A 72,089-nucleotide genomic window follows, 5' to 3' on the forward strand; every position below is an offset into this window, starting at 1 on the left:
GGGCCACATGATCTGAGAGCTCTTCCATGTCTCTTTTCATTTAGCCCAGGGAGGTAGGTCTCATGTCATTCACTCCCACATGGACAATGACAGAGTCATATTTGTACTTGTTGTGGAGTGACTTGAGTGCATGCTTGATGTGGCAGATCCTGGCACCCGACAGGCAGATGACTGTAATTTTCTCCTTGTTCAGCCTGGTGAGTGGGACATCAGTGTGCCTGACTATAGAGTCACCTATGACTAAAGTGTTGGGTACGTTGTCTTGCCTTAGGGGCTGTTGTTGGGTGGCGGACTGGTGTTGTGAGCTATGTGACACTTTGGTTGTGATTGGTGTTTATTTGCGTTTCAGCTTCAGAGGTCCTTATTGTTTGGGCAGGTTAATGTTAAGGGCCTCTGCATAAGTGGGTTTAGTGTTACTTTGTGTGGATGTTGGTGGCTTGAGTTTTGAAGGGCTATGTGTTGCTTGAGGTGTAGTGCAGGTGTTAACCTTCTCCTCTTGACTGTCTAGCACAATCTTGGGTGGAGAGAGCTTTGCTTCCAGTTTGGCTATGTAAGTTCATCTCTCGCAGGTTGTAGTGTTGGGTGGTAGGAAGAGTGGGTTGTCTGTGTACATGAGGCAATTGCTGCATCACCCCAGTATGCCCAGATTCACCAGGTGGACAGGAGAAATCACCAGAAGTTGACCCTTGGACATGCCAAGTTCGGTGTTTCTTTTGTAAAGTACAAGAGCTGTTTTCCCTAACCTGGGCAAGGTACTTTGCAATTATTGGCTGTTTAGTGCCTACGATTAATTTCTCCTTATTAACAAGGAGAACTGAGTGCTTATATTAGTTAAAGGCTTCCTAGTGCTTTCCAGCAGGTTTTAGAGCAAGTGCTAGTCTCAGGGATTTAGATTTTAGTGCTACTACTGAGAAACCAGCTAGTTTTAAGGGAAAGTTTGAAGAGCAGACCTTCTGGCACCGGGAATAGTTTAAAGTGCTAGACTAATAAGCTAATAAAAGTGCAGGAGAGCACAGATCTAGCAGATCTAAGTGAAAAAATTGAAGAGCATTGCTCAGAAGCTTACAAAAAAGTCCTGGATACAGCAAATCTGTATTTGGGATACACTAGTGCCAGGAAAGGTAGGAGACAGTTTTTTCTTTTTTTCAGTAGAAAGTGAAGAGACAGAAGATAATGAGATAATTTAATATGCAGAAACTAAAGGGGTGGGCCTTTGCTAAGTTCTCTCTATTAACAGTAGAATGAGCTGATGTAATGTGACTGGGGGGAGTGTCCAGTATCGACTTTATACCAGAGCCAAGCAACTCAAAGCCACTAAGACAAAAAGACCACAACAAAAACTGGGAGGGTGGGTGGAAAAAAAAAACAGTTGTACAGATTACAGAGATATTAAACCAGTGAAGATTTTTAGTATATCTTATTAAGTTATAAGTATAATTATTCACTGTCACAGGCTGTGGTACATCTGACTATATAACCCCTGATATTACATCAGTTACCACTGCTATTAACAGTAGTTTTCCAAACAGAAATAGTGAGAAAATGCAGTGGTCCAATCTGCTTTTCTGTTCTCCGACCACAAAAAATGTAAGCATTAAGTTATGAACTTGCAGAATTCATAAAGCTGATATGATTAATCGAAAACATATTTGAGGTGTAAAAAGTTATCCTTAATTCATGTTAATATATGGTCATGTTTCCAACCATTGATTTACTTCCAGATGTACCATTAAAATAAAGAACTGAAGAAATGACTAAATATATAAACGAACAAATATGTAAACAAAAGCTGACAAATAATTAAAAGTGCTGTCCTTCACTTAGTTTAGTAGCATAAGATATTCTGTACCATCTCATCATGTAACAAAGCATGTTAAAACCAACACTCCTATAATATAGGCAGAAAAACAACAAAGAAACCATTTTATAATTTGATTTTACTGACTGTTTCAAAGTTTACATAAATACATCCTAGTGGAATGTGTGCATAAGTCTCACTTCAGTGATTATTTAAACAAAAAATAAATGCTGCACAACACCACAGATGCTACTTCAGTGCACTTTAACTCACAGACTGAATAAATATCCAAATACATGTATTGTGCACTCTTTGGCTATTTAACAGTGTAGTGTACATCCAGGAGTACTGCAAGATCAGCTAGACAACCACATATAATAGTATGTCAATGAAGATTACTCCACCAAAATTAACTAGCAAGTAAAAAAAGGAGAAAATCGTTAAATATTACTTTCATTAGTTTCAAAACAGATTTTTGGAAGAAAAAAATTCTGTATAAAACATTTACAAATACGAAAAAGTAACTTACTGAATACTGAATAGTGAGTTCTGAAAATACAACGTTGGCCACTGGTATTGAAAATGACATTACTATGAAAAGTTTGTTTAGACCCAGTAATGATGTGTATTGCAAGATGTCTGTAACAAGTTTGTATGGACTTATGTCTTGCCAGATCTTTGTCTAGAAACTTTCTATTGTATAACTGCTTTAGGCTATTTTTCCTTGCAAAAATCTATTTAATAAAGTGACTAGCAATATGATTCTGTATCATCACCTCATACACCATGCATTTTGTTTCTCAAAGTTAGGTTACATTCTGCTATTTTACTAGGTCAGGTAGATAATTACTTGAGGAGACTTTTTCATGGTCACTTGGCTTTATTTCCTTTTTTAAGTTCTAACTAAAATTTTATAGAAACAGTCTTGTTGGTGAAGGGCATATTGATCTTCTTTAATGTTTAATCTTCAATACACTGGATGAAATCTGTAAATGCTTGAAACTGTTCTTGCCAAAGGACTGTTTGGTAATTGCTAAGAAGTGAATAAGACATACAGAATGAAGAGGCAGAACCCAGTATGTACTCCATGTGCAAGTTTTGCCACCTGACCTCTGAAAAATCACATGACATGCAACCTTTAGTGGTAACTCATTCTAAAGTGATGCCTGCTCTATCACAGCATTCAGATTAATTTAAAATAAAATTAATAAATATATTTTAATTTTAAATGTATTGATTATAAATATGCTACCACTATACTAGCATGTTATTTGAAACACAGTAAATCAGGACCACTATATGGAACATTAAACATTGAATTCTATACTGCAGAGAATGAAACTCTGATATTCATAGTAAATTTATATTATGTGCAACTATAAAGTTTGGCCTTCTCAAGTGCATGTATTAAAGACAAAATATTGACTTGAAACAACACTAGAGATGCTGTCATTCTGACTACCTTCCTGAACTTCATTATCTTTATTTTGAATCTCTACAACAGCTGTAAAATCAATCTCTTTCGCTCTGAGTATATAGGATCATAGGAAGTTACTAGGCTAATGGCCAGAGGGCCCTTACAAGTCTAGCCAAATTTACCCTTGTTACCATGATTAGCACCTATTGGCCCTGTCTATGAGGGACATAGGTGGAACCCCCTGGGTGAATTTGGAGTTATCCCTCCAATCGTCCAGAAAGCATTTGGAGAGGGCCAATGAGGTGCTCTGTTTAATGTGAAGTGGGAGTGTATTCCAAAGATGAGGTAACCTCTGGGAGACAAATTTGTCATTTCAGTAGGCTCTATTGATGTCAAAGACCAGGTTTAGGTTCTTAGAGAGAGCAAATCATGTGCTATTTGACCTGCGGATATGTAGTATTTCCAATAAAACAGGGTCAGAGATCAGCTTATGTAGTATGCAAAACAGAGATCACCTTTGAGTAGTCCGTATGAAACAGAATAAAGTGACAGTGATTTCAGTTGATCCATATTGGAGAGCTGCTGAAGACCTTGAATTTTCCTTATGAGGAACCTTTGCGGTGTCTCCAATTGCTGCAGGTGCTTTGAAAGGTACTTACCAAAAATGACATTGTACTCAATTATTGGCCTAATGAGTGGAGTACAGGGTGGTGATAACTTCTCCTTTTCTCGAGGCAATGCCCTTACTTATGAGATGATCCATATAGAATGCCCTTCTTACCACTGTGGAAACATGGTCATCAAAGGCAAGGTTGCTGTCAACTAGAGTGCCCAGATCTCTCACCACTTAGTGCATGCTTAGGTTATTGCCATTGACATGGTAATTTGCAGGAACATCACTCTTACTGAAAGGGATGATAATGCATTTTTTTTGCATTGAGTCTGAGGCCATGACTTTAACACCAGTCATTTGTTTGCGCAAGACCTTCTTGAAGGATGTTAACATCATATTTGGAGATTCTGTGACTGCATCCAGTTTGCAGTCATCTGCAAACTTTCTCAGCCACAGTCCCTTTGTTTTAGCTTGTACTTTGGAGAGATAGAGTCCGAACATTAGAGGTCCCAGGACTGATTCCTGTGGAACACCACTGGGTACGGGTCTGCTGTTGGAGGTGTATTCCCCTGTTTTAACTGTATGGGTTCTATGACTGAGCCAGTTTGCAACTCACCTTCTGATATAAGGGTTGATATCTAGCTGGGAGTGTTTGTCAATGATGCCTGAGTGAGAGATAGTGTCAAAAACCTTAGGTAGGTTAAATAGGCTGTATGCACAGATTTTCTGTCATCCAGAGCCCTGATGACTGTCTCAAAGAAGGTTTAACAGGCATGATCTCTCCTTGACAAATCCAAACTGGGAAGGATCTAATGTTTGGCGATTACCTATATCTTTGTTGATAAGGTCCATGGTGATTCTCTCCATGGCCTAGCAGATAAGGCTAGTCAGGCTAATAGGTCTGATCTGTAGAAACAACACCTTTGTGCAAGGCGATAACAGTGTCTGTTTTTCATTCAACTGGGACAAAGCCGGAGCTTAGACTGTGATTAAAAGGAGTACCAGATGGTGATGCTAATTCTTGTTTGAGCCCATGTAGGATGCAGCCTGGGATGTTAGCTGGTCCCATTGATGATATGTTTTTGGCCTTTGAGATTATATTTATGATCTGCTTTTTAGATATACAAGGTAGGGGACAGGTGATAGGGATGTCATGAGGTATGTGCGGTGGAGACAGGAAAGTGAAGCTTTCACCAAACCTGTCAGCTAATAGGTTGGCTATGTCCACCGGCTCAGTATATGTGTTAACTTTAACATTAAAAGGTACATATCTGGGCCTTACCTTTTAGGTTACGGAGGTAACCAAAGAATACCTTATGGTTGTCCTTTATTGAGGAAGCTAACTTGGATTTGAAGTTTGCCTTGGAGGACTTCACAAGATATATTATTTGCTTATTTAGTGAATTCATTTCTCACTTCTCACCATAGCGCTCAACCTCTTAGCATGAAAATACAGAACAAAGCCAATAATGAGGGAATGCAGCCCCAAAATAGGGACACATTTTAAATACTGATTTTATAACCTTAGACAACTGCTAGAATAAAAGGTTTTGGTTTACCACTCCTGAAAACCAGAGGAACAGAACAAAATGTGAGGCATAAATTCACAAGTGATGGTGGCTTGGGACTTTAGGCTCTTTTACCTGTACCCAAGGTACAGGGTGTGAGCCTGAGTACCTCTAGCCATAAGATTTATCATGGTGGGGGCATTTTCACACACCCACATGAGTAATAACACTCTCCCAGTTGATTTAGCATTTGGTGTTTTCAAATATTTGACTAAAGATTTCACAGCTATTAGACCTGATAGCGAGTTAGTGTTATTACTGTAGTATGGCAATGCATGAATATTGTCCTTTATAAACTTCCATTAACATAGTGCTTTTTCACTTATTAAACAAATAGCTGAAGTAACAAAATCTCATTCATTATGAAACAAAAATCATATTACTGCTAATTTAAGGTGATAAAGTTACATGGTTCCAGACTTAAGGAGTACTTTTTACACTACAGTGTCAATGTGCAAAAGAAAATCTGACTCAGCACCAAACAATAATTAGGGCTCACATTAGGATGCAGGGAATCTTATTCCATTCAGAATTTCAAAACAAAGTCTAAATCTGAGAATTTTTGCCTGAACAGAATTAACCATACAGAAGACCTGCTAATAATGATCATGGGGAAAATTTTAATGTATTTTCCCTAGAATTTAGAAAGTTATTTCAAGCTGCCTTTCCCACCTGAACACACACACACAAACACAGAGTCTGTGTTCACCCAGCAGCTTACTCACTCTGAAAATAACAGCCCAGACTCCAGCCTCCGTCAGCTTCCAAACCATCCATTCCCGCTCGCAGCAGCTTTCACCCAGGCAGCAGGCATTTCAAACCAAAACTGTCCTTCCGAAAATAGATCCTTTAAGAAATGTCTGTTCCTGCTTGCAAAAACCAGTTGGAAACCCAGAAATATGCAATATGCACCGCAAGCTCAACTCCGACTGGCTGGGACCAGTTGATGTTATCGCGCATGCAATGATGTCAGCTAAAGTGCAGAAAGCAAAAATAATTCAGAAATAAAGATGTAATATGGGAAAGTTGGGGGTTATGGATGATCTGCAAAAGTGGGGTGGCTCCCCTCCCCCCTCACTCTGTGGTAACGGCACCCATGTCTTTGGGAGGAAATCAGAACACACAAACAGCAGCTTTATAGGCACAGAAATTTTCCAGTACTTTACAAACAGTGAAAATAGTAAAAAGCTTTTCAAACAGTGAAAACAGTAACAAAAAATGATTTAACAAGCCCAGTAAGGCAGATAATTGCAGTACAACAGTACATATTTGTTTATAGTAATAAAATACAATTAAACAGCAGTCAGCAGACAATAAAAAGTGCAATAAATAGTAAGAATAAGCAATAAGCATTAAAATAATCAAGAAAACAGGCATCTTATGGTTTTTAGGAAGCTGAGAGCTCTCTAGTTGTCTGGTATCTCAGCACAGAGTTGTGGCTGGTAGCCCTCTGCAGTTCATATGATGGTGTTAAGTTAGACTCTTCAACAACTTTTCCTTAAGGAAGAGTTAAAAAGTAATAAATCTCTGGTTAATAAATATCCTTTGATACATGCCGTTAGTTGAATAAATGTTTCACTTTTCTTTTTCAGAAATCTGAAAGTCAGAATCTTGCTTATACTACAGTCTTAGTTCTTCTGGTTAAAATAACAGTTTAGCTAGCAAATGACATTTTGTACATTATTTCTAAAATCCACACACACATTTATATATTCCAGTTTTTGAAGTTTTGGCAGATTCTTTATTAAACTGACATAAAAAATTCTTACTTGTATTACCTGTCTTATAATAGATTTATGACATTACTCAAGCTTACAGAATTAGAAGTTTATAAGATGTCAGCAATTTAGCTTTGAAACATTCCACCTTTAGCAATTGTGCTGGAGAAAGTCACAAACAGAAAACCGGAAATCACTATACTGATATAAAAAAGAGCATTCTAAATCCTTACAACTTTCATACTTTGTTGATTTTTTAAAAATGTTTTTGACAATCCATTTCTGTATACATATATAGGACTACAGGTGGTATGTTTAAACTCCTATAAGATAGCAAAATTATGAAAATCTGTACTGACAAATTTCGGACCATCATGTAATAGTTAATATGAAATTTCGTGTATAGAAAGAATAGATTTCTGCACTGTAAAGACATAATGACTGATACTTTCACAAATATGCACAACTTCTGCTTAAGTATTAAATAACACTGGATATAGAGATGACACTGGGCATCCTAATACTGAAAAAAATGTATTTTATTCAGAGAAGATCTGATATGTCAAGCAACAATTCCTCAGTCTGATTTTGACTTTGTCCCTGAATCTGTGAAGTACTGTATGCTCCAAATATTTGAAGTAATTTTCCAGTCTGTCCAAGCATCTTGTGCCAGTAAAAATACAATTAGCCATTTACATATGTAATAATTCCTAGGTATGGTTCTCAAATGTCACTGTTAAATATTAAGCTTTACATACAAAAATCTCTTATGACACAGGAAATGGAATTCTAATGAATGGTCTATCTTAATATTATCTGGTCAACGATACATGATTGGTGTTTCTGAAAAATGCATCTCTCTGCCCTCTTTTGTACAGGTTTTGAGCTCCTCATGCTTCTTCTAGATACAAGCAAATATGAAGAAGTTACACATACTTCCATTCTCCTGCAGGTCTTTTTGATGATACTGCAACTAAGGTTGGCTAAGTTTATAAACAAATTGTATCTGTTAAATTTCAGTTACATTTTTTAGATTGTATTTATATAATCTCAACAACAATTTGCTTAGCCTTATTGGTGGGAGACATCTGATCAGTTGCCAGATGAAGATACGTTGGAGCCTTCCATAGGGTACCAGTGCAAACATCCAGTTGGAGTTGCACAGCAAGGGGAGTAACAGGAAACTGTGGCAACACTGACACAGCCAATGTTGTGAGGTGATAGGCCAATAGATTCCCATATGAAAGGGCAATGGGTGACACAGGATGAAACCAAAGAGAATGTGGCACAGGAAGATGCTGTGAAACTACCTATAGAATGTTCACAGAAATGGAAAGCAAAGAATATGCTCTCAGTTTAGAGGAAAATTACCTGAGAGAAGAGTTGATTGTTTTAATAGAGATAGGCAGACATTTTATGATCAATGAAAGAAACAGATTACAGAAAGTCAATAAAACCCAAAAAGTTAGAAGTTTGATAAAACAAATGAAACAGTAATTAGGACTTTCCACAGAAATTCATGCAATATAACATAAGTAAATAGGATATATTTCTGTGCAGCTAATTTAATAACAGATAAAGTCTTACCACAAAAATACAGCATATTAAGGGAAAAGAAGGGGAGAAATCGAATGCCATCATGGAAATATCAAAGAGAGAAAACAATAAAGCAATTAAGACAAGAAGTGTCACTGTTAGAAGAGTATAGAAGAGGGAACCGGTCAAGAAAAATACTCAGAAAGGTAGATGTGATTAAAGCAATGCACAGTATCAGAGTAGATCAGAATTTATTGTGCACTATTGCAAATAATAAACTAAAAATATCAGCACAGGCAAAAAAACTTAGAATATATGCAGATAAATATAAAGAAAATGTACAAAATCAGCAATTTTTTGATGACCCAAAAAAGATTTATACAGAATTGGGAAACAAGGCAAAAGGAATTGAAACACCAGCAAAAAAAGAAGAAATACATACATTTTGTAGAAATATTTATGAAGACCCTGTGGAACATAACAAAGATGCCAAATGGACAGAAGAAGTAAAAGAAAGAATAAGAAGTTCAAATGTACAAGGTTTGAAATGGGATGAAGTAATGGTCAAAGAGATTCAAATAATGTTAAGAAAAGCTCCTGATTGGAAAACCCCACGCCCAGATGCAGTACCTTAATTCTAGTTAAAAGTATTAGCATCTTTACATGAAAAGTTAGCTATGAGTAAGAACTATTTATATGCATACCATGAACAGACACTAGCCTGGCTAACAACAGGAAAAATAATACTCCTACTTAAGAGCGAACATACAAGCTATCCTAAAAACTGTAGACCAATAACTTGCCTCCCGACAACATATAAACTATGCACTGGAATGAATGTAGACAAAGTATCAAGGCAATATAACAAAAGGGTAACAAAAGAAAGTCGTATTGAACAAGAATCATTTGATGTTAAATAAAGTCATAATGGAGAACTGTAAAAAGGAGAAGAATCTAAGTATGGCATGGATAGACTATAAAAGCATTTGACAGTGTCACACATTCCTGGATAAAAGAGTGCTTAAAAATGTATATGATACACCCTACATTGATCGATTGCATTATGGTGACCATGAAACAGTGGAAAACCACTCTGCAGTTAAGTCATGATAAAGGACAAATTATTATTCCAGGGATAAAAATTCAAAGGGGGGGGGGGTAGTCCAGGGTGACTCTCTTTCACTGCTGCTCTTTTGTCTTGCCCTTAACTGACAGATTAGATCATGGCTATAATTTGGCTCCCAGGAAACAATAAAGTATAAAGACTTCTCATCTTCTTTTTTTGATGATTTAAAACGTCATAGTTCATCAGATGAGGAACTGAAAGCACAACTGCAAGTGGTCAAAACTTTTTCAGATGATATAAGAATGTCATTTGGTCTTGATAAATGTACAAATAAAACTTTAAAGCAAGAAAGCTGCAGCACAAGAAAACATCAGTTTGGGACAGGAATGTGATTTAAAAGAACTTGTGCAAGAGGGAGTATATCAATATATTGGAACTGATGATCAACAAAGAAACATGAACAAATGGGAAACAAACTCAATAAGGAATATTTTAGAAGGCTATAAAACAATTTGCTCTTCCTATCCTAACTTACAGTTTTGGAGTGACTGACTGGCCACAGAAGGTGTTGGATAGTTTGGACAGGAAAAGAAGAAAGATGGTTCATGCTCATCAAATGATTTATAAAAATCAGTGCATACCAAGGCTATATATTCCCTGTTCTGAAGGAGGTATGGGCCTCCATGAAACTGATTACATGTATAGATCTGCGATAGTGGGACTGCATACACATCTGCTGAACTCACAAGAATGAAACATAGTGAACATTTTGAAACATGAGAAGAACAAGTCTAAGATGACTTCCCTGCTTAGTTTAGCAGAAGCATATTGGTGTCAAGTGAGAATGGAATTAAACCAGAAGTAGATAAAAATCAGATAGCAACTGAATGTGCCAAAAAACAAAAGAAAGAATATAAAGTGAAGGATCAGATGAGAAGGCAAGAAATGTGGAGTTGCAAGTATAGGAAACTCTTGTAACAACCTCATGTTGATCAGGGTCGAATGCAGGAATGGTTAAGGAGAGGTGAATTTAAAAATACTGGAAGTCTTTAAACACAGTTTATTGACTCACTAACTGGAACAAGTATAAAGTAACATCCACATCAGAGGTGAATTTAAGCCAAAAGATGAAAGGTTAATATTGGCGGATCAAGATGGTGGACTATGTACACATTGGTTTACAAAATCCATTGAACTGGTGGGAGAAACAGACAAATATAGGTTTTGTGTAACAGAACTAGAAGCAGTTGTATATCTTGTTGCTGGTTATGATATAATAATGGCAGAAGGACTGTATACTGAAAGGTATAATAATGTAGCAAAACTGTGTGAGAAACAGACAAATATAGGTTTTGTATAATAGAATTGAAAGCAGTTGTACATCTTGTTGCTGGTTATGCTATAATAATGGCAGAAGAACTTTATACCGAAAGGCATAATAATGTAGCAAGACTGTTGCTTTGGGGATTGTGCAAACATTATAATATTGAAGTAACTGAAAAACACTGGAAACATGAGCCACATCTTAGAAAGTGATGAAGTTTATATATCACATGGGATCATCCATTACCAATAGCTCAAAACAAGAAAACCAGATATAGTTATTCGTGAAAAGAAGACAAAAGTAGCATTGATTATTGAAATCGCTACACCCAGTGACTACCTTGTATTATGTACAAAGAGGCACAAAGTCATAAAGTGCCAGGATTTACAGGCAGAAATGAGGGCAATGTGGATGAAAGATACCCAGACAGTTCCAGTAGTAGTATGAGCAACGAGTCTTATAAAAAAAATCTACAATTGTATTTAGTTATGCAACTCCATGCAATTTGCAGGAGTCATTACTAGGCACATTGCAATTGTTGTGAAGAGCCCTTCTGGCTGACATCAAAGATTGAAACAATACTAATTTCAAGAAATAAAAGGAATGATTGCCTTAAGACTGAAAGTTCACCAAAACAAACAAGGCAAATTTTGTCACAAATACCAAAACCATTTAATACGTTGAGATCGGGCACATTCAGAGTGGTATGGCTTAGTTTTCTCTAGGGATAAATACATTTAATTAATTTCAAATATACTTTCTATTTTTACATTTGTATAATACTGATAAAGTCTTCATGATGTTAAATTTTAAACAGACTTATTATTATGGATCATGGATGACAATTTTTTGATGTTTTATTCATTTAAGGGTTAATTAGGTTGTGATGAATTAATGACATGTAATAATCATTAAACAAAGGGTATTTAAACTGAATTGATTGGGGAAATCGGTTATCTGATGAAGTCGCCTTTTACAGGACGAAAGTGCTCATTTATTGTGTTTGAAACTTTTTATTAAATTTTCAACTGACCTTGGCTGCTGTGTGAGACTACTTTTTATTGTTTTATACTGCTCTATTTATTGCCTAATGCCCTTTTGAAAAATCACAAGGTTATTCAAAGTATTGATTTTATTTTCATTTTTTTTTGTTTTGTTATTAACTTTTTTCTCTCATTTTCACCCATAGCCTTTATTTAAAATAAAAAAGTACTTTCTCAGCAAACATTTAAAATGACTGCATGAAGATTTAATGTATTTAATATCTTGCTTCAATGGTCAGGTCTGATTATATTAACAGCATATATCCAGCTTTATAATTTTTAATGGAACACAGACTTACATATGTATGTCAGTGAAACAATCAAACCTTGAAATTCACACCATTTTTATGGCTTTATGCTGAGTGGCAAAACAGTCTATTGTTGAATCGCTTGAACTCCCATGAAAAAATAATACCTTATCTGTAGAAGAATTTTGTTGTCTTATTTTTACAGTTCTCCAGTCAGTATGTCTAACTTGCATTTTTCCCCTCCTTGATAATAAAATTATTAAACATCTTGATTGTTTTCTCACTTGCCCCAAAAAGAGACTTTGTGCTCTGGACTTTATCAGGTTTTTCTGTCATTGAGGTCATTGTAAGGAAACAGCTTGGGCTTTTACATTCAAATTATCCTGCCTTAAGGAATCTTAATTTAGAGCTTCTGCTATGTTGTTGATTGTGATGATGATATTTGAAGCCAAAATAAATGTCTACAGATTTGACGACTGGATACTCAGTAGTTTTTCTAATTTAAAATGAAATATAAATATGCTATATATGTCAGCAAGTAAAAAGTAACATTAAGTTTTTATTAGAGAATACTGTTACATGACTTGCTTGCGTTTTACTTAAAAAATATGTATACATTTTAATAACTGTGATTGGACTAGTCCTTTACAATAGCCCTTCAATAATAGATGCATTGCCTCACCTTATAAATTTTAACTATGTAGTTTTTCAATATTACGTGCCATTTCCATATATTTATTCTGTCTAATCTATAAGTAAAGTACCATAAAGTGGAAAAAAATCAATAACAATTTAAACAAAGAACTACAGTAGCTGTTTGAGTGATGGGGAACTATGCACTAGGTGTGTTTAAATCAGAAAACTAAGCGACATGGTACCTCAAGTTGAAATAAATGTCTAGCCATGTTATATGCCAATGACTGTATAATTAAGTGCTATATATGGTTATGAGGCAAAAAAAAACATGGTAGAGTGATTCAGAAACATTTAAACATTGTGCAGAGATGCTGTATCCTCCTTAACTTTGTATATGATCAGATGCTCATATTCCAGTATTGTAATGCAATGAACAGCATTAGGGGTTGCAGCAGCTATTTTAAATGTATACTAGATGTTCTTACAGCAGCTGCTACAAATTATGGGGCATAATGTTGCCCCTGGAGGTACCTAATTTTCTAACCATGCTTAACATTGTATGCCCTTCAGGACAAAATTTGGTGGACTGTTATCATATGGACAGGAACACCATGCAACAAATGGTAGACGTGTGAAAGTCTTGGAGTACCTGTCTCAGTGGATACAAACGTATGTGTTGCTTTATATATATTAGCCACAGTGACCTTTCAGTGACCCACTGACGACACAGTGGGAGTTTCTTAGACAACTGCCTGAAGTATTTTCCATCAGTTCTTCAGTGCCATGCTTCAGCATGTGGAGGAAAATGTGTGCTTCCCACATACATCAGAAGAGAGAAGCAACACCATACAGGACTCTATGCTATAAGCAACTTTCCTGAGGTACTGAGGGCCATACACTGTACCCATGTTGAAACAGTGGCCCTACATGGTGAACAGGCAAGTAGGTATGTCAACCTCAAAGTGCATTGTTTTATCAACTCTCAGGTAGTGGTGTCAACACAGGCAGTATTCTTAACTCCAAAATATGGCACTAAAGTAACATCCATTAACATTTTACAACGAATAACTTTCCACAGGGGCATCTTGTGGGTGATGTTGAATATGCCCTAGAACCGTGGCTAATGACAGTAATTATAAATCTTCATAAGCAGAGTGAACATGGTTACAACTGTCAAAGGAAAAATATACTTTAAAAATGATCAAAACACGGTAGGTTCAGGTTAAGGCACTTTAATCTTGCAGCAATGATACAAAAACGTGCTATTACAGAGTTTGTCTAACTAGAAACAGGAAATACTTTCATTTTTATACACTTTCTAATAAGACATTGCCTACCAAGCTGACGTAGCAAATTACAAGTCTTTTCATCATCACTTGTTGACCATTAGTCTCATGAATTTCTGCTGATTTATCAATTTTTGTGAGAAACTTCCTAAGGAAAACAACGTGGCCTTGGTTACCCCAGGTTAGATACATGTTATGTTACCATTCAAGGTACTATGGCTAATTCAAGCACAAAGCTAGCAGTTCATTTCTCTAATAATCCTTTGTCTACATTATCTCTAAGCTGCTGCAGCTGTACATGTTCTCATACTTCGAACAGAGCTGATTGTTTAGAATCATTACATTTACAGAATATAGCATTGTTCATTCATTCATTCCTGACCTAGCAGATAAGCACCTGCTTCTCAAGTACATTTCCAAAAGGCATAAACATGAATATTGCTGTGCTAGCAATTACTAGGTCAGAGGGCATCTTGCAAGTTTCAGAAAGCACACTGCCATTTCAAAAAGCATTTTTTCAGTCTCATATGAAACTCAATTTATATATAAAATAGAATGAAAAACGTGTTAACTCTTTTAACTTCTAATTAGCATTAAGCATACACACATTAATACATATTTTTTCTAACATTTCCCCCCGTTAATCCTTTTTACTTCTATTTTCAAAAAGAATAAACAGTTTGCTTCTTTTCCTAACCTCTTCCAATCAGGATTTGCAGTTAAGAAAGTCATTCAGTTTAAACTTTATGAAGGTGTTTCACATTTTAGCAGCTCTTCAGATTCAGTACTCTGATACATAGTCTCAGAAACTGATATGTCTATAAATTCTTTGATTAATTTTTTCATGCAGGGGATTCCACAACAAACACAAACTCCTATTAGGAGTAATCCCACCCCAATGGCAATCAAGATGTTCATTAGGATGGAACCCCACCCCCCAAACAAATTCTGGAAAAAGTCCGTCAGAGGGTTTGGGCCTGGTTTGGTCATGGCCAACACTTGCTGAATTACCTCAAGATGGTCATTAATCTCATGCTGATGATCTGGTATAAACGCACAGCATTCTTCTTTGATTAAAGTGCACATCCCACCCCTCACCGCTAGGGTGAAGTCAAGAGCCATTCGGTTCTGGAGCACTACAGTTCTCATTGCATTCAGTTCATCATTTATCAGTTCAAGAGCAGAAAAAGTTGCATTACTCATCACTTTGAGAAGTTTAGACAGTTCTCGCAGCTCCCAAATCAATTTAACTGCGCCGTATGCAGGTAATATGCCTGCCCACGATATGACAGTGTCACTCAAGTCCATGTGCGTAAGTTTGGTACCCACACTATGATGGTCCTTCCAGCCCGCCTCGATCTGTCCCACTGGATTCTCAGGTTTTTTAACAGTCTTTTTGGTTACATCTCGGGTATTTCGAATATTTCCCTGAGGCAAGACTGCAGTGTGTTGTATGGCCAGGACCAGGTATCCCAAAAAACAGCTGCCGAACCAATTCTCAGGTAACCATTTATATGCTTTTTTACCACACACAAAATAACAGTCCTCTACTTTAGTGGTTACTTTGTTATGAAATGACTGCCCTGCATGAAACATTTTCCTATCTATTACAGATAACTGTTTAAACAGTACAGGATTACGTTGTACCTGATCAAGAGTCTTATGCATAGATTTAAGAAATGAGTTATAATCTGTACTACAAGATCCACCTAGATCGTTTGCTTTTGTATACCATTTATATTGTACGGTCACATTACACTTGCTCCAACCCACTTGTATGGTATCATTCTTATAAAAACATACAATTCCTTTTTGTGTCACAGGCAAATACAGTGCTACCTTATCATATGCTTTAATAGCTACTGTGTCAAAAACCAGATTTTCCCAGGTCTCATTGACCCCTAGGGGGATAGCAGTCATTAATAACCCCCCGCATGCTGTTGGTATGGCTGTGCAGATCCAGCAGTTCGAAACATTAAAAGTCTCAGCATACACACGTGTAATTGCCTGATTAGTGTTAAAGTTCGGATGCCAGTCTATGTTTGGCCCATCACGTTTAATCAGTTCAACTTTTGTGGCAGGAAAAAGGAAAGGCCACAATAAAAAGAACAATGTAATTAGCATAGCTAACAAAATAATCATGCAAGTTTTCTGAGGTTGTTCAATGTCTCCATTCACTCTATACCTGGCCATTTTGTTCTCGTTGTACAACAGTAACAAGGTTTTTGTCCAGTTCAAAGTTCTTAACCAGTTTACAGTGTGTCAAAGGAATCCAGGATGCTCGCTCCATGATCTTGACTGCAGTGGGTGTTGACAGTAATACCTGGTATGGCCCTTCCCACTTCGGAGAACTCCAGTTCTTTTTCTTCACAATCTTCACCCAGACCCAGGTGCCTGGGGCTACTGCTGATTCCAATTTCAGTTGCTCTTTATCTGAAATAGAATTTAACTGCAAAAGTTTGTTATCCAAAAATCGCCTCATATACCCTGCAAGTGAACTGTCATCCTCCTTCTCTGTAGACATGAGAGGTTTCCACTGAGGTGTATAATATGCCCTCCCAAACAAAACTTCAAAAGGAGTTAATCCCTTTGCATTTGGAACAGTTCTCATGCTCAACAGTGCCAGAGGTAAACAGTGCACCCAGTTCTTTTGTGTCTTACTAATCAATTTCCTCAGCTTATTCTTCAACACCCCATTGTGCCTCTCTACTAATCCTGCAGATTGGGGGTGGTACGCACAGTGGTTTTTCAACGATATCCCGAAATAGCGACTAAGTTGTTGTATTGTTTGGTTTACAAAATGTGTACCATTGTCACTATAAATCTTTTCTGGTATGCCAAATCTAGGTATAATTTCTTTAACAAGGACCTTTGCAACAGTAGCTGCATCTGGATTTTTAGTTGGAAAAGCTTCCACCCATTTGGAAAACATATCTATAATGACATGACAGTACTTTTTATTTTCGCATTTGTTCAGTTCTATAAAATCCATACAAATAATATGAAACAGATACGGTGGTGCAGGGAAATTCCTTTGCTTAGGTTTCAATGCCCCTTGTGCATGATGCTTGTTACAAACATGACATGCTGCACAAAAAAATTTTGTATAATTAGTAAATCCATGATTCACTAATGTTGAGACATGGCTCTGCCCATGGCTCAACAAGGCTGCATATCTAAACAAGTTAGATAGTAAGATTGGTTTCTTTTCTTTGGAGATGTACAGTCCCTTCTCAAGGATTGCTCCTCGTTTTATCCACTTTTGTTTTTCTACATTTGTAGTAAGTGTCTGCATTGTTTTCAACATTTCTAAATCTAAAATCTCAGAAGGTTGTAATTCCTCGCTCAAAAGAAAAACTTCTGAAGCTGAAGTTGACTGTTTTGCAGTTGTATCAGCCCTCGCATTACCTTTTGAAATTCTATCCTGTTGCTTGGTATGAGCTACGCATTTGCAAATAGCTACTTTTTGAGGTAACCGAATAGAGTCTAACAAATCTAAAATAAATTGGTTAATTGGTTTACCAGTAGATGTTATCATTCCTCTATTTTTCCACTGCTGCACAAAAACATGTACAGTAGGAAAAGCATACTGGCTGTCAGTAAAAATATTCACTTTCTTACCTTCTGCTAAGGTACATGTCCTCATCAAGGCAATCAACTCTGCTGCTTGTGCAGATAAGTTGTGTGGTAAAGACTTCGCTTCTAAAATCTCGGTATCAGAAACTACTGCATACCCCACTAGATTCTGTCCTGTAGGACCCCTCTTGCATGAGCTGTCTACATAGTATATCACCTCGGCATCATCAAAGGGAACATCTGTAAGGTCTTGTCTAGGTAGTGTCTTCTGCTCAATCTCCTGCAGGCAGCAGTGTGGTTTGCCATCTGCAGGGGTTGGAAGCAAGGTTGATGGATTCAAAGTTGTGCATCATTCAATTGTCATATGAGGTTGGCTCAACAGTATAGTCATACAGGAAAGATGTCTAGCAGGCGAAAGATATGCTACTTTTTCTTGCAGTAAAAGGATCACGACTGCATGAGGCACTCTCAATGTGGGAGGGTGGAACAACACTACTGAGGCTGAAGCCTGCACTGCCATTGCAGCTGCAACTACTGCTTGTACACAGTGGGGCAAGGATCGTGCCACTGGGTCTAACTGTGATGAATAGTAAGCTATGGGGCGTTGTTTGTCCCCATGCTGTTGTGTTAACACTGATGTCATATAACCTTGCTTACAGTCTACAGTTTGGAAAAATCGCTTATGATAGTTTGGTAATCCTAAAACTAAGGCAGATGCTATCAGTTGTTTTAGCTAGCAGAAAACTGCTTCTGCTTCTGGTGTCCACTGTAATAAATCCTGTGCTGCCATTGGCTTTTTGAATATCAAATTAGTCAGCGGAGCAGATTCCAAGGCATAATTTGGTATCCAACTCCGGCAAAAGTTAGTAGTTCCCAGGAAGGACATAATTTCTTCTTGGTGGTTGGTTTAGGTGCTTGTAATATTGCTGTTTTTCTGTCTTCATCTAATATTCTGCCTTCTTTGGATATTACATATCCCAGGTATTTTACCTGTTTTCTCCAAAGCTGCAGTTTGTTTTTATTTACCTTGTGTCCTTGAGTGGCTAAAAATTGTAATAATGCTATGGTATCCTCTCTGCATTCTTGCTGGTTGGGAGCTGCCAGCAGAATGTCGTCTACATAACGTAATATCTGACTACCTTTCGGTGGGATAAATCCCACCAGGTTACTTGCCATTTCTTGTGCAAATATCATTGGACTTTCACAATATCCCTGTGGTAGTCTCGTATATGTATACCGTTTCCCCCTGAAATGTAAATGCAAACCAGTGTTGGCTGTCTGGGTGTATCGGTATCAAGAAAAATGCATTGCTAATATCTACCACAGAAAAATACTTCTGCTGAGGTTTTAAATCATTCAATAAGGTGTGTGGCTCTGGCACCGTTGGTGCCCTGGGTATAACTGCATCATTTACAGCCTGTAAATCTTGGACCATACGCCATTCCCCGTTTGCTTTCCTAACAGAAAATAAGGGTGTATTACATGGTGAATCGGGAGATTCTATTAAGTCTCCTTCCTTAAGTAAGGCTGCTATTATAGGTTTGATCCCTATCTCTGCATCCTTTCTCAAGGGATACTGTCTTTTCTGGGGTCCAAATGCTGATTTTGGCATAATAGTAACTGGTACTGCTGTACGAATAAGTCCTACATCTGATTTCCCTGTTGACAAGAGAGTCTCTGGTATGTATCGTAAGGCTTTTTCCTCTTCCTCCAGTAAGAGTAATACTCGGCTATCCTCACTTGCCTGTGAGTGCACAGCTGGGTGTGTCTGTGTTATCCAATTCAATTTCTGCTTCTGTACTCCTTGTTCAGAGAGTTCTAACTCTATATGTTTTTCCCACCTCGTGACTTTTTCTCCTAAGTCTGCCCACTTCAAATTTCTGTTTTTAGTTAAGCTCACATGTGGCAATCGATTAGATTTGTAAAGTGCTAAAAATTCCTGGGGCAATGAACAGCTTATTATGCTGTTTCCTTCTGTGTCCCAGTACAAATTTCGTAATACTAGCCTATTTGCATGGTTTTTTAACAACTCTTGCTCATATTCTTTATCAGGTCCTGGTCTATTACAGTAATATAGAGTACAATGCAACAAATGCTGTTTGTCAGTGTCAAGGGAGGGGGATTTACTGATGGCTACATTCATCAGTTCTTCAGTTACTGCTCCTGGACCGGTCGTGACCAAGTCCTGGCTATACCATAATATATCTCACCCTCCGGTCGCACTACAAAAGTATCCATTTGTCGCTGTGCTTCCATACCCTGCATGGTTGGAACTACGGCTATGCCAAATATCTGCATTAAGTCTCTGCCCAAGAGATTTACTGGGCATTTTGCAGAAACAACAATTTTGCTTTTCTGGGTCATTCCTGAAACGGGGTCAGTTATTGTTATGTCATGGGAGAGTGGCTCCCGATACAGCTGTCCATCAGCTGCTTTCACTAGTATGTAATCTGGTGATTCTGAATCTTCTGGTAGTTTGGAGGGATGTATCAGGGTTCGTGAAGCCCCTGAGTCACACAAAAATTTGACTTCCCTCCCCTCTACCAGAAGTGTAGCTTCCGGTTTTGTGTCTGCTAAGTACAGCTCTAGGCTCAATAATGCTAAGTCCAAAATTTCATTTTCTTCATCATCTATGAATTCATGTACATCCTCTACCCCTTCTGTCACATCCTCTATCCTTGCCACCACATTTGCATTTGTCTTTTCCTGTTTGTTCTTATCCAGTGATTCCTGACTATCATATAGTCATTCCTCACCCTCCTTATCTTCCGTAGTTACCTTCTTATTTAGCCTGCAATCCCTTGCCAAGTGTCCTTTTTTTCCGCATTTAAAACATTCACCCCTTTTCTTTCTTTCTTCAAAATCTTCTTATCGCTTATCAGATTGTTTGTTTCCCTGGGCATTTTTCTTACCCTTTTTCCCGGTTTGTACTACAAAAACTTCTGACCCATCTTCTACTGCAAATACTTGAGCTTTCTTTTTCTTTTAGCTATTAAAATGTCTTTCGGCATGTCTTGCATATTCAAGTAATGACTGTAATCTACTTGTACGATGATCTACCATGTGCTTTGTAATAAAGCTACTAATGGGAGTAATACTGCCTTTTAAGAATGCATTCTTTAGCTGCTGCTCATATGGGGAATCATGTGTTTGATCTTCAGGTACCTGCATTCCGCAATGGTTATTAAAACATTCTAATAATCTAGCATAATATCTATCAACAGTTTCACCTTCTTGTTGTATGTACTGATTAATGCAAGTCCAATCAGCCCTAGGCTTCCATTTTTCAGAGATTCAGTCTGTCATACCTTTTACTCTGTTATCCAGTTCTGCATTACTACGTGGGAGTGGTCTGTGCTCTGCGTCACGGGGATTCCAGTTGCCACTGATCATGTGCCAATCTGGACCTACAATTTGCCTAACTACTTTTTCTACTTCTCCATTCAAATGGTAACTTAATCTCATGCCCTGTAAGTCTTCTAAGAATTTTCTAAAATTAACTTTCGGATGGGAATCTCCCTCTGTGGCTTTCCGGATATCTTCCGGTATCCACGGTCTATAAATTAAGAGAGTTGGATCCTGTCCTGCCTGTCCTGCCTGTGGATTTGGTACTTCTATGAGTGGACATATCCCTTCCTCAGTCATACCTTGTGAATTTCTATTTATTTCATATAATTCAATCTCCCCTCTCAAGTTATGTGTTCGAGACCTAGTCTCGATAGGATCCCTGACAAACGGCTTTGATTTTGCAGGAACAGCTGGGTATAGCGGAGGTGGATCAGCTTGTCCACTCGCTTCATATTCTGGTAAGGGAAGTGGAGGGGGCAGAGGAGGGGCTGTTGCTATTACCAAGTTATTATCTTCTTTGTCTAAGAACATTGCTTTTGAATTTTTAATCTTTTGTTCTCTGCGATTTGCTTCCTCAAGCCACCTATGTGCCTGAGGGACTCCTAATTGCCGTTTTTTTTTAGCTGACCTTTCGTGTCGTTGTCTAACGAGTTTAATAAGTGAAGATTTATCTAAATTACCATCAAATTTGTATTTATCAACCCATTTCATATAGTACTTAACATTATCGGCACGCTGTAATTGCATATATTTTGCGTCTTCAGTTAGGGGCAGGTCTCGAGAACTTTTCGTGCACTGATTTCCCATGTTGCCTTAGCTAAGCTGTAAATTGTTACATAACCCTTCTTATCACATGGTACCACGGTTTTACACCTTTTCACAGTTTATCTAGAAAACTGTCTACCTATTCTGTTTCCCTGATCTATGACAAGACAGTAACCTTTTTGTCCCTGATCTGCGCATGCAAATCTTCCTGACAAAAAACAGTTCTGCACCTAGTCCCTGATCTAAAACAGAAAAAGGTAAATTCCTCCTTACCTGATGCTCAGTGAGTTGATCCACCAGATCATTGACTCGTTCTCCAATCCCAGATCAGAAACAGTGGCTGGCCTCTTTCGAATGACAATTCAGTCAGAGGTCTTTCAAAACAGAAGAGCCGATTTGGCCTCTTCTCCATATGGGTACATGCCACCAGGCCCACTTCTGACCTAGGCCTAGAGCGAGAGGTACTTTCCAGTCCGAAGGACCAAACTGTCAAAGGAAAAATATACTTTAAAAATGATCAAAACACGGTAGATTCAGGTTAAGGCATTTTAATCTTGCAGCAAGGAGACAAAAACGTGCTATTACAGAGTTTGTCTAACTAGAAACAGGAAATACTTTCATTTTTATACACTTTCTAATAAGACATTGCCTACCAAGCTGACGTAGCAAATTACAAGTCTTTTCATCATCACTTGTTGACCATTAGTCTCATGAATTTCTGCTGATTTATGAATTTTTGTGAGAAACTTCCTAAGGAAAACAACGTGGCCTTGGTTACCACCGGTTAGATGCATGTTATGTTACCATTCAAGGTACTATGGCTAATTCAAGCACAAAGCTAGCTATTCATTTCTCTAATAATCCTTTGTCTACATTATCTCTAAGCTGCTGCAGCTGTACATGTTCTCATACTTCGAACAGAGCTGATTGTTTAGAATCATTACATTTACAGAATATAGCATTGTTCATTCATTCATTCCTGACCTAGCAGATAAGCACCTGATTCTCAAGTACATTTCCAAAAGGCATAAACATGAATATTGCTGTGCTAGCAATTACTAGGTCCGAGGGCATCTTGCAAGTTTCAGAAAGCACACTGCAGTTTCAAAAAGCATCTTTTCAGTCTCATATGAAACTCAATTTATATATAAAACAGTGTATATAAAATAGAATGAAAAACGTGTTAACTCTTTTAACTTCTAATTAGCATTAAGCATACTCACATTAATACATATTTTTCTAACAACAACCCTGTCACAAACTAGAAACATCAAAGAATGCATGTTTGGGCTGTAGACATCATGTTTACATCTAGTAGTGCCCAGCAGTATGACTCCAATACAGGTCCAAGAATGTGGACTATCGTGTGCAGTCCAACACAATATTAAAGGTAGAAAGGAGTTACAGCAGGGTGGCCCCTTGCCTGCTTTTAGGGAGATGGAGAATCTTTAGTACCACCTCATTTTCTGCTTCTGGAACTTGGATTGCAGGTGGATGTGCCTTTCTGTGCTTGTTTCTTTGATATATCTCCATTGGCAGGAGATACTGCGGAACAACTCAATTGTCAGAAAATCAGAGATGAGAAGGTGGGATGAAAATATATGAGTATAAAGGAATTTGAAAACTAGACAGGAGAGATATGATGCAATAAAGTAAAGTGATGTATGCCAACAGCAATGTGAGCAGTGTACCTATACTATACTGTGACTGTCATTAAAAAAGGAATGTATGTTACCCTGAGGGGAGTCCTGCAGTTATATGCTGATCAGATAAATCTGTCCCACAGTTACCCAGAGGGGAGTCAATCTATCAATTCAGTCCATATGTCAGTATATTCACAGTTTAGTGGCAAGGTGAATCAATGCAGCAATCAGACTGAAAGTGAATATAAAACACACATATTGGGGGAATGTAACACACGTGTGGAATGATATTAAGAGAAAAAGGATAAGCCACAAAGGAATTGAACCCATGACTTTCCCTCTGAAATGCCCCATACCGCTGCATTAACAAATGAAGCCACTGAAGCTGTTGGATTAAAAGGAGACATCAGACAAATGTTGCACATGTGCAGACAGCATATGAACCATTATAAAACAACATACAGCTCCCCCGGAGATTTGATACTGCTAACATGTCCACTGACATTGAAAAAAACCTTGCACAAGTACACTGTGCCATAAAATGAGTTAGAATAATGATTAATTGTACTTTATTTTACATTAGCATGCCCAGCAAGGCTTAGCTCACCTGCATTATCAACTGGCAAATGTCAATGATTTTTCATTTTTTTTCCCATGGGATGTAGACTGCAATGTGTCTGTGGTTGTTTATGGCCATCTATGTTGCTTACTGACAACTATCACACAACATATAATTACAGAAAAATGGCTTTGAATTATAATCCCTTTGTGGGCATCTGTGATGTCTGGCTTATGTTTAGACCGTATTACAGATCTGACAGGGAAGCATAAGGCAGAATTGAAAAGGGAGGACAGTGTGTAGAATACAAGGTGAAGAAAATGAAGAGGGAATAAGATGGAGGTGGGATAGGAGCGATATTTCTCTATACCACAGCTCAACCACGTTAGGTAAGTCCGTACATAAATCTGGTTAGAATACGTCCAACTCCATGACATAGCACACAACTTGATGGTAGGAATGTTTCTTTAATGGGACATGGAGCCATTGACAGCAAGAAAACAGACATACACCGGAGTGGATTTGAACTGCTGACTTTATCACTGTTACTTTTTAGACTAGTGCATTAGCATGGCATGCCAAATAAGCACTCATTGAAACTGTTTCTGTAAAACACCTTTCAGGGAAGGGAACATAATGATAGCAAGAAAGTAGAACTACACCTGCATGTAGCAGAGGCTGTGCCTATGGCACTGATATTTCCTGACCCAAGGCCTTAGACATCTATGCTGTAGAAACATTCACAGGGAGTGGGTAGTTGTAACACATTTTAATGGAATAGAACATGTGTTTGAAATTCAAGAAAAATACGCCTAGATGGGTTTGAACACCTGCCTTCAAGAATGATATTTTCTAGATCAGTCATCATTATGTGAAGCAACAAGAGAAATCCTAACAATATTCTTGGAAAACACAAATTTCATGAAAAGATTAGAACAACGTTGAAGACTGAAAGCTGAAACTTGGAATAGTGACATACCGACCGTCAGGGGATTAAAACTTTTCTGCCAGTGCATTGACAATGCACAGAAGCTGTCAGATATGTGTATTATGTATACTGTACTTCAGATAGAAAGTTGTTATTAGTACAAGATATAGATATTTTGGTACACTAACAAATAATAGACATCAATGGATATGAACCTTTTGACTGTCTGACATTCTACAGAACTGTGCTTTAGCAAGCAACACCACAGAAGAACTTTGAATAAAAGCAAAAAAGAAAAAAAAAACGTACACATTTCAAGGGAATGTTATAACACTGAATAGAGACTTTTTATAAGCCCTTTGTGGGTATGTGTGCAGTGTTTATCTATGTTATTTCTGTCTAATATTTTGGAAATGGGAATATTGCTTGGAGATAGACATGAACAGTCAGCTGGCTTGCATGATGGATTCCATGACCTTAGGGCATTCAAAGGATTCTACTCCCCTTCTTGCCATAGAATGAAACATTGCATTTCTCGGTAGTTATATATAATTACAAGCATTTCTCTGTGTTAACTGTCATGCAGCGTATTACCACAGTATGATTATTTGAATATATAAGCCCTTTGTGAGTATGCCTGTATTGATTCTATTGTTCACCATGTTGAAGGTTGGAAATGGGAAAATTGGACCATGATAAAAACAGAGGGTAGAACACAAGATGAGGTAAGAAGGAAAGAGGTGGGTGAAGGTGGGTTTGGAGCATATCACGCACCTTTTTAGCTCAACAATGCTAGATGACCCAATACTTACATTTTCTACAGCAGAATGTATATACTGATAACAAGAATATTTCATTTCATGTAAAAGGAACAACTGATCACAAGACAAACAATTACACCCCATGCATTTGAAGCCATCCCTGTATCATGCACATTCTCCAAAACAGAGCATTACCCAGGTAAAGTAGAAAATCATGCATAAGGAAGATGTTGGTAAGACATGCATTTGGGTAAACATAAGACAGCAAGAGAAGAGACATGCACTTGAATGGATTTGAAGCCAGGTCTGTGCCATCATATTGCCACAACCAGGGCATTAGCTGAATATGTCACTGAAGCACTCAGAGGAAAGGTGCAAATCAATAAAATGCATTGTAGGAGAATGAAATACAGTGATATGATGAGAAGTGAATACCGTAAAACAACATTCCTCCTCAGAAAATTAGAACCCAGCATGTAGTGCATTGTCAAATGAGTGATCCCATCATGAGCACATTGAACCACAGAGAGCTGTATAAGGCAAGCTTTGACTTCGCCACATTTCATTACTGCTTGGTGATGAGTAAGCATGCTCAGCTCATTTACACAACTGATGACAAGATTGTTTATCCATATCAAGGATTCATTTGTGCCATAGGATTGGAACTGCAATTTCCTGTAGTTATAGATTACCATCGATGTTGCTCAGTGCCAGCTGTTGTGCAACATATGATCACAGAACGATGATTTCAATATATAATCTCTTTTTGGATATGTGTGTAGTGTGTTTATCTATTTTATGACCAGATTTAATGTTTGAAGTAGGATTATAGGACAGAGGTCAAAAGGGAAAGCAAGCAGAGAGTAGAACACGTGGTGTGCAAATAAGGAATGAGCATGATGGTGGTGGGATTGGAGCCAGAGCTCTCACCCTCTAAACTCAATAATCATGGGAGAATTACACAATACTTATAGTGATTTATTGACCAAACCCATCAATGATGTTTCATAATTCTACACATTTTATGATTAACTGTTGAAGGCAGTCATGTACATTAATTAATGGTTTAAACAGTATCGGTGAGAGTATTCTTTTGGAGGACAGGTGCCCTTTTTATTTTAATATCGAGAAAAGAAAGTTAGGGAAGCATGTCAGAAAAGTAATAGTTTGATAAGAAGGAGAGGGTGATCATGAGAAGAATAACATGACTGACAGGGTGTGGCATAACACAGTTGTGAAGGAGACAACAAACAAATGGTAGAAATTTGTAAAGGAAGGACTTTATAGCATACAAGAGAAGATAAAAACACAAAGGGAGGGGAACACTGGATTTGGGGATAGGACTGAGTGTTCAGAAATGTAGTGTATCTGCCAGCATTGACACAGTAAGTGCTCATTCCTCACCCTGGAAGCCATCAACAATGGGCCCTGCCTCAGGACAGGGAAACACTGCTGGGCTGGGCAAGTGACTGGAGCACACTCTGTATACTGCTAATGCCAGCATCAAACCTCCTGCTCAGTATGTCCTCCACAAACTTTATCAGCACCTAAGAGGAGACAAACGTGCTTCCTCCACATGCACTGCTACCAACAGTTACATTGTAAATTTCACCAGTCCAGTGCTAGGTGAAGCAATTGTAGTAGATATGGCAGGAAATGTGGAGGCAATTCTGGAAGGCTAGGACCCAGATGTGCTGGGTGCCTCATAATTCTATACATTTTATGAAGAACTATTGTGGCCAATCTTATGTACATTCATTAAAGTTCTGAAAAGTATGGGTGAGAGTATTTCTTTTGTGGGACAGGTGCCCTTTTTATTTTAATATCAGAAGAAAAAGTTGGGGGGAAGAAGTCAGGTAAGTAAGATGTGGGTGAAAAGGCATAGGCAGATGACAGGAAGATAGACATGACTGACAGGGTGTGGGGTAACACAATGAGAGAGAAGTGATGGTGGAGATAGAGCTGCTGCTTTCACCTGTGGGGAGGGGCCGGCTATGCCAGTGTGGTTGTAACAGGTCTCTGCATTGTTGCACCTAATACTAACATAAAAATTATAAATAAATGTATAAAAGAGAAAGGATAGTGACAGAGAGGGTGAGAGAAGAGACATAAAAATAAAGTAAGTGCATTCTGAACTGTGTTACACATAATACAGTAGAGCAAACTAAGCTATTAACTGCAGGTCCTGCAGAGTTATGTCTGCAAACATTATTTGTTTGTGTTATATGTGGGAAAAGGCAGCCTATGCCAAAATACATCATCACACACAGTCTGACATAAGAGCCCAATAACTGCTGGAGAGGTTTATCTGAGCAGCATATAACTGCTTGCATCCACAGATGCTATTCCACTTCTGACTTATAACACAACTGTGGGTATACATGTGTAACGTGCTGATCACGCAATAAAAATGTCAAACACAGGTGATACAGATTAGATGGATATGTGAACTCTAAATTGTGAATTGCTCAGCCAAGTAATAATTATGGACCTTGTGGTGGTGCAGTGATATTACTGGGATTGTACATACAAAACTTTGCCTTGATAACATCACCTATTTGGATGGAATTTAATTCAGAGGCATCCTCAAATGTCAGTGTACACAGACATAACATGCTGAGTCACTTCTCTAACCATAAATGGTACCACGTGCAGAAGCAAAAGCCTAAGACTGTACAGTCATACCAGTGCAAGCATGATGTGCCACTTCTGATATGTGGTCCTGCTGTATAAATGTTATATGACATTCATTTTCATCCACGTGTCAATATGTAAGCAGACTCATCTTTCACAACATCAGACATCGGTGCTCTCACCTCTCCCTATCTATGTCTTGCTTTCAACGGCTGCAACGGCTGCACTTAAAGAAAGATAAGAATGAAAAGGTGTATGGTGTCATGCATTTTCAATTTGTATGGATACATTATTCTATACTCACAGTACAGAAGTGGCAATCATGCCTTAATTTCACCCACCTATTGGCAAAGGAGATTAGAATTGTAATGACTCAGTTTCCTGCAGCACTGATGGCAATGTTTCCCCGTGCATGGGATGCAAGTAGCAAAGGTAACAGCCTTGACCAAATTATTCCAGACATCAGTCTTATACTGTGACAAGTTATAGCCATCCTGCAGGAGATTGTGGGTGTAATAAAGCATATCCAGAAAAATCTTGAACTTCTGCTCCTCACCATCACAGTGCTCTAAAATGAGCACTATCCTAACCTTTTTTGGACATACTAGTCTCAACTTCAAAGATCTCAGGAAAATATGCAGACACTTGGTGCCCAAACCAGTTCACATCTGTCCCATCCTTCATGCAATGAAGGACACTGAAGAGACTCTCATTTACATGATTGATACTAATATAATAAAATATATGTACCGTATTACTATAGTTCCAATCACTCTTTAAGGTGAGAGACATGACAATCCTCCACCCCTGATTTTGCTGCTGTGAATATATACCTCTCAACTGTACAGATTTTCACAGAATGTCCAGATTTTTGCCTAATATTTTTAGTTCATTTTTCATAAAATTGTGGTTTTCTGGCAAATCATTGGCAAGTCATTAAGTACTGAAGTCAGAAAATAATGACAGACATTTGAGTTATAGACTTCATACCCTTCAGAAAATTCATGCTGATATATTATCAACTTTTTATGTTTGTAAAAGCAATATTTAAAAATTGTCCCTATTTTTGGGCCATTGTCCCCCTGTTATTGCACAGTGGTGCAGTGGTTAACATTGTCACCTCACAGCAAGAGGTTCTCTGGTTCAATTCTTGGCTGGGGTGCCTTCTGTGTGGAGTTTGCATGTTCTCCCTGTGTTCGCGTGGGTTTCCTCCGGGTACTCCGGTTTCCTCCCACATTCCAAAGACATGCATCTGGAGCATTTCTACCTGGGCCTCCGCTGAAAACAGGCTCTGTGGAACCTAGTCGGACTTCCCGGTCAACAAATGATAAATAAATAAAATAAATAAATATTTATTGTTTTGTCCAGATTACTTGCTCTAAGAGATTGACAGGTAAGATGCTCAACAGCTACTCCATCTTCACATGATTAACGATAGCATGACATTTATTCTCAAGCCTCCATCTACAGACAGTGAAGCAGCACCTGTCATAATGCTCAACAGATGTGCAACATGTGGAACACTTACTAACAGTTTCCCAACAACTTCAGCTAGGAAGCTCACAGAGCAATTAATATGGGTCACATTATACTTATAAAATGTTCTTTAGATGAATTAATATCAGTGTGATTTCCCAAGAATATTAGTTAAAACATTACTAATGTTTGAATGTGTGATAACCCTTTCAATGAAGGAATGCATGGACTGTGGCTTTTTAAAACTTAAATTGAGACAACTTTCTCTAATCAGGTACACTTGAGGGTTATGACCATGACAGTTTTCCGATCCTGCAATCTCAGCTTCCCATGTATGTGCAGAGCTGAACACAGGTGCTCAGGCATGTGCACGGCTTTGTGTAAAACTCAACATGGTATTTACCAGGTTTGCACATCAATGAAAACTGAGTGTTTCAGAAACAATAATAATATGTGCCCTTGTTAGCATAGCTATTGCACCCAGAGGGGACTATCTACACAAGCTTAATGTTGACAGAAACCATAGATTATCATTAAACTATAGAATGTGAACATTTGTCTGAATCCTGATTCTTTTTACCTTTAGCATTTTTGTTGAATAATTGTCTGCTTATCTAACATACATTGTACTTTTTACACATACATCTTTGTACAAGGTTATTGTGTGTGTGCTATTTACTGTTGTGTCTAAAAGCCTTTTTCCATTGTATGTACTTGCATTGGCCAAAGCTCCCTGAAGGGGTACATTGCAAATGTACTGGACTTTGCAAAATGCAATGCAATTTATGGTAGGTTGCAGCAATGTGGACAAATAAGGGATCACAATATAAAGTGTCTACAAAGATTGTGACAAATAATCCTGTGCTTTTTAAGTTGAGAATTTGTTAACCTGCATTTATGTGCCGGTATTATTAGTGTGCAGGAGGGATTGCACTTAGATCACAATCAGGCCTGACTAAAAAATGGTGTTGATATACGCTGTTTAGTGTCATGCCCTACTAAAGAATACTTGATGCCATATAGTTTGACTGTTAGGATTTATAAAATTCTTGTAAGACCACAGCTGTTAATTCCTATGTATTCAATACCAATATCAATGGAGATCCTTCTTTGACATTTATTCTTTAGAACTGCCCTGATTTCTTGGTCACAAATATCCGCAAAAGCTTTATTTACCCAGAAGATCCAGGAGGCTGGAATCCAAGAAAGGAACAGTTTTAAACAGTACTCAAATTCCAGGCAACCCAGAACAATTTCAGAGGGAGCAATTAGCCTCAATGACCCATGGAGTTTCACCACAGAGGTCGTGGGCAGAAACAGTGAGTACACCATCCAAGAAACAATCCTACCTGCTTTTTCAGCAGATGAGGAATTAAAAATCATCTGACATTTGAAGGTAATTCCTACTCACTTCAAAACATTTAATTTGACTGACACAGTATTAACTAAAAGTGAAACTGAGGCTTTACAAAAGGATTTCTCTTTTATTCCAGCAGCCATGTTGGAGTTATTGCAAACTATCATAGATATGCAGGGTTATACTAGAAAACTGAATTTGAATTTTATTTATGGGCAATGTTACTATTAAAAAAAGGAGATTTTGTTATAGCCAGTGCATACAACTCACCACTTCACCCCACCATTAAAGCGTAGAGGATATTTCTGACCAAATAATCAGGGCAGTTCTAAAGAATAAATGTTAAAGAAAATGTTATAACTTATCTGCATTAGAAAGGCAAATTTTGAAAGAACTTTGTGGGAATAACAACATCTGAATCATGAAAGCTGATAAAGGGGTGCTTATGGTTCTGGTAAATAGGGATGATTAAATTAGAAACATGTTTTTTTTATTGAATATTACATATTTTATGTAAAAGTCAATAAAAATGAAATCACTAAGGCATACAGATATGTGGATGCTTCATTGTATGACAGTTTTATGGAGGGGGTGATTTATGAGAACATGTACACCTTTTGTCACACCTTGAAATCCAAAAAATTAAAACTTTGTGAGTGCCTAAAACACACACAAAAAATGGTTAATCCACCTTATAGTCATAGTGTCTAGACATAGTGTCTGTATTTGCATCTAAGCCGGAAGCATTATCTAAGTTTATAGACAGGGCATTACTTATATTGGTGCAAAGGGTTCCTTCTTTTATTAAATATTCCTTTGATTTTTTTGGAAAACATTAAAGACGTAGAGGTTACAAAAGATGATTTATTGGTCACAGTTGCTGCATGGTCTTTGTATACTTCCATTCCACATGATGTAGGATTGAAGTGGATAGCGTTCGTGCTGAGTGAAAGTAAAGAGTACAAACTAGATGCAACCAAGTTTTTAATGAAATGCATTGAACAAGTATTAACATTTTTTTCCTTTGAGGGCTCATTTTACCATCAAAGGAGAGATGTGGTGATGGGTGGTCATGGGGTGCCCAACTATGCCAGTTTAGTTATGGCATATTGGGAGCTCCACATTTTCTCTGAATTAAGTAGTTATCATCATGGGTATTGCTATTTTCACTTTATAGATGATTTGTTTTTCATATGGAGTGGAGAAATCCCATTTGGAACTATTTAAAAACAGCAATGAACAATAGCACTGATTTTTTAAAAAATGTTCATGCAAATACAGTGAGGCTAATATTTGTTTTTTTAGATTTGGAAGTTAAAAAAGGTAATGATAACAGATTAAATTCAGTCATTAATTACAAGAATATGTCAGGCAATGCCATTCATGCTTTTCCAGCATGCACCCTACTTATATGAAGCATAATATTATCAAAGGGCAACTGGTGATATTGAAGAGACTGACCACAGATATTAAATATTTAGACACTTTTATTAAACTGTTACATGACAGTTGTATTTGTAGGTGATATCCAAGCAAAGTTATCATAAAGGTAGTAGCTCAAGGTACCAAAGCAAGGAATTCCACTGGGACAATTGACAACACTCATATGGAGTGGGCACTTTCTACGGCCTTGGTATTTACATTAGACGAAGCTATAAAGAGAAAAGTTCAAAATAACTGGAGAATGTTAGTAGCTAGTGAAGAAATTAGGAAGATAGCAGGTGGAAACCTTATTTCATCAATAAAAAGGCTTGTAACATTAAAATATACTTAGAAAAACCTAAAGACAGCCATGAATATAAAGAAGGTAGCAATCATAAATGTTTGCATTGTTCCATGTGTAGGCACATTTTGGAAGTCCCTTATTTTGCAGATAGTAGAAGTTCATGCAACATTGCCTCCTCCTGAACCCCCAAAAAACAAAATTACTGCTTTTTGCTCCTACCCAAAAGTCACCACAAATTCACTTCACAGTAACTTCCAACAATGGAACTAGCATATCCCGATACTTCAACTCGTCTCCTGGGTATTACTATTGACCACAACCTTAACTTTGACGATCACATTAATACTACCATAAAATCTGTCAACAGAAAACTTGGATCTCTTTATAGAATCAAGCCCTTCCTTACGCCATTAGCTAGAACAACTATTGCCCAGACCCACCTTATATCTACCCTACTATATGCTTCAGCCATATATACCAATCTACTCAAAAACAACCTTAACAAACTTGCAACCAGCTACAATAACATAGCTAGATTTGCCACTGGCGCCCCTTTTAGAACCCACCACTGCCATAACCTTAAACAATTGGGATGGTTAGAACTGCAGAACCAACTTCAATGTCAACAACTTACTATGACCCAAAAAATCCTTCACCACCCTAATAATATCCCAATCCTCTCTAGCCTTAGTAGCCCATACAAAAATCTAGCAATACTACGCTCAGCTAATAAACATCTAGTCTCTACTACTAAATCTAACAACAGAGCTGGAGACTCACTTTTCTCTAGTACAGTGGGAAAAAGCTGGAACCAGCTCCCAAGTGAACTTTTGACTCTTTCTTCTACACTGCTTTTCAAAAAAACGCCTTAAAGAATACCTTAAAACACATTGGCTTTGTCCCTGCTCTAATCCTGACTAATACTTCTCTCCCCAATCATGCTCTCCTCATACTTTGCTAACCTTTTGTACATGGATGCTGACCTAAACTAACCAAACATCCCACTACTATCTAACAAGTTTCCCTTTTACTACTTTATAAGAATCTTTATATTAGCTTTACAAAAAAAAAATAAATAAATAAAATAAATAAATAAAATGGACTCTGTATAAGTTTTTCCATATTTAGAATCTCAACAATGTTTTACTATTATCTTATTATTGTATAAATTGTATGTTATGCTGTAAGTTATGTTGTTGCCTATGTTTGGAGCTTTTCTCCCCGGGCCTCTACTGAAAATGGACATGTATCCAGTTAGACTAGCCCGGTCAACAAAAGTAAAATAAATAAAAATAAATTAAATAAATATAGAAAAAACTAATAGGGAGCTCAGAAAAGGGATTTATGAATGTCAACATGATGTTGTTGTTGTCTTTCAGCTTTTCCCGGTTAGGGTTCACCACAGCGGAACTCCGGTCCGTTAATGATTGGCAGTAGATTTTTACGTGCTGAGTTGCCAGCTCTGACGCACAACCTTCAACGAAGGTACGCCCATTCATGCATTTCTCCACACAGAAGATGCTTTAGCTGAGAATCGAACAGGACAACGTCTTACTGTGAGAAGACAATGCTACCGCAGCACCACCACTGCAGTATGAATGTCAACATGATATTAAGATGAAAAACACAGAATGCATTAGCTAACTGGGTCTATATTATAACATCGAATTCTACAAAGGTCGACTGTTATAATATCGAACCTGTAATGTTGAACGCTGAAAACAGCAAAGGTGCAGGACACCGAATTCTTTCCCTGGGAAAGAATTTGGTGGGCCATTGCTGTGGCTTTGCTGTTTTCAGCATTCAATATGCTGGAATGTTACCGGTTGGGTTCAGGTAAGTGTGCAATTGTGTGTAGGTTAGGGTTAGGGGGCAGGTTAGGTGACTTAGGTTTAGGGAGCGGGTCAAGTAAGTGTGTGGTTGTGTGTAGGATAGGGTTAGGGGGCGGATTAGGTGAGTTAGGGTTAGGGTGCGGGTGTGGTGAGTGTGCGATAGTGACAGACATAAGGGTTAGGGTTGGGTTAAGGTAAGTGGATAGCTAGTAGTGTATGTAAAGTTTAGTTTAGGTTTAGGGGTAGGATTTTAAGTGTATGTGTGTGGATTGCTGATTTTTGTGTGTGTTTGTGTTGTGTGTATGTTTCTCGGAATAGCGAATTTTTTCCCTGGGAAAAAAATTCGCTATTCTGACTGTTCGATGTTTTCAGATTTCGGTGTTTAGGGTTCGATATTATAACATTCAATGTTTACGAACTTTGATGTTATAATATAGACCCTAGCTAAACATGCTCTTCAATGTAAAAGTTTTAAAATGTTTTATTTTTGTGTCATCGATCATTTTCTAGAAGAGTTTACTGGTGACAAGGTGAGTGAGCTTGAATACAGGGGAATTAAAATGGCAAATTAAGCTTTATGCATACAGTGATCCAGAACTGAATAGTAATGTTAATTATAAAGCGGTACTTACCAGAAAGCGGCATTATGATAAATATAAATAGCTGGCAAGTTTCAATAAAGTCTCCACTAAGTGTGCACTAAGTTTACACGCTATGTATTCAAAAATATTAACAGTGTACACTTAGTGTACACTTGGTGTAAGCATTATTGAATCCTGGGAGCATCTATTTACATGTTGCTTGATTTTGAATTTAATTTTCAGATATTGTTCAAGAACTTAATTGATTAATTACCCTGCTCTGTGATTTGATGGATAATTTTTAGGATAGCATTTAAGGCTGTCAGTATGTTTAACATTTATTCTGATGAAGACCATTTGAGATCAAAAGTGCTCAAACAATAAACAAGTTGGACTTTTATCTTCATTTTGGTTTCTTTGGGGCTGTTTCTTATTATGTGTGGAACTATGATAGCCATGTCAACCAGTCTGCTTCCCACTCACAGACACATTCACACATCCTTTGCACACACACACACACACACACACACACACACACACACACACACACACACACACACACACACACACACCCCTAATCTACCCCCTCACTAAGCCCCCTACTATGACCTCTCAAGGAGACACACACGCACTCACATATACACTTACAGCATAGCACTATCTGACTGCTAAACTCCACAGCACTTACCACCACTGCAATGGATAAACATGGACTTTTGGCCATGTGAATTACAAGTGGCCAGGAGCTAGTTTACACAACCAAGCAATTCTGTGAATCATTTGGTTGCATAAATATCTTATTGCAGTCAGTTCCAGGGTCAGCATGTGAATAATTAGCATATGCCTCTCAAACAGTGTGCCTCATTAGCATCTAGCAAGGCTGCAGGGACAGTGCACAGTAGTTCTGCATGTCTTTGTGCAAACATACTATGGTAGAGTTGCCTTTGAATGTTGAATTTGGGGCTATTATTTTTAATAGGTCAAAATCTAGCTGATACGTCTTAATTTCTTCTTAACAATGTAGACCAGTTATCTTACTGTATATCGAGCATTCAAATGAAAGCCCTGTCATTCTTTATTTAAAAGGAAGTTTTGTAATGAATGACAGTTGTTCAGTAAAGTGAAATAAACATCTATGGCTGTTCAGAATATTTTTTGCAGAAAAATGAGTAGTAAGGAAATATGTAAAATATAAAACATATCAACTCAGACTGGAAACTTGGCTTTAATATTAAGGCATACATTTCTTAAACATAATTGTGCTTTTTACTGCATTACATTTCTGTTTATACTTTGAAGAGTACTCTCACAAGGAGAGGCGTCTTTGTTTAAATAAAAATTAAATGATTCAGTTATGATCTTTACAAACACGACACAAATTTCATCAAGTGAAAACTGGTACTTGAAGCAAAAAGAGTCAACAAGAAAAAAATAAACAATTTCTTTAGAGAAAAGGAACCATGATTGCATATTCCATTAACAAGACCAGAACCTAATATCACCTGCAAGATAAGAACTTTTCCACCTACATTCTTCAGCCATTTATGGTAATTCTGAATGACAGAATTGATAGCATCGCTATCCATTGTGAAATCACATTGGAGGAGTCATACTGAATAATAATAAGCTACTGTGAAAAAAATGGATTTGTAAATTAACACATTATCGCAGTAATAATATATATGTGTAAATTAATATTTTGTATGAAATGTGCTGGTCAGAGTTCACAAAGACATATACATATTACCTCGCCTTTGATTTATATTTGATTTTTGTACTGCACTGGACAAATGACCATGAGAAGTAACCATATAGAGTTCATGGGTGATTCAGGGACACAAGTAATGCAGCCATGCAAGAGTTAAAATAGTGTGGAATGAGTGCATAACAACATGCAAATGAAGAGCTGCAAGTGAATGAGCCACACTAATTATTCAGCTGAAGAAAGCCACAATGTTAGCTTGATTCGAGAAGTATAAAATGAGAGTGCTGTGTGGCAGGGTATGCCTGTGTTGAGCATCATTATTCTTGGTGTACTAAACTGATGCCAGGACTAACAGTAGCAGCACAGCAAAATGCACTGGTAGCCAGAAAAACTGCTCCTCTCAGCCACCCTCAAAACAGTTGGAGGTACAGATAGCTCCTGATATATCACCACCTCACAGAGTAATAGATTGTTGGCCATTTCATACTAGCAAATATACTACAAGGGATCTAGTCAAACTTTATTGCTCACAATCATAACTGAAGGAGGAGCATGTGAATGCAAATGTGTGTCTGGACCTTAGCTGTAGTAGCCTTAATGATCAGCTTGGAGGATTCATTAGGGATATCACAGGCATTTGCCTCTCAAATCTTAAGTTAGTTTCTTGATATTATTCTAAAACATGAGCAGCAGTACATAGGATTCTGCAACATAGTTCAGAAGTGAAACATTACCATGAAAGCCTTTATGGAACAGTCCACTTCCTGATATTCTTTGAGCTATAGGTTGCACACATTTTACTATCAAGGCCCACCTTGCCCAGAGGCCCAGCAAGATCGTATACTTCCGAAATAATCCAATATGCCAAGGGCATTTTATATATCTGCATACATATATATATATATATATATATATATATATATATATATATAAGTATAATTCAAATAAACAAAAGATCACTTACCCAAAGACGAGTTTACTGAGATGATAACACCAAAGAATTACATTACCGAATGACAACATTACCTTAGCTGTTTACAGGGTAAGTATGCACTTGGCCAACATGGGTAAATTTGCCCTTTTCCCCACTGTAGTGCAATCTCGGAGTTGGTGTATTTAGTTAGGGAGGGCACGGACCCCACCGGGTTGGTTTTGACATGATGTGGTGTTTGTTTTCATTGTTTATTGGCCTGTGATATGCTGAAGGTGAAACTGGATATGCTGTAGAGCAGAAGATGATGACTCAAACTGCAACCACCTTGCCAAACCATGTAGAAATGACTTTTAATACAGCAAATGCAGAAATACGAAACATAGTTCATTGTGTTATGTAATTTAATGGGGCATCTACAAATTCTTTAGCCATCAGGAAGGGCACTGCAGGACAATCCAGACACTTGTAACAAGATTTTTGTTGTATGCACCATGCTACACTACATTGTATTGCACAAATGGAACATGATGTGAGCATCATGGCAGGGCCTTCCATTCCATTCATAGCATTGGCAAGCGGGCAAGGATGGGAGTCAGGTGTGAAACATCCAACACCAGTAGTGTAACCAAGACAAAGTTAGCTGCAGTATATCACAGTGCTGAGAAAGATTGTCTTGTTGTCCATAGCTATGAGCCATGAGTGAGAATAAAATGATGCATACAGTATGACATCTGGGGCAGCCCAATGACTGGCTACCCTTTGTTTTAGTCATTATTACACCGATACAGTCTATGGGAGGTCAAGGCACACCATCATGACTTGTACAAGTAGGATGAAAACAGTGGCAGGTTATGCCAACACTTTAATATTGAGTAGGGTCATGGGAGGTGAACACGGTAGCCCCATACTCTGGGATGCTGTGCAGAGTCAGAGATTACATTTTGTATTTGAGGGGTAAAACTATTATGACATAACCATTTGTATTTACTACTTTTTTGTCTTGCAATTTCAGAGCTCTATACAGTTCCTTACAAATACAAATCGGGATGGTGCCTGCCTGCTCCCATATCTAAGCAATGCCTCCACATATGACATTGGCTGCTCTTCTTGCACATTGAGTACCACCACAATTCCTAAACTTTAATGAAATGATTAATTCTTTTAGGTCTACTTCTGGTAGTGGACCTGTCTTTTGCAAAGTCACATAGCTGGCCCCTTTAATGGACTGTCACAAAAATAACCTTTCATCAGAGCTGTTGAGAAAAACTGTTGTGGCTGCCCATGGCAGTCAGATACTGCACCAGTCCTTAGTAAACCTGGTCTCAGATGTTGTTTTATGAGGCACATTTTGCCAGAAACAAATGCCATATGAGCAAAGGACCTTCAGTAGCACTTTATTCTCCTGACTGGCAAACTTTCTTAAAGTGTTGACTCACTTAGGTGGCCATGCTAGTATATGTGGACCAGTGGGCAAAACACTTCATTGGATATGTAAGGTATGCCATGGAGGCTACATACATATGGCAACAGCCCCCATGTATCTAGTTATCAACTGCAATTAGTGCTATGCACAGCTTCCCATCCATTTGTGTACTGTAGCCATGCATTAGTATATGGGCATGGAAGCCCTCATTCCCTGCAGCTTGTGCTTCCTAGAGTTTCCTGTCTTGAAAATTTGATGCCCCCAGCCATCAGACAGAGATAGATGGTACAGTGCCTGCCACTATTATGGGACCCCACATATACATACATACATACATACACCATGATATATACCTCCTTCTCACTGGAATTTGGTAAGGGGTTTGCTGTTGTTGTTGCTGAGGTACTTTGCCAAGCAAGACTACCTCCTCACTTCTGGGAAGCTAAGCATTTATAGACACTTTTCAGGAATTCCTGTATTTCAGAGCTGTACAGCTTTAAGCAGTCCTACACAAAATAGTGTTGGCACTTCCGAATGTTGGAACAAGAGCTAATTAGCATGGCAGTTATGCTATTAAAGCCAGATAATGCCATTGCTTGTGAAATGCTGCCAATGCACAGACAGCATTTTGACACAATCAATATACATTATGGTGACTATTAAGCATCTTATCTGTATGATCATGTATACTCTGAGTGTACTCGCTTGGTCCCATAGTACAATGTCACCGATATGCACTAGTACCTCAGTGCAATTTTAGATCATATAACATTCTATAAGGTTATAATTTTGCTCCTCAACTTGATCTGACTGAGTAGCCATGTCCACTTCAAATTCTGCTTAATGCAAGATTCCACCATGTTGTGCCAATGAGAGCAGAAAATTCTTTTTCTTGCACAGAGACTTCAGAGAGCACCTGCTGGGCAGTTATAGTGGCCCCTTATGTAGAGTGGATATATGGTACAAGCTGGCTGGAATAAATACTGATGACACTGGCCTCACTGTTGAAACCCTGACTGGGTCCAGCAATGGAAGAAGAGAATCAGAACATAGACCCTGAAATGCACTGTGTGTTATTTTTAGTACATCTGTATTCTGTTATCCTACCCTTGTTATATGTAGAATTAAGAGTATAAGCATTAATTTCTAGCATTGAAAAAATGGCAGCTGACTATGGTCCAGATGCCACAAAAGACAGGAGAGCTTCTCCCAGCACAAAGTGGCAAGGCACATGTACCACTCTCTAGTATATGTGAGGAACATTTTTCCCATTCCATCACTCTTCTACATGTTCAGTTGAGGAAGAAGAGGAGGAGAAGATAAGGATATGGTCATTTTGGTCTATGCCAGCTACTGCCTCTGGCACTGGGTGATCAGCAGCCACAAGCTCTACAAGAGTGGACCTCCTTAGGAGGACTGAAGGCTTATGTCATGAATGTCGACCATAGGCATCTTATTTGATATCTCAGCAATAGTTGTAGAGGTTGGTGACTGACAAGATGTGCCAGTAACTGGATGCCGATTCATTAATGTGGGGTGACATTTGACATGGCTATTGGAGTTATGTGACTGGCAAGACCCATCCATCAGGTATACAGGAGAAAAGCAGTCCCATGACATTTACCACAGAGGCGATAAATGCCTTGAATTGTTGCCTGTGGGCCAGTGAAGCATTCAGTTATACCAGTAAACATCAAACTTATCTATATGTTAGCATTTTACTCCGTTTTCTATCATTCCCCATTCCTTGTTTATTATCAGCTTCACCGTCTGTGTGTGTGTGTGTGTGTGTGTGTGTGTGTGTGTGTGTGTGTGTGTATATATATATATATATATATATATATGTGTGTGTGTGTGTGTGTGTGTGTGTGTCCAGCCATTATCCTCTGCACTGTTTATGTGTTTCCCAATAGTATATACTGGAGTTAGTGCTGTATGTTTGTCTGCATGTCTATTACTCCTCACCTTCTCTCTCATTTATTGCAAGCCATCACTATTTCCCCATTTAATCCTCTTTTGTAAATCATAAATAGATTTTTTTCTCTGAAGCCAAAAAATGGTCCTCCCTTAGAAAATCTTCTCATAACTTAAGAGTACCCATATGTGTATCTTTAACTCTGCTTGCTGTTCTCCTTTCTCCAACCTTCTCCTCAGACCCACTTCCTCCCTAAGACCAGCAAGATTACCACTTTGTTGTGCATACCCACGTCAGTCTACCTGGTTGACACTATGTTGTCTTTTTTCTTAGGATGATTGTCAGATGCAGCATTGAGTCAACCACACTAACCTGCCGTGGTTGTGACATCTGTCTATGATTAAAGGTTGTACAGCAAAATACCTTCCAGTAGACATATCCTCATTTTCATCTTTCATTATTATTCTGCAGACTCTGGCAAAAACTAAGCCGCAACCATATCTGAGTTTGCAAGCCCCTCTTCCAAAAAATATATAAGTTTAACATACCTAATGTAGGAATTCTAGATTTCTGGATGTATTCCTAGAATAGCGCATGGATTATAATTCTTGGTGTCAAATACACTTATGTTAAACTTCTAGACTAGTTATATTTTTTTCTGATTTATTCAGTTATTCATCATCCATTCCTTCATTTGCTTTACCCTTTTCAGGGCTATAGGGAGCCAGGCCATATCCTGGAAAATATCAGGGTAAGGCAGATAACATTTCATTTTGTATTACTCTAATTTAGTTTAGTATACTCATTTATTTATTTTGCTCTTTTAAGGGGGTGCTAGTCATCGTGGGAAACAAACACTCCCTCAATCACTCTCCACATGCCTTTAGAGACAACTTGAAAACCACCGACATGTCTAACATCATGGGTTTAGGATATGACAAGAAATAGTAGTTTCAATTTTACAACAGCCAAACATGAGAGGGGTACCAAGTGGCAAGACTATATCATCCTTAAATTTGAGAAGGAAGTACCAAGAAACATCACTATACTACCCTGCACTATTTTAATTTACTGCATTTAATTACTGGATGAATAGGCTGGCTTACTGGTCCTTTTTGGTCATGAGTGAGGCCTGAATAGCCTGACAAATCCAAGACAGACTAAATGGGTCTCTATTGGCAGATGTTTTCAGGTGAATGACAAACAGGAATAATTTGTATTGTCCAAACCTTCACTAAATGAAAACAAGACAGTATGCTTCAGCTACCGGTTACAAAACATGAAATGAGATATAGAAATTAAGTAAAGCACTTGCACACTTTAAAAGTTATGCTAATGCAGTTCTGAATAGCTGATTCAATATGTACAGATAAAAATGATTTCCTGACAGAAAGTGTACAAATGAGGTAAGGAATAAACATCTAAAACTTTCTCAAAAACTTTCAAACTGTATTAGACATTTTTCAAAGTATATAACATACATCAGTCACATTTAAAATGTTTTTAGCTGCCCACATTCTCTAAATGAGAAACCTATGTAATGAGTGAGTAAGGAATAAGACGGTTGTTAGATTTTTAAACAACCATTCATGTGATGTGCCAAAAAACAGATTCATTACTGTTATCTGTAATAAAAAAAAAAAAAAAAAGGTTTTGCCTTTGGCAGTATGACTGACATACAGAAATCCCTCCAAAATATCTTACAGAAGTAATGACATGGCTACTGCAATTAAGATAAATAGACATCAATTACAAGGAAAATCAAAAGAAAATGTTGAAACAAACTGCGCTAACTTAGGTCACCTCAATTGATCCCATCAATAACAAACTAGAAAGAGTAATGTTTCACATGGTTCCAACAAGCTGATTACAGAATTACAGCATGGGATTGTGTTAAATTGTTTTGTAAGTTAATGACTAGATTGTATTCAATTAATTGTAGTGTGCCAATGCAGTAATATATGAGATAGATATTCTGTAGCTAAAATGGCACTGTTTAAGCATATACAGTTTCAATAAAAACATTAATACTAAAGATAGATTAGTTTGCCATTAATAAAGCATAAATCCTAATAAAGTACATCAGAAGGTAGACATAGGCATGCAACACTATGTTAGCTGATATCTGAGTTATAATGTTGCCCTCATGTTCTTTAGACAAAGTTGCATGACTCGCATAGGATTCTGAGGTCGATAAATTGGAAGAATAATTTATTAAGACACAGTGAAATAAAAAAGGTCAAAACTATTTTGACACTGCATAATAATATTATTATTTTTATTGCAATGTGTTTTTACTAGGAGCTACATCATATGAAAAATAATGTAAACATAGCATTACTGCAAATACAACCCAGAAGGATTGCGTCTAGCTTAAGAAGCTAAAATATAACATTAGCAGTTAATTCCAAAGAATTATACAATATATAGCATTTATTAATTATTTTTCAAATGAATATAACTGTCAAAATAATGCAAGGGTGTAGTTTTACTGTACCTACCCACCCAAAACAAAGAGTATAAATTGAGTTAACTTTTTACTTGTCACAGTGACAATCAATATCAGCAAACTGTGTTTTCTGTCAATTCAGTTGGGGCATACTAACACCCTCCTAAATTCTATCAGCTAAACCTAAAGGGGATTGGGTTTAAGGGGTGACAATCATCCCTGAAAATAAAATATAATGGAAAAAATGGAAATGTTATTTGTCCCATGACTGAAAATATGTCATAGTTCAGTATAAAAGTAATACAGTTAGCTTCTCAATCTTATTTTTAAACATTTGGGGTAGATAGCAGAAATAGGAATGTTATGCCAGTATTGGGTACCACCTACATACAGGGACTGGATTATGAAATGTGTTTTGATAGAATACTTTGTGCAGAATTTTAACCAGGATATATGCTGGGATTCCAAAAGGCTGATCACAATCTGGAATCCTGAACATGGACGAATTTCCATTTGTAATAAGACTTTCTGATTCATAGACTTTCCTATAGCTGAGTATTAACTTCAGCCTCATGATGGAAAGTGGCTTCATTGGTACAGGTGCATGCTATTGCAGCAGGTGGCGGGGGGGGGGGTGGCGCCAGCAAATGATAATCAGCCATGTGCTCTTTCCTAGAAAAGCCAGAAGCTCCTCAGTTACACTGAAAAGTGATTCAGCACAAAATATTACTGTTGGAGCTAAGTTCAAAGACATGGGGTTAGAGTGTGTGTGTGTTAGTGTGTGTACATGTGCATGTGGGCAGATATGTGTGCATGTCTCTGGGACTATAAATGTAACTGGATGAATATGTGTCTGTGTGTGTGTGTGTGTGTGTGTGTGTGTGTGTGTGTGTGGGTTATGAATTTCAATATTCTGGACTTCAGGACTGTGTTGGTGAACTAGCAGGCTGCACAACCTATTTTCTTTAGCTAGTTTCATGTGCTTCATGTGTTTTTCTTACTCATACTATATGGGTTGGTGTAATAATCTATGTAGCATTCTGCATCTGGTCCATATGAGTGCATTTCATACTCCTTTGCTTATTACTTGTGTGCATTTTATTTGAAAGACATGGTCACCAGGATACATTTAATATACATTGGATAACTCTGTCCATCTTCACCTCTCAGTCTTATCACATAATTAACACAATTATAATCTCTTGCTTTGTCTTAGAGTGTTTTCATTAATTTTGTTTGTCTTAGTCTTTTTGTCTCTAAGCCTATGCCTTATACATACATGTTTATGTATGTCTATTTAAATATATATATATATATATTTTTAATAGTTTGACTGTGTTGAAGCCCTGGAAGCACAGTCTGGTTAAAAATCTTACTCAGACTCGCACAGTAAGCAAACACTGTGTGAGGGATTCAAATGCAAGACAACAGGCTAAAGCGTATTGCCAGTTCACAGCCGTAATCATCTGCACTAAAACTAAAACATATATCATTACTAGGATTCAGAAAGCTCCTTCTACACTTAGGTCAATTTATGAGATGATGAGGAACGCAATTCAGAGACAGCTATGGCCACAATGAGATAGACCTCATTATCTTCTCATTACCATATCTCTGAATCACACATGTCTAACACTATCATTATCATATCTGGCAGTGGTAGTATTTTCTCTGTGGCCCATGCATCGCATTGGCGAAGCCTGTCTCTCCACTCACACACACTAATTCAGACATTCATGCTCAGACACACACACACACACACACACACACACACACACACACACACACGCACATGCACATGCACATGGACACACATACTTACAGATACATGGATAAAGAACATGACATCATAGAAAGATAGATCCAAGGAAGGTATTGGCTGAAATCTGTCAGCATATTCACCACTTTGAAGATGTCAGGAAGAGCCATCAAACAGTCATATCTTATACTGTGGAGAGAGTTTCCCTTTCACCTATAATACCACTGTTTTTACATAAACTGCTTTCTATATGAATGAAGCAAACCTGTTATCTTCTATCTTTATAGACCTCTCAAAAGCTTTCAGCACTGTTTCTCACAATAAACGTTTAACTGTACTATCTGAACTCCATCTAAGCTTTCCCACTATTGGTTGGTTTCAAGACCACTTATCCAACTGCATGCAAGTCATAAAATTACAGAATAACTTATCTCCTCTTCTACCAGTTACTTTAGGAGTTCCTCAAGGGTCTATCCATCATCCCCTTCTCTTCAATCTATTCACCAATAACCTTCATATTCCCACCCTTTATGCCACATTAGTCCAATATGCAGATGACTCAACCCTAATCTGTTCCGCTCCAACCCTCCAAGAACGTCAAAAAATAACACAAGAATCCTTTACCTCAGTCAAAACATGGCTATCAGATGCACAATTTATACTCAATCCAAACAAAATCATGCAGATGCTATTTCATCCCACTAAACACACAGATCCAATCCCCTCATTCAAAATAATTTAAGCAACAATACTACCATTACACAAGTCCCTGAATCCAAGTTTCTAGTAGCTATAATAGATCAAAACATGAAGGTGGGCATACATATTACCCAAACAATTAAGAAAAAAACTCGGAACTCTATACAGATGCAAAAGATACCTTTCCAATAACACCAAATCCGTTATTGCCAGAAACCCCCTAGTCTCCATACTTCTCTACAAATCATCCATACTCACCAATCTCAGAAAAACTGACTTAGCCAAAATAAACACTTGCTACAACAAAATAGCAAAATCTGCAACTGATTCACCCTTCAAATCTCATCACTGCCAGGCTCTTAAACAACTATCCTTACTAGAACTGCCCAACTTGCTCACCATTTACCAGCTCACCACAGCCAATCAAATATTCTACCAACCTGAAAATACTCAGCTCTACAAGGCATAATAAATCAATACCCAAGGAATCGCCTACTACAATCCAGTAATAAATCATTGAAGGACATTACCAGAAGCAAAAATGGCTTAGGTGACTCCCTATACTCCAGCTACATAGCTAAAGTCTGGAATACCATATCCCTGACCATAAGAAACACAGCCAACAAAGCAAGTTTCAAATCCCTTCTCAAATCGCATTTAGCTAGCTCATGGATATGCTCCTGTTCTAACCCAGGCTAAACTATTCACATAACATATTCCAACATTCTGTTACACATGTGACTTACTCAGATAAGCATACCCAGGAGCTTATTCTCATTGGCTACAACTATCTCTGCTTCTTGTCATACTGCCCTGCTCTGTACTGTAAACCCTATCTTATTTCAGATCTCCCAAAATTAAATCCTGTAACTGTCTGTGTCTTGTACAGTCTTTAACTGTAACCTTTCCTTTTTCACTCACTCACTCACTCACTCACTCACTCACTCACTCACTCACTCACTCACTCACTCACTCACTCACTCACTCACTCATTGACAATCCAGAGCAGTCATACAATATTAATATATACAACCCTTACTTCTACTTCTATTTGCTATTCTTTCCTATCTTAATACTTAACACCTCTTATTCATCTCAAAGTGTCATTACTACCACCTGTCTAATTGAATGTATCTTGGCCAACAATTTAATGGCATTATACTACTATATATAACTACCTCTAATACAACCACTTAGAAGTGTATATAATAGAAATTTTTAATGTATTAAAATAATCTTCCTATTGTACTTTTACTGTAACTTTCTTTTATATGTTGTACTGTTAATGTTTTGGAGCTTTTCTCTCCAGGCCTCTGCTGAAAATGAGCAGTCTGCCCAGTTGGACTTTCCCCAGTAAACAAATGTAAAACAAAATAAAATGAATAAAGCTAACCAATAACATCTTTCAAGAAATCCTCTTTAAGCACTGGGCAACTGTCTCCTGTCCATTATTATGCTTAAAACACCTACAATGATTTTCACCAAGAAGCATAGGTTATTTGTCCTTCTGGGCTATTTTAAGCCTAGCTAATTCCCCCCCATGGTGAAAATCAAAGCCAGTACCTTGTGTCTGTGAAGTTAACACCTTAACCATTATTCCAGTTCATAACCCCCAACTTACCTGGATTTTCCCTTTAGTAGTGCTCAGCTTGTGCACTCTTCATATGGGACTTCATTTAATTATTCAACAATTAACTGAATTATTTAATTTGTTAGGCATATTAATGCTGTCTTATTTTCTTTAGTTTCTTTCATATGCCCTACATTGCATTCTCTCTTTGTATCCCAGTCATTTAAGGTCTATAGTGCACATTTAGCCATTTTTCTCAGCATTATTATTAAATCTTGTTTTAGACAAGGACATAGGTACACATACAATAAGAGAAGAGAAAATAAGCTATAGTGACATTTTTCATTTGCATTTATATTTTGTCTGTAACCATTATTATTCACTCCAGCATTATACAATATGCTCCCTTCCTGCCTTCCCTTAAACCTCCTGAACATAAAAACTGTCTTCTCTTCCCCGGATTGATAACAGAGTACATGAAAAAAAAAGAGATAGGAGACTACTTTGTAAAAGACTGATACTGGAAGTGTTTACTTGAGGCTGAAACAGAAGTTACTGTTAAAAGGGGATAATCAGTAGGGCATATAAATGTTGCATGGTAGATACAATAATTTATCAAGTAAGGCTATAAAATAGTGGGAAAAGGAATGGAAAGGCAATTTACAAATGAACAATAGCAGAATATCTGTAGGGCTCTCAATCATTTTTCTGATGGTATTCATCTCATCAAAATTTCTTTTGCCAATGTACGTCTAAGCCTAAACTTCAACTGTTGACTTTATACAACAGTGATTGTATTGAGTAATACTTCACTTTTAGCCTTTCTCAGGCAGTGATCCAAATACATTATGCCTAGTATTGTCCTTAACTATCAGGACTTACTTTAATGTTACATTTAAGTATTTATTTATTTAACATTTGTTTACTGGGAAAGTCCAACTTGGAATGAGTCAATATTCCGTGGAGGCCCAAGGAGAAAATCTCTAGACATGTCTTTGTAACATTTAAGGAAACTGGATCCCCCAGAGGAAACCCACATGAACACAGGGAGGACATGCAGACTCTGCAAAGAAGGCACCCCACCTGAGAATCGAACTGGAGAACCTCTTGCTGTGAGGCAACATCACAAACTGTTGTATGATTGTGCTGTCCGTACCCATTTGCACAAACCGCTGCACCACTGTGCTGTCTGTACTTATTTGCTTAAGATCTGTCCCTACTCAGAGTCCAGGATATCTGCCTATGTAACTTCACACGGTCTATATTGAATGACCGAAGAGGTGTTTCAGCGAACACCTCTTGGTCGACACGTAATGAGCGAATGCACTAACGCGCAAGTGCTCAAAACAGCAGTTTCTTTCCCTGGGAAAGAAACTACTAGCGCACACACACACACACACACACACACACACACACACACACACACACACACACGCACACACGTACACATGCACACACACACGTGCGCGCACACACTTTAAAACATAACAACATGGGGGGCTAAAACATAACAACATGGGGGCTTCGCCCCTCACAATCCCCAATGTGGGGGGGGCTGTGCCCCTCACAACCCCCTAACTAAACATACCAACTTCGAGATTGCACTACAGTGAGGAAAAGGGCAAACACATGGGGATGGCCAAGTGATTTCTTTCCCAGGGAAAGAAATCGCTGTTTTGAGCATTTCTCGCTTTAGTACATTACGCTCATTACATGTCGACCAAGAGGTGTATAGACCCAACTTCACAATCTTGGCTTGATTTACATTTCCTATCTTCATTAGTTTTAGACTGAGTTTTGCATCCTGTCTTTCTAACCACTGTATGTGCACATGCTGATGTATAATTGTGTCTATATGTGTGCATATGGGTTCACTTTATAACATCGAAATACTGAAATGTCGAATTTCAGTATCTCGAAGCTATAAAGTCTTATGTTAAAAATAGCGAACGTTCATAATCGCGAAATTGACATATGTCAAAAATATGTCGAATTCGCGGTTATGAAGTTGTGCTATATAATGTCCGGGTTTGTGTTTTGTTGGTGCACGGTGCCGTGTTTGGATGTAGGTGTTATGTCAGGTAAGTGAGAGTTTTCTAAGGGTTTTGAGTGGGAGTTAGAGTGTATGTGAGGGATTGGATAATGTGCGCGTGTGAGTGAGCTTTTGTGTTGTGTTTGTGCGATCTCGGAGTTAGTATATATAAGTAGGGGGGTTGTGGGGGGTGCAGGGGGGCTTGCCCCCCTGCTTATGTGTGTGTGAGTTGTGTATGTGTGTTGTTTTTTTGTTTATGTTTTGATGTGGGTGTTGTGTTGTATGTTTAGTGTAGTGTGTGCGGTGTTTTCAGTTATGTGGTTTCGTGGTTTTTGTTTGTCGGTGTTTTGTGGATTTGGTTTTATAGTCTCGAGATACTGAAATTCGATATTTCAGCATTTCGAGGTTATAAAGTGAATCCGTGCATATACAAGTTCAAACATCCTCTGTTGGTCAAAATGCACTGAGTACACACTACTACTAACCCACAGTTTCAGTGTAATGACTGGTTGCTATGCAGTTGTTTAGAAGCTTGGGACCTCACAAATGCATTCTTGCTCCATATAAATGTTAATGTAGAAATCCACATTGATTGTCTATCCTTATGGATACAGTGTGACTGAAAAAGGAGAATAGAGAAAGTTAGTTGCTTAATAAATGAGGGTACACTGCATTATGTAGTCTCCATGATAAACAACATTACATTAGAAGGGAGCATTCCACATGATAATACATGGGGATAATACAGTGGCATGGCCTGACTACTGAAGCATGTTTTTGTCTTTTTAAACTGGTAGCTATTCTTAGATTATAGGAGGATGGACATAATGCAGTATTTCTGCTCTTCTTAAGTTGTAAGATTTTTTAACCAGGGGATCTTGACAGTGTATAGGGGATATCAGATATCTGAAAATATGCCTACAGCAATTAATCTTCCTGTGACAAAGGAAACACTGCTGAATTTTGAATGGTGCAAGCAATCTGATCTTAGATACAGTACCTCCATTGGTTTTGTCCTTATCTACAAATGCTTCACACTGCCCTTACCTGTATCCAGTAATGTCTCACTAACAACATGCAGATATATGTCTCATAGCATCTCAAGAGTGTTTCTGTACTCACTCAGAATGCTTTAGGCAGAACTTCCAAAATAGTACATTGTATGTGGTATAGACATAAATCATTTTTCATTTAAAGTTGTTCTTTTTGATAAGGTGTGTTCCATTTCCACTTAATCCCGTCATGTTGTTATTATTGCCTGTCATTACCCATGTATATTTCAAAAAGACACACGTTGCACATCACTTAAATTATTCGAGTCTTTCGGCTTTTCCCAGTTAGGGGTCGCCATAGCAGAACTCTGGTCTGCTAATGATTGGCAGTGGATTTTTATGGTGCCGAGTTGCCAGCTCGATGCCCAACCATCAAAGAAGGCACACCCATTTACGCTTGCTCCTACCTGCATGTCTTTGACGTCACTCAACCACAGAGAGGACATGCAGACTCCACACAGAAGGTGCTCCAGACAAGAATCGAACGGGAGAACCTCTTGCCGTGAGGTGACAACACTAACCGCTGAACCACTGCGGCTACCACATTGATCCTGCCATTTTTAAGATTGGCAATCTTCATTGGTTGAAGTATTTCGGCACATTCTATGGCAACAACAGAAATAACACATCCCTTCTGGTAAATATTGTTACTATAGTACAAAGGCACAATGATATGGGCTATGCATTGTTTATATGATTATTGGCTAATCATTCAAAGGAAATCCCTGTATCTGCTTTGCAGTTTTAGACTGGATAAGTCTGGATAACAAGTCTGGATAACCAATCTGTGTTAAGCTTCACTGCAACCTGCTAGTACATTTGGTTGCCACAATCTGTATCCTAGACAGCTGCATGGTAGGGTCTATATTATATAAATGAAGCATTAAAATGTCGGCTCACCTTTGATCGACCCCAGTTTCTCGAAGCTGCACAACGTCGAATAGCCAGATCATCAATTTCTTTCCAAGGGTAAGAAATTGGTTGGCCGTTCTTATAAATATGCCCTTTTTCCAACTGTAGTGCAATCTCAAAGTTAATATATTTAGTTAGGGGTGGAATGGGGTGCACAGCCCCCCACATTGGGGTCATGGGGGGGCAAAGCCCCCCACTTTAATAGTGTTTGTTGTAATGTTGTTTGTGTGATTGGGCTACCGATTTCTTTCCAAGGGAAAGAAATCGATGATTTGAAAGTTCGACGTTGTGCAGTTAGGGGTCGATCAAAGGTAAGTCGACATATTAATGCTTCGTTTATATAATATAGACCCGCATGCTATATGGTCAAATAGTATGTATATTAAATGTGAACTATGAGTGTGCAAATGGTTGAATGTTGTGTTGTGAGAATGTCAAGTATGTCAAAGTGTGTACTAATGTAAGTGGGGATTGGCTTTAGATGTTAGGAGTATGTGTCTGATTGTGTGCAGGCTAGGGTTGGCAATCATAAGCAGGTTAGGGAAGGGGTAAGAGGATAGAGTTAGTGTTCTGTGAATGTATGTGGTTTATGTTTAGCATTAGTTAAGTGTTAATCAGAAGTCTCAAACTCAAGTAACCACTGGTGTTGTATGAGAGCTATCAAACTCAGACAAGAGCCACAGTTGCCAGGACAAAAGGAAATGTAAGCAAAGAAAGTAGAAAAGTAGTGTAGTCAATGTGACATCCCCACTCTGGGTCAGTAATCAAGGACTCTAAGTCATCCTCACAACTGGCACTGTAAAGGAACATTCACTTGGAACAAAAATGGATATACCCAGTATTTCCAGATACAGCTCTCTACATCAATCACAGTTTCCCTTAAGATCACACAGGGAAAACACTCAGTTTGGGGTCTGGATTTATCTATCTGTCTCCCTTCAGGTCTCCAGTAAGACTTCTCACTGGCACAGCTATAGAGTTGAGACCTCAGCCGAGTATCCAAGCCAAGTTCTCTAGCACCGTCTCTATAAAACCAGTGATTCATGTACCTGCTCCAAACAGCTGACACACACACACTCTTTCATATTTGATTTTCACACAAACACACCCCGAGAAAAGCTAGCATAGATGTATTAGCTATGCTCCCTTCTGCCCAGACTATAAGGTAGTTACACTGCCACCAGATACTCCAAAGCCAGCTACTCTAAGGCTATTGCAAGGGTACCCAATTATACTGAGTAAAATTAATAGTAATACAAATGGTAGTTTGATGAACAGTGAGGCTTTTAGGAGTGCCCAGAGCTGTCACAATATATATATATGGTTCCCTATCAGAAGCCTGAAACACTATAAGCCTGAAAATCAAAATCCTGAAAACTATAGACTGAAAGTTCAAAATCCTGAAAGCCCAAAATCCTGAAACTCAAAATCCTGAAAACACAAAATGGACATACTGACGTCATTGTGGATTTGCTAATGTTAGCCCTGTGGTGTTGGGTCATGCATTGGGTTCAGGTAAGTGTGCGGTTGGTTTTATGTTAGGGTTAGGGGCGGTTTAAGTGAGTTAGGGTTAGGGCGCAGGTTAGGCATGTATGCAATAGTGACAAATATTGGGGTTAGGGGCGGTTTAAGTGAGTTAGGGTTAGGGCGCGGGTCAGGTGAGTGTACGATAGTGACGGACCTTAGGGTTAGGGTTAGGGTCAGGGTCAGTTGGTAGATATTAGTGTCTTTATAGTGACATATTAGCATTATTTGTGTTTTCAGGATTTTGAGTTTCAGGATTTTGGGCTGTCAGGATTTTGAACTTTCAGTCTATAGTTTTCAGGATTTTGATTTTCAGGCTTATAGTGTTTCAGGCTTCTGATAGGGAACCATATATATATATATATATATATATATATATATATATATATATATATATATATAGATAGATAGATACATAAATACACTCAGAGAATAAAATATTCTCTAAAGGACCAGTTGCAGACAAGTTTTAATAAATAAAAAAAGAACATGAAAAGTCTAAATATCTATTTACAGTAAACACCAGAGTTTCAGACATAGGAAGTATTAAAATAACAGAGATGGATAGATTTACATAGATACAGAAAAACAGTACTTAACTAATCTCACTATGTTTTCCTGACTGATCTAAAGGATTACTATTCACTGGTCACTTACTAGTGCAAGGTTAGATGAAGTAGGTGAGGGGGTCCTTCCTTGTCAGATTCAAAGAACAGTGTGCTTTGAGACTTCAGTCTCACCTTGTATTAAAATATCATTTTAGTGACAGAATGACATCAAAAATATCTAGTCATCTAATTTCTGGTTTCCATGCTACTTCTTTGGCGAGAAGCTGACAAGATTTAGCACATATTTATTACAATACATATCTTGAGCTTTGCTAAAGTTTATTGCAGCATCTAGAAGCTGTAAACAATTTTAACACTTCTGCACTTCCTACAGATACCAATAAACCATACTTCTTACGAATATTGCATCTCTGGCTTAATTCAAAACTGCGAGATGACATTTTTAATACCTAGGCCCAGGAATTTAATTTCAGAACAGTTTTCAAAGTTTGCTGCAGCTAGACTGTGGTTAACCTCTTCTCTTCCAGTATCCTTTGCTACAATATATACATTTTAACACTTACAATAATACATGTGTATTTCTTTTTCTGTCCAGCAGGCAACACTGTTGGTACATTTTCAACACAGGGATCTGTACAAACAAGTTTGATATGCAAATGACATATAATTCTTTACAAAATTCCAGCTAGTTGTGCTGGCATATGTTAAACATCCACTACCCTACTTCTCTTGGTATAGCTGGCAATACATCACATCATCACAGTCACTTCCTTCATCTATAACTATGCCAGTTTGAGGGCTACTTGAGGTTCAAGAGATGTGAGTTTGAGATCCCAGATTTGATGGTGTGTTAGTGCACATGATGTGCATCTGATCCTAACTTGTTTAGTAATAGTGTTACAAAAAGCTTATTCTAAGTCAAGATGCAGGGTAAGGATAAGGGGTGAGGTTACTGTTAGTAGGAATTCATAAGGTGGGCAGGGAGGAAGCCACCCTGTCTACTATACTAATACCTGCTAACCCTAACCCTGACACTGTCCCTAGCCCTAACACTGCACCTTACCTTAGAAAGAAAAAATATTATCACTAATCAGACATATTTGGTTTGTTAATGACTGTGTTTTTTTCCTTCTAGGATAGCAAAAAAAAAAAAAAAAAAAAAGTTTTTCTTTTGAGAGTTTTTCACAGTATATTTGATTACCAAGGGACTGTGTGTTTCAAAATGTAAACATTGCTTTGGACTGAATAGATGTTCCTGCATTTAATTTTGTTGTTTATATTTTATCATAGACATAAACTACTTTGCACTAATGTTATAATCATGGTACCATGCAGAATGTATCTTAACAGCATTTCTAAGTTTTCCTCATTTAACATTCTTTTAGTCCTTTATCACCATTTATTATTTTACATTTGTATGATGGCAGAAGGATATAATTAACTTATCTAGTCTACCCTTTAAGTGCACAATTAACTTATCTAGTCTGTCCTTTAATTACATTTACCATTTTACCCTCCACTCATCCACCCTCCCTCCATTTAATCATCTCCTTTTTCTGCATGTTTAATGGCCCCATGGATGCAGAAGAAATTTACATTCACTTAAAGGATACACTAGATAGGCATTTTGTCTATTTATGCTGTTAATAAAGCACAGTGTATTGCCTCCCTGTAAATTCAGGTAGACCACTCCATGCATTTGTTACTTGTCTTGTGATGAAAAATTTATACCTACTAGATACTGAGTATTGGAACTAAAATTGTGAAAAAACATTTGGACACCATAACATTAAAGTCTAAAGGTGACTTTCTATTAGTACGTGATTTTAATTGTATCTTGTCCTCCACTGATACCACAAGCTCTAAGCCCTTCAAGATGTCCCTTGTTGCCAAGCACTTGAACAACTGCATAAAAGACAGAAACCTAATTGACATTGACAGTATAAAAATATTATCCTCCTTGAAGTATCCTCACTATTTCTACAGATTTGTCACACAGACCAACATAGACAAAGTCTTTGTAACCAATTCTTTACTGGCCAAAACTGATAATGTAATGCGGACATCATGCCCTATGTCTGACCACAATGCTATCAACTTCAATGTAACACTTAATACCAACCCCTTAAACTTCTGCCAGACAACTTGCTTAGCTAGTAACAGTACAAGGGATTAAAGAATGGTTTCTAGATAAAATAAAGCTTTACCTAGACAACAATAATAATGGAGAGGTTTCATATTTTATACTATGGGACATTTTAAAGGTAGTCTTATATTGTGAAGTCAAAAGCTGGTATATAAATAAAAGGAAAGAATGGGATAAAAAATAGTGCACATACAAAAAGAAATTGATGAACCAAAACTAAAACTTACATCAAATGACAAATCTGCATATGTAAACTGAACAAGGAATACCAGAATATCATTCAGCATAAAATATCAATAAATCTGGAAAAAAATGACTACATTCCTACTCAATTAATCCCAAGAGTATGAATAGGATTGCAATTAGATGTAAATATTTAAATGAGAAAAGTCATATAAAAGAAATAATATATACTAGAAATAATCACACTATCAAAGTTACAGATCTAAAAAAAAATATTTTATTATGATTTAAAAACCATTACAAGAATGTTAATAATAATAATAACTCATCTACATGTGATAGCAAAAGTATTGACAACTTTTTTGCTAATAATATTCAAAAGAAACTATCCAAATACAATATTAATAATAAAGATAAACTCTTTTCGTTTAAGGAATTAAAGGAACAAATAAAAAAATCTTAAAACAAAAAAGTCACCAGGGCTGAATGGTCTAATTCCAGAATTTTACAAACTCTTACCTGATAACATATTGAAAATCTCATTCAAAGCATTCCAAGAAGTCAAAACTACAGCAAACATCCCTCCCTCATGGAAATATCATCTCTCCAATCGTAAAACCAAATAAAGAGCCCAACTTTTGCACATCATACAGGCCAATCTCTTTGCTTAACATTGACTACAAGATATTCATGTCTATCTTAGCAGACAGATTAAATAATATTCTTTCAATATTAATTCATGAAGACCAAACCGGGTTTATCAACAACAGAAAGGTACAAGACAATGTAATTTGATTACTGTCTTTAATAGACTTAGCAAGAAGAAAAAAAGAGCTTTCCATTTTAAGCCTTGATATAGATAATGGTTTTGTCTCTCAAAGCTGGCCATATCTGTTTAAAGCTCTGCAAAAATACAATTTCTCCCCAAACGTTATAGAATTAATTAAAAAATATATGAAAAGTCCATAGCCTATGTAAAGATTGGATCTTATCTATCTAGCCCATTTGAAATATTAAGAGGTACTAAAAAGTGGTGCCCCCTCTCCCCATTACTCTTTGCCCTTGCTATGGAGCCTCTTGCACATTATGTTAGTAATAATGACAGTGTTAAAGGATATAAAGTGTCAGAAAAATTATCCCCCAAAATACAACTGTTTACTGATGACCTACTAATAACTTCTAATGATAATGAAAATTCATAAGATCACTTATTACATAATTTAGACTTCTTTGCAAACACATCTGGTCTAAAATTTAACCACAACAAAACTAAGGCACTTCTATTGAATAAAAATGTTACTACGAAACTTAGATCAAAAAGAAATGTAAACTGGGAGGGCACGCATTTTAAATATCTAGGTATCATCATTGAATCTAATTATAAAAAATCACTCACATCTAATTACCAACAGCTTATAAACTCAATTACTAGTGGAATAGACAGTTGGAACAGACTCTTTTTCACATTAGAAGACAGAATAACTTTAATCAAAATGATACTGTTACCTAAAATTTTATTCATTGGCCAATCTCTAATAATTCCCCCAGCTGTCAAAATTAAACAGAAAATTAATAACTTATTACTTAACTTCCTTTCGTATCCCCCAAAAAAACAAGAATTTCTCTTCTTTGGCACACCACAAGCTGGAATGAAGGAGGTATATGGTTTCCAAATATTGATTTTGTTTAAACTCTACATTTATTAACATAGTGTTGCTTTGGAATAATACTTCTTATACATCATATTGGAAATCAATACATGAAACCTTACTTCTTAAAAGTAATAGGACATTGCTTGAACCATATTCTCAAATACATGCAGACATCTTTATATGGATTTTAGAAATATACATTCAAAGTGAAAGGTCAAAACTTGTTCTCACGCCTCTTATAAACCAAATATTGCTGCTATTTAAAACACTTATGTTTTCTAATCAATTAATTAAGAATTTATTAATAATGATGTTTCCTATTGCTTACACAAATGAATGTTTGATATCTTTTGAGACTCAGAAAATGTTAGAATTTAAGAAGGGTGACCTATCATATTGGAATCAATTTCTCTCAGCTAATAAAATAAGTTCTGCAGACTATCTGATCAGCAGATGTAGTTTGCAAAATTGCATTTGGCTGGGCATCCAAACTTGTAAGGATTTTATACATACTAAACGTGTACCCTCATTAGATGCATACAATAAAGAGTAACTTAAAAATCTTGGATTTTATCTCAACAATTATTAACAGCTCATCCAATAATATGTCATACATATCAGTTATTTATAAAATTCTCAGAAATGATTTTAGCAAAACAGATGTTTCTTTTTGGAATTATTCAAGTGAAGTTAATAGACATGTATTCTCAGAAAAAGATAAAAAAAAAACTTTGTTTACAGTTGGGGAAGGAATCCACATCTTCCCTGTTCTGGCATATATACACATGGAAATTTTTACATAGATGTTTTTTCATTCCACATAGAATAGAAATAATGTACAAGAAATTTGAAATTAAATGCTGGAGATGTGGACACCCTGATGCTGACTGGATACATATGCAAAATAATTTCCCTATTTTGGTTAGACTTTAAATATCTTTGTAAAGCTCTATGGAATGACAACTGTACAATTTCTGACTCCCTTATCCTTTTAAATATCTTTGTAAAACTCTATGGAATGACAACTGTACAATTTCTGACTCCCGCATCCTTTTCAATGTTCCTGTTCCTGAAGTCATTCCTAAAAACAAACATTTTTACTATGGTCTATCCTCTCTATAGCAAGGAAAATTGTTACTAAAAATTAGAAATCCCAATCTACTCCTGTCTTTAAAGTTGAGTTTATTCATCTTGTGAAATGCATTTGTAAGAATGAGATTTCTACTATAAAATCAAGGACTAACAACACAACCCATCATTTAATTGTTTGAACAAAATTGTGTAATCTGTTAGAGAAATATTAAGTGTTCTCCTATGTATATTGCTTTTTCGATTATTATGGACATTGTATATAGTTTATTTTTTTTTTCTTATTACTATACTGTTAAGTTATTCCCCCAGATTTACTAATCTTCCGTGTAGGACTAATCTAGTCCTGCATGTAAGCGGCAGTTTAGGAGGAGGACAGCATCGCACCATGCATATTAATGAAGGTGCGCTGCCTGACCTCCTAATCCTACATGGAGCGTGAACGAGTGCAGGGGGCATGTCTACGAGCAGAGCTCTCAGAATAAACATGCCTTTGCAAATTAGAACAGCAGAAAGTGTAAATAAATGAGCGAGACCACTCATAGGTGTCAGCATATCCCCACCAACTGTCCCCCATGTGTACAACAGTAACAGGACATAAAAATAAAAAGAAAAAAAACATTATTTTTTTTTAAAACCCCGAGTACAGCTAACCGTAGGTGCGCAGGTTTGCTCATTGCGTAGCTACAGTTAAAGCAGCTTAAAAGGCTGAAGAGGATAACAAGGAATATATATGCAAATGAAACAGCAAAGTAATAGTGTACTGGTTAGAGCATCCGCCTAACAAACAGGCATTCTCGGTTCGAGTCCCACTGCAGCACATACCATTTTCCATGTGAAATATGTTGTTGTTGTTGTGTCTTTCGACTTTTCCCGGTTAGGGGTCACCACAGTGAAACTCCAGTCCGCTAATGATTGGCAGTAGATTTTTATGTGCTGAGTTGCCAGCTCTGACGCACAACCTTCAATGAAGGTATGCCCATTCATGCATGTCTCCACACAGAAGACGCTCTAGCTGAGAATCGAACAGGACAACGTCGTACTGTGAGGCAACAAGGTGGTGGTGCTGCGGTAGCATTGTCCATGTGAAATCTGTATATGAACATATTTTTTTACATTTTTTGCTGTATAATCTACTAAATAACATTTAAATGTGAACTGGAGAACTGCATTAAATGCACATGTGAAGTGTTAGTGTCAAAATGAATAAGGCACTAGGAAGCAGATTTAAGCACAAATAAGCAGTAGTAAGCATATATAAGCACTAGTAAGTGAGTTTAAGTCTGTTTGCATGGGAGTAAGCATTGCCTACACAGATTAAGCAAAGTAGAAGCTAACTGAGTGTAAGAAACTGTAACCGGAGGTTAGCAGTGCTTACTGTCATGCAGACCTGTGCAAACCCACTTACAACTGCTTTAAAGTGCCTTAATCCCTCTGTACTCAATGGCCCATGTTCTGCCCAGCAACAAAAATAACCTACCTCTGCAAGGCTCGAACTCAGGACCCTGAGCACTATAGTCACAGTAGCTAACCACTAAGCTATCATAGCAATACATATGAATGAGGTATCAGCAAACTAGTCCTCACCACAGGAAAATCAAACCAAACATGTGAACTGAATCTATGTACACTGGGAAGTGGTAGAACCTGCTACATAACATAAATATGTTAACTGGAGTACTGCATTAAGCATAGATGTGAGGTGTTATTGTAATAATGTGTAGAAGAAGTAGAAGTGTAGAATCATGAATAGCAGACACATACAGAACCTGTAGTTAATAATAAATCACTGCCAAAAGGCAATTATAGTATTAATTAACTATTAAGAAATGCTAACTGAAGCACAGCTCAACTCAGTAAGAGTAAGCAATATGTAGGGGAGCCAATTCAATCTGCCTAGTGGTATACCTCTTTAAGCACTGACAACCTTAGGTAAGCAGGTGTGCCCATAGCTTAGCCTTTTCAAACCCGGCCAATCATGGAAAAGTGTGGGTAATTGGCCGTATTTAAACCCCACAGGCGGGAATACATTCCATAACTGTTTGTAGCTTCCTACTGCAGGCAGAATGGCTGGTGTCGATGAAGGCACTCATTTTAGAGTGCAGTGCTGGGGCATCCAGGAGTCAAAAATCATGGTATAGCTCCTGGTAAAACACCATGAGGAGAGACTACTGCAGGGCCAGTACCAGGGCTCACAGTATAAAACGGAGGCCTGGTACAGTCTCGCCCGTGACCTCACCAGTGCCACAAGTATCCCCCAGACTGGTGAGCAGGTCAGGCACCACCATGCTGACCTGAAGTGGCGGAGGGGGGGATGTACTGGAAAAGTGGATCCAGGAGTCTCGGCAGATGCCTAATGCCCCAGAACTAAGTACTCATTCTACTAAATAGTTAAGAATTGCCTAGCTTGTGTATACTATGGATAGCTATGGCTAAATATCACTGTATTTCTCCAACAGCTGCAGAAGACCGGGCTGCGAATCAGCAAGTCCATGATGCTAGATTGCAAAGGCTGTGTTGCGAGGCAGGTTAGTAATTAGTCTGCATGTACTGTCATAACAAATAAATATAAGAGCCTTAGAAAGTGTTGCTAGTAGAAATAAATGTGTAATAGTCTGTGAATAAAGGTATAACACCTGGAGTGCTTCTGTTTACTCTTCTGTCATATGTTGGTGAACTGTTGCATACTATTGGTAGTACTGTTGTATTTTAAGCAGTGTCACCCACACTGTGGTATGCAGATAAAATGTGTATAAAGTCCTGCATAACAATGTTGGAAGTGCCAAGAGGTCAGTCATATTGCACAAGTGAGGGAAACTTCGATAGAAAACAGTAGAAAGCTTTATATCAATTCCCTGATAGCACAGTGTTCTGTGATGTTAGCTATAATTTTTTGTCACACACAGCAGGGGGTTGAATCCTGGGAGTGCTACTAAGTTGTATGCATAATCATACCCCACAACTGTACAGATTTTGTTACAATGTTCAGATAGAAAGCTGTATGCATAATTACACCCAAATGTACAGAATTTGCTAGAATGTTCAAATTGAAAGTTGTATGCATATTCATACCCCACAACTGTTCCAATCTGTCCAGCATGTCCAGATAAATGGCCCATATCACCAGCCTGGTACCCAGTTCCCCTGAAAAATCAATGTGATGAACCAAGAAATGTAGGCAGTTGTTAATGACATATAACTGATAGTCAAACATGTACATAGTCATAGAATGAATATGAAAACAAATCTTTATTCTAGCACCTCACCCAAAGTGTATGACAGCAATTCTCAACATAAGTTGCATTAACACCTGCATCTTGTCACGCCTGTATGTAAGACACAGGTCACGTATATAATAATCTATAAACATACCAGTGCACAATATAAGGCCATTGGGTAGTGTAATAATACATGTAAGGGAAAGATCACTACATCGAATAAGAATGTTGTGAAAACTACAAGGATATATTAGTTGTTAATTAAACTTTCTTTCTCACCCCTACCGTATGTGCAAAATAACCCAATGACACTCCTCAACTGGTATGTGTACACTCCAAACTTTTGTTGGGAAATATGTCCTAATGGTTAATACATTTTCACATTTGTTTCTATGCATGTGCCATGTTAAAATACACCCATATTGGTGGCCAGTTGCCATCAATGAAACCAACATGCTCTTGTAATGGCCATTGTGTTTCCATATATTCATGTGTTCTGCTTGCTCTGCAACTGTGTTAAATCTGGTGTTTTGGGTTAATGGGAATACCTATGCATGCTGTTATAACTAATCCTGAATGCTACTGACTGTTACTAACCCATATCTGTCATAAACCTGCTACAACATAGCTCGTATGGGAAGGTCGGTCCCAGCGGACCCACCTGTCCCACCTCAGCTGGCCATGGCACCAGGCACCAGCACATCTGGGGCTCAGCCTGGGACCTCCTCCTCCGTGGGCCATGCACCACCTTCTGGTGGAACCACTTCAGGGGATGGGGCTTGCCCCCTCTCTCAGTGGGTGCAGAGGGGTACCTGTCACCCATCAACATGTCTGTGCCATAGGGCGCAGGGAGCTCGATCTGGAGTTTCGAGACTGGCTACACCAGACTGAGGGCCGAGTGTCGTAATTAGAGGGCAAGCCTGCCCCTCCTACATAGCCTTCAGAACAGCCACCTTTGGGACTGTGAAGGTGCAGTGGTGACTGCCCATGGGTGGGGACCTCAGTCCCACTGTTTCCATTTGCAGGCTCATGGGCTTGCAACTTCCAAACAACCCTCCCCGTCCAAGGTGTTTACACCCCACATGTGTCATATACTGCCCCTTTATGCATCTTGTTTGTCTTGTCTGTTAACCTATCCAACCTACCTCCCCAAACATACCTACTACCCCTCCCAACATCCCACTCTCACCTGAAAAAAACAAAAAGGGCAATCTGATCCCACAAAAAAATCTCACCCCATACATAGCTGTCCATTTTGCACGTGTCCACTGGACACATGTAATCTGGTCTAATTGGCATCACAATGAATTTATGTTGTCCTCATCCCTCTCCCAGAGGTTTGAGGGTCAAAATGTACCTCCAAATTCAGTGTATATGCACAGCTGTTGCTGTAGAAGAAATGGGCAGCTATGGACCTTTTCTATACCCTTCCTGCACATGCCTAGCTATTTCCCTAATGTCTTTCCCACTTTGTGCACTTTTTTCACCACTTTCCTATCAAATCCTTTTTCTTTTCTTTTAAAGAAATTAGCACTGGGGTTAGCGGCAGTAAGCACTTTTAAGCAGCAGTAAGTGGGTTTGGGTGGGTCTGCTCGAGTGTATGCTATGCCTACACAGGTTGAGCAATTCTGAAGCTGAGTGTAGGAAAACATAAGCTGAGGTTAGCAGTGCTTACTGTCGCGCAAACCAGCTTACAACTGCTTAAAAGTGCCTTAATCACTCTGTATCTAATGGGCCATGTTCTGCCCAGCAACAAAATAAACAGCTTTTGCAAGAGTCAAACCAAGGACCCTAGACAAAGTAATGTACCACTAAGCCATAACAAATACACAGAAATTCAATGTTTTCAGAAACATATCATCCAGTCCTGTCATGCAACAGTACAGAGAATGTATACAAACACCTAGATGTCTGTGTGTGTAACTATATTAAAGTCTAAACAAATACAATATATCTGTATATGTATATATATATATATATTATTTTTCTAACTCTATATACATATATATCACTATATATGCACATATATACATGCATATGCCTAAATTGAAACATATGTGTCTGCACCTATATATCTACATATACACAGCACGATACATATGTGTACGCAGATATATATCTATGTAGGTATATACAGACATGGTTTTATATATATATATATATATATATATATATATATATATATATATATATATGTATATATATATATATATATGTTAGTAGATATATATATATCTGTATAGGTATATATGGCCATATATCTGTAGATAGCAATGGCAGATTAACAAATACACATATGTCCACATACACCGTTAATGGGGTTGAGAGGCCCCACACACTATACATCTTGTACGAATAGGCATCCCCCCACAGCCAAACACTTGCTCCCTACAATACACTACCAAGTACAGTCTGTCTCCCATAGGACATGTAATATGTGGAAGCCATCAACATCCCCAGGGTACAGATACATAGGCACAGATATGCAGATACAGATACACACACACACACACACACATATATATATATATATATATATATATATATATATATATATATATATACACACACACACACACACACACACACATGTGACTACACATACACACACAGATAAATGTACAGTAAGATACATATGTAGAAGGTGCACTCAATATAGAATAGCCACTATGCCTACAGTTAATACCTGAACAACTGGACACTGTATGGGCCACCCATACAAATGTCAATCGTTGCCTGCAACATATACCCATAGAAAGGTCATAGGAAAGACACCACACACAGGTTTGCAGAAATGGAAATCCTTTAATTGTGTACTATAACAGTTCTATATGCCATGTCATATAGCTGTTCAGATACTGACAACCATATAAACAGAGTACTGCAACAGTGAAACAGTTACACTAATACAGTAGTCTGGAAAAGTTCACAACTGTTGATGTCCAGGCCAAGCCCTTCAACTTGTACAATAGTGAAGACAGACTAGGCCACATGATACCAAACAATCAACAGTATGTACTGCAGGTGTGTAGTTCAGCAGCCTCTATCAACACTCTGTACAAACTCAGGAGGTAAAGACATTTTGTGATCAAATGGGTTGTAACTAGTACATAACAAGGCATAACTGACACCATCACAAGCACACTGACAAACAGAACAGTCTATATGGCAGGAGGCAGTAGGCTTGCAGTACCCCAATTCATGTAAGTAATGTCAATATAGGTGAAGTATACAGTACTGTACATCCAGATACCTTGTGGCAGCTCACCCCTGATACCCCCATATTTTGTAACAGCCTAGGTCATTTATGGTACTCCCCACCTAGACTCAATAATACAGGCCCATATACCACTTTTACATACACTGGCCACTGGAGTGCATAAGGGCACACATGTATTGTGTAGGTGATGCCCACACATATATGGCCCCAGCCCCACTGTATGTATGGGGGATACAACAGCATTGGACTAATGGCAGCAATGGCAGTGTGATATACTCAAAGCCCACTACAGAACAACCCCCAACAGCATGCAAAGCTTGGTATGTAGATGGAGGACAGAGACTGGAACACAGGCACATATGTGGAACTCTGTTGCCATACACTAAGCAACGTGCTGGTGTTACAGGATAGTCTCCAACATACCCTTAGTCAGGGAATTGAGGTTAGAAACAGAAATGGGTGTAGCCATGTAGTGATAACATGCAGCACACACACTGCCAGTGTAATATCTGACACAGGACCTGTGTGGTGGATGGACAACATATGATAGGAATACCTCTGTCCAGCAAGAGGATAGGCACACAGTAGTGAGCTATGCAGACAGACTGCAGTCCAGGGTAGACTAGTATGTACACACGCACACCCTGTAATACCAGTACTATACAAAGCATAACACAACTCTACTCAGAGTCTGCCTGATGTTCCTGATCCTCTTACGAATATGTGGCCACTCTGAGTGTGCAGGTTCTCCTGTAAGAGGTATTGCTACCTGTTGTCTGTAACACTGATGCCCACACACAGGAAAGATGTCCATCACACAGGAAATGTTAAGGGACCACACCTACATGCTGTAGGGATTTATACTGGATGGTTGCCATGACAGTGGTAATTGGAAGTAGTACACATGTGTAATTATATATATATATATATATATATATATATATATATATATATATATATATATATATATATATATATGGCTATCTGGATAAGTATATGTGCATATATTTCCACCATATGTCCTGGACTTGGAGTGTAGCCCTACCCCAGCCCCTATAGTCCAAAACTCATAGTGCAAGGGATGTCAGGTATGTATAGCAGGTATATTACTTGACTATTGCTACTGTCATTGGGATTGTCTTCATAGACATGGTGTGTGTGGAAGGTGACATCTGCTTATAACATGTGCCATTGACTACTGACAGACATCCTAAGGAAATCATTGTAAAGTACCACCGCTAGCATGTAATGCCCCTGTGGAGTGCAGCAGAGATATTGGCCAATATATGTGGAACTTCAGACATGCCCTGTACAATCCAGAGGTTTACAAATAATCCCTTATTGCACAACATGTGTACCAGGTCTGACAATATGGATGTACACAGCCATGTAGATGGGTATAACACATAATGAGTGGTATACATTTGCCACCATAGGTTTTGGATTCACACACTCCTGTCTCGCCTGACACATAAAGACTGCTGGTACAGTGGTGCCATGGACACATACTACCCACTAGATACTGACATACATCTGTACAGCATCCCACTGCTCTGTCTGACATACATGACTTTTAAGGGAGGCCCGGCAGCAGCACATCTGGCAAGTATCTGCACATGACATCTCACTGGGTAAGTACACTAGGCTGCTAGGCATGTAACAATGCACTGTGCAGACTAAAGGCAGACTGGCTCAATACTGGCCTACATCTCGTATGGGGGGAATGCACATGTACCAGTGTATATAGCAGGCTCAACAGCCTTGTCACAGCACAGGGTAAGATACACCTCTGTGAAAGTGCATAACCACAACCAATGTGAACACAGCCACAGCCACATATGTTAAGCTAGCATATTATTACAGTATATGAATTATCTGTTCTACACAATCCTCATATGTGCCGCTCACAGAATGACCTTACATATACTGGGCTGCTATACAGTTTGGTGTGATGGCTGTCTGTGGTATGGGACATGTGTGTGTATGGCCCTACAAACATGTACGGCAAAATGGTACCATACAGTGGGGCAGCATGTAACATCAGATAGAAGGGGAGCTAGAACAATGACATCTACCACAGTCTGTACACAGGCTAATGGACATATTAACAATACGCACACTGCCGACATTCACCATCACTACACAGACCTCAGTACTGTACAAACATCCACAGAATGTCCAGGTTATGTCATGATATATAACCCCTACTTTACATGACATGTGTAGCAATCTGTTATATCACTGGCTTGTTATCAGATATGATGGCACTATTTATGGTGTACAACACATATGCACCACTTCATGCACGACATATGTACAAAGGTTGACAGAGGTGTGGCTGACAGCACATACACAGTGCCAGTATAGACATGTTGCTGTGATATCCTCATATATTTACCATTGTAATGGGGTTTGTTGCAGCATATGTCCTATGAGGAATATGAAGTCAGTAACTGTCACGACCTTCACCATCTACAGACTGCAATCCTCACACTACCTTCTGCATTCCACAGATAGATGCACCGTGGCTAACACATGAAACCAAAGGTACAACTCTGCCCAGTCTGCAGATGACCCTGCATTTGGGGATTCCTCATATACATGGAACTGACATGGCAGGTGTTGCGACATGTACGACAGGCATATCAAGGTAAACACTGTTAAATCAACATTTCTCCAAATGCAGTATAGTAGCACTTAACAGTCTGTAGTCAGATCAGGCACATCCCCCTCTTGTTCGTTGCACTCTTTCCACAGTGTATGTTGTTAGAGGTAAATCCCCAATCCATCTGAGATGCTGTTTGCCAAACAGCAGATCTAGTTCCTGTTCACAGTAACTGAAAAGGGCCACACCACCATGATGTTCCTATGTATTGGAGTCTGTTTCCATGCATTTGGCTATGGGAATGTTACCACAGCTATTCCACATTCAATCAGCTAGGGGAGGGCTGCAGTTCATGTAGAGGCCATCAGCTGATCATGAGCATCACTCAAAATACACATGCTGCTGCCTAAGCAAAGCAGGTGTGGGCCTCCACATCCAACAGAAAGGGGGTGGGGGACACAGACAGAGGCAAATACATATCAGGAAGGGTGGGAAAGTAAAACTGAAGCATGTTTATGTCACACACCTACCAGCACAAGGGATCAAACCCCCGACAGCTATGTAGTGCTATCACAGTTTGATGTAGTTATTGGATGCGCCACATGGGTTACCTGCTGTGGAGCACTCAGAACATATATGTGATGGTGAGTGACATCTGCAACAGGGATACGGTAGATATACGGTAGGTGACGTACACGTGCCTGTCTGTATGAACAGGTGCCAGCGTCAACACAGGCACACTCACACAGGGACGCACACACATTGACACACTTGGCAGGGCCAGGAGTGCAACTCATCACTAGTGAGATTGCCACAACACATCAATGTGCAGGTATCACATGCACCACACGGGTCATATGAAGGTCATATGGGCAAAGAATATGAGGAGGTGTCAGACATTAGACAGCATGCTTCAGTATGCCCTGGGGGTTGTAGTGAGTGTAGATGTGGATATATGCACCAATCAACACATACACGAACACACATGGTGCCAGTTCTGACATGCATGGGTGCATGTCTGTACGGGTGTGTGGTGGTCAACCATGCCAGCAGGCATTACAAGGGTAAGCAATGGGCAGACCTTGGCATCAGGCCACATGACAATGGTCTGCATTGTGGCACAGTCCTGTAGTTTCTACATTTTCCCACACAGGTGGGTACTGCATCCCCCATCCAGTCACCAGGGTGACTATTGTGTGTGGCCAATGCTGTGCATCACTTGCCATGTATGTGTTTCTTAGTCCATGACATGGATGGTGTCTGGAATGTGCACACCTCCCATATGCATGTACAGTGACATGTGGAAGTATACCTGTGGTGTCTAGCCCATGTTGTGAACACAGATTATCATCAGATGTGCCAGTCTTACCCACCTGTGGCAGGAAGTGGTAATGGGCAGCAGGTTTATCCTGCACCTACATTGATAGCATGCTACCAGCATTCCCTGATGTCAGTCCATACAGGGTATATTGTCAGGCATGGTATGTCCATTGTGAGTCACATGTGAAGGCACCACAGGTGGTGCAGGTGTCCATTGGGGAATATGGTGGAGGAGCACTGTCTGCATGTACGTGCACATTGGACAGATGGGCAGGGTGACATGCCCTCTGTAGCCCACTGCTGTCACTGCATAGTTACTATCAGTGGCCAATATTCAGTGTACTACCCACATATCGGCTGTTGCCTAGGCATGTGTGTGCGTATGACACATGGGTTGAGTGTGTGCTCTGGGTAATAGTGGGGTTGCTAACTGTGGTTGGCTGGCCTTGATGTCACATGTATGGGTATGGCTATGCACCTCAGCCTCTCAGCTAATTTATATTTGTTATCCCTGTATGGTTGACATTGTGATATATAGTAGGGCCACCATAAAAGAAATAAGCAAAACCTCCTACACATTGCCCACACTCACAACCACCTCTACACAAGATACAAGTTACAAACACACACACACCTGTCATGTCTGGGAATAGAACCCCTACTTACCTAGTTTATTATATTAGAGCACTACACAGTTATAGTATGTGACATAGACATTACTGGAGTACTGCTTCCCCAAAGGTGTATTTTGCAATGAATGACATCAGCAGGATTACCAAACTATGACATTTAAACTGTACTGCGAGTGATTAGCCTAAAATTCATTGCTCCCTACACAGACAGTGAGACACACACAACTGACATGTGTGGGTATTGAACCCCTGACTGAGGTCTATATCACAGTTCAGCATGGAGCAGTTAAAAGTCAAACCACAGGGATGATTAAAGAACTTTTTCCCCAAAGTTGTATTTCATAATGAATGACATCAGCAGGATTGCCAAAGCAGGGCATTTGAAGTGTACTGCGAGTGAGCAGCCTATAATGCATTATTCCATACACAGACATTGCAACACACACAAAACATCCAGAGCTGCCATGGGTGGAGATGGAACTGTACCACAGTTCTAAATCACACTACAGCAGTACTCAGTTACAGGACGCTCTACAGAGATTGCTGAGCTACAATCATCCCAGAGGTGTATTTCTAGGTGGGTGACATCAGCAGCCATGGCAAAGTTGAGGATATGAATTCTAAGGAGTGTGAGTACCCTATAAAGCATTGTTCTCTACTCAGTCAGAGACAGAGACACACAGATTCACACACACACACACACACACACACACACACACACACACACACACACACACACACACACACACACACACACACACAGATGCCAAGTCTATGGTTGGAACATCTACCTAACTGCATTATCACAGTACAGCAGTACACAGTTACAGGGCATGCTACAGAGACTACTGGGCTACACCCTTCCCAGAGGTGTATGTCGAGGTGAATTACATCAGCAGCCTTGCCAAAGTTGAGTATATGAATTGTACAGAGTATGAATAGCCTAAAAATCATTTCTCTCTACACAGAGACAGACATGCACACAAACACACACTCACACAATTGCCAAGTCTGGGGTTAAAACTACTACCTAACTAGTTTATCACTACAGCAGTATGCAGTTATGGGATGCAGCATGGAAATTACTAAACTACAACTCCCACAAAGGTGTATTTCACACTAGATGACCTCAGCAGGCTTGTCATAATACTGCTATGGGGAGGGCGGTGTGTGCATGGGTCATAACCCATCCATGTAGGGGTTGACATGCCACATGCGAGCACACATAGGGTAATATGTCACAGGTATGTGTATACAGCTACTACATGGCAACTTCCTTGCACAGTCATGTTGCACAGCTGGCACGTGCACCACATAATCTGTCATGCTGACAGATACTGGTGACTAGTATCTGCAGTGAGTGACATCTGCACTCATGTGTTTGGGACCCTTTGGCTGTGTGCTGGGTGGGACAGGCCCAGATGGCTCCTTGTCATGGTCACTCTCTTCCACACATCTATGTCCATTTTCCTTTGGCTTATTATAGTGTGTTTCCCTTACATATATGTCTGTATTCCTATTCACTGTGTGTGCAAGACAGGAGTGGTGCATACTGACATGTGTCTGCACTAAGAACACACTAAAATATGTCTGGTCCACTGGTGTTTGCAGACATGGCCTTCATGTGTTTAAGTGTGTGAGCATGCCCAGTATGACCTTTCAGCATGTTGTTGACTGACATTGCCTTCATTCCTCAAGTGTGTGAGCATGCCCAGTATGGCCATCTATATTGCATATGTGGATCAAGTCCAGGTAGTTTGTACTGCAGTGCTGACCTTTGTGTTGTACACCGATAGGTAGCATGCTGTGTATGCAGGGTATCCTTTGGTCATTTGGCATTGACTGTTGCTACATTTCTGTATAGCGGGGGGGACACTTGACTGTTTCTACACAGGAGTGGGGGAGGGGCACACCTGACTGTTACTATAAGTGTACGTAGGATGGCGGGGGGCACACCTGACACTTGCATACATTTGCTAGAACTGTACTGGTGTGTTGGTTACTCCATTTCAGTCTGTAGTCTTACCTATCGTGCTGGCTAG

The sequence above is a fragment of the Protopterus annectens genome, chromosome 2.part0 (assembly GCF_019279795.1).
Source record: "Protopterus annectens isolate FY-2018-M chromosome 2.part0, PAN1.0, whole genome shotgun sequence".
NCBI lineage: Eukaryota > Metazoa > Chordata > Ceratodontiformes > Protopteridae > Protopterus > Protopterus annectens.